The 72,089-nt window shown below is 37.7% G+C and overlaps 1 long non-coding RNA gene across 1 annotated transcript; it reads left to right on the forward strand.

Annotated features, from left to right (window-relative positions):
• The first annotated feature begins 19,557 nt into the window (after positions 1-19,557).
• On the forward strand, positions 19,558-40,539 carry LOC122446087. Its single transcript, XR_006270768.1, has 3 exons — positions 19,558-19,673; positions 29,880-29,884; positions 40,524-40,539. It is a non-coding gene; the product is annotated as an uncharacterized LOC122446087 (long non-coding RNA).
• Positions 40,540-72,089: the final 31,550 nt, after the last annotated feature.

A 72,089-nucleotide genomic window follows, 5' to 3' on the forward strand; every position in this document is an offset into this window, starting at 1 on the left:
GCACCATCATCACAGAGCCAATTTCTTCAAAAGAAAGATGCATCATTTTTTTCCTCTGCTTTACAAATTCCAATTTCTAAATATTTATCTGAGAGATATTAAATGTTTTGCTCAAGATGCCTAAAAGTTTGGTCATCTTTCAGATTCAAGAGAACGAACCTGGAACAGCTTCCAGGGAACTAGCCTAGAGGAAACTGACATAAGATACTGGTGACATTTGAAACTCTTAATACATTTTGAGACAGTTGCATCCCCTGGGGTCTCTTGCCTCAGGATCCTTGTCAAAACACTGGAATAAGTACTCTTTGATTTCATCACTTCAAAATTGATCTTTCCAGACACTAGGTCTTGAGGGAAAATCTTCAAATGGTGTGCCTTAGGGGGTTGTAAGCCCTGAGTCTAAAAGGGGATCTTTCATTTCTCATCAAAATATGGAGAGAGCCAATTCTTCCACTGCTTATATGCACCTCCAAATTAGGAGACATCATCATGACTGAATATAAAACATTTAGAGTTCATTTAAAATTATGACTGACTACTTTTTTCATAGAAGCAATATTTAAAACTTAAAATGTATAAATTACTATATGATGAGATCCCCAGGTAGACAGAAGGAACATGGCTTAATGTCACTCTAATCTGTCTTCAGATAATTGCTTACTAGTTACACCCTCAAGCTGAAATTTTATTTAAATTAAACTGAATACATGGGCCATATTATCTATGTCTCTTGGCTAAATGATGAAAAGCATGTAGCCTCTGACCTTTAAAATATTTTCTTTTGGGGGGAGTAACACTCAGGAAATGTTCAAACAATATGTTGAATAACAAAAAAATTCTCTGAGCAAACACAAATCATATTCATAATATTTTTAAAAATTACTCTTATAATTACAAACTTTCAATGTCCTTAATCACACTCACCAGTGCCTTTCTTTACAAGGATATGGGCCCCTACAAGGACTTCCTGGGTGGCTTAGTGGTAAAGAATCTGCATGTGATGTAGGAGACGCTGGTTCAATCCCTGGGTCTGAAAGATCCCCTGAGGAGGGCATGGCAACCCCTCCCGTATTCTTGCCTGGAGAATCCCATGGGCAGAGGAGACTGGCAGGCTACAGTCCATAGGGTCACAAAGAGTAAGACATGACTGAAGTGACTTAGCATGCATGGGCTCCTATGAGTTTACAATGAAATCCAACTGCTTCCTGGAGATCTTGAAGTAGCCCTTCAAGCCCCTCTGCCCAGCTCCATGACCTTGGATGATTCCTCACCTGAATGGGATTACTTCCTGGCTTTTCCTACCCCAGAGTGGCTTCCTATAGCCCTTGACAACTCCCAACTGAGTCTGACATATTTTCCTGAGTGATGCTGGTTCCTTAATTCTTTAAGTCCCCTGGAGGAGGAAATGGCAATTCACTCTAGTATTCTTGCCTGGAAAATTCCATGGACAGAGAACCCTGGCGGGCTCCAGTCCATGGGGTGGCAAAGAGTTGGACCCGACTGAGCACAGCACAGGGACCAGGAAGCCACTAGCTAATGGAGGGTGTCTGCTTTTATGGATGTTCTCGGCTGAGGTCTGAGCATCTTAATGACTTCAACTTCAGATCCTCTGCAGTTTTCCATCAACTCTCTGGATTCCCTTCACTTGTATTTATATATATATTTAGTATTTTGTTATGAACAGATAACTTAGTAATAAATACACATTAAAAAGTTTCAGCCACTCACTAGTGTCAAACAAACAGTTTGAATTTTTAGGAATACTAGTAAAAACAACAGTATGCAGCTCTTTTCAATGATGATACTTTTCCAAAGCAGGTAAAAATTATTTACTGTGAATTTCCATATAAGGGGTAATTTTTGAGAAACACAGTCCTATTTTAAGTGCTTTTTTTCAAAGATGAGAAAGTAATTTTGCATGAAATCTGCTCAATTTATATTAAAGTAGCCCCCCCTTTTTGGGTAATCATTTTGCCAAGATGGGATCAATTTACGAATTTCAAGTATCATATCTCCTAAAACTAGCTTTCATGTTAAGTTGGAGAAACAAACTGGAATGTGAATCCATGGGATGCTGGCTGTTATGGTAAAAGGTAATGTACAGACTTTGAAGAAAAAGAGTTCACCCAGCAACCCCTCTTCTCCCTCTGAGGGTCATGCGAGCCTCTGTGCATTTTTTTAGAACCAAATGAGCTTAGAAGCACCAGCAGAGTTCTTGTCTCTTCTCCCTTTACATGCTCTCATTTCCAGGACTTGAATTGCTTTAAAACAATACGAAATGCCACGAAATCTCCAATCAGACAACTCCTGAAATCCAGACTGCCTCAGATCTCCTGGAGATCCCTCCCAATCATTTCTCTTGGAGTCCATCTAAGAACCTCAGATTCTTCATGTTCAAATCCTACTCAAGACTTCCCCTCCATTAACCCCATCTACCCCAAGTCCTACTTCTAGGAGCAATACCAAAACTGGGCTCTTTACATACGTAGATCCATTCTCCCTTTTCCTGGAATAATAAATCCCTCAGATATCTAGCTGGTCACATGGTTACCTTCCCTGTAGTGAGGTGTGACTATGCAAGAAAGAGAAATGTTCCCTTCCAAGCCCATGCTTTCCCACTCTGTTGACAAAATGTAATCCTTTCCCTATCTATCCTCCTTCTCAGAAAAGCCAAATTCATCCTTCTAAAAAAAATCCTCAAATTAGGTCATTCTGTTGCTCTGATGGGGTTCAGGGCAGGCTGCCCCAGAATGTGCCACTTTGGCACATAGATTATGTTCATCTGAAGACAATTAAAAAAAAACAGTCTCATGAAGAGTTTTTTATTTTTTATTTTTATTTTTTGATAAGGAAGCTGTGGTACATATACACCATGGAATATTACTCAGCCATTAAAAAGAATTCATTTGAATCAGTTCTAATGAGATGGATGAAACTGGAGCTCATTATACAGAGTGAAGTAAGCCAGAAAGATAAAGACCAATACAGTATCATGAAGAGTTTTTTTACCTCCCACTTAATCACCTAAAAGAATTTAGATGGACAACTCAGTCCAGGAAAAGAACCATCACCAGGGATTATAAGAGTGTGCGCTGGTATAAGAAGCTGAGGGGAGCCTGGGAGGGCTTATTTGTTCAAAATCATTGCCTCCACCTAGCATGGCAAACATTTGTTTACCAAACATTTGCTCACCAAACATTTGCTCTTCCCACCCTCCTGTGAATAACCTTCCTTCTCTTTGAAGCCCCAGACCCCTCCTGTCTTCTACTGAGCTCAGGGTGGCACACAAGTGTCAGCTGCTTGACTGTCTGAGAGCTTCTCACGTCTACATGAGATTTCTATACATATAAAGTTAAATTTGTTTTTCTCCAGTTAACCTATCTTATGTCAATTTAATTACTAAACTAGTCAAAAGAACCTAGAAGGGTAGAAGAAAAATCTTCCTCCCTTCCAGTTCAAAGTCTTACAATGGCTTCCCAGGTCAATTAGTAAAAAATCCATGGTTCTTACCATTGTCTACTTGGCCTCACTAAGTGGCACTAGGGCCTTTTTGATGCTGGTCCCCCTGGCTGGGCTTCTTCTGATTTCTCTTCCAATATGACCTTAACAGACCTTACTAAAAAGGACTTTCTTGAACACTCTCTATAGAAGAACACTGCCCCTTGCCATGATTCTCTGTTTCCTTAATACATTTAATAAGAGTGATTTCCCTTGACATTGTATATTTACATATGTTCCTTCTGTCTGCCCCTTACTTAGGATAGAACCTTTATGAAGGCACAGAATTTTCTATTTGCTGTCATAACCTCACAGCACCTAAAAGAATATCTGGAACAGAGGATGTAGTCAATAAATATTCCAGTTTTAGGATCTCTCAGAAAGAGGAAGCATACTCTTTTTGAAAACATAGTATATGTTTGGTAAAGTGTGAAAGTGAAAGTCGCTCAGTCATGTCAGACGCTTTGCAACCCCATGGACTATACAATCCATGGAATTCTCCAGGCCAGAAAACTGGAGTGGATAGTCTTTCCCTTCTCCAGGGGGATCTTTCCAACCCAGGGATCAAACCCAGGCCACCTGCATTGCAGGCAGATTCTTTACCAGCTGAGCCACAAGGAAAGTCCAAGAATACTGGAGTGGGTAACCTATCCCTTCACCAGCGGATCTTTCCGACCCAGGAATTGAACTGGGGTCTCCTGCATTGCAGGGGGTTCTTTACTGACTGAGCTATCAGGGAAGCCCTTGGTGAAGTGCAAGAAATTCCAAATACAAAATAATTTTCCTATATTTGTGGAGTGAGCTGAGGTTTGTTGTTTTATTTTTATGCCCTTTTTATTTTCTCTCAAAATTTTTTTTTCTCTTTTTGGCAGCACGATCTTAGTTCTCTGACCAGGGATCAAACCCAAGCCACTTGCATTGGAAGGGCAGAGTCTTAACCACTGGACTGCCAGGGAAGTCCCAAGCTTATGTTTTTTTAATGTAGCATTTTCAAAAGTCTAATTCATGGGTGCTGCTATTTCGTAATTTTTTTCCACTAACTAAAACCACTCTAACCAGAGATATTTACATTTTTATTCATGTTCTTATCACTGTTTTATACAAATGTTTACTTAACCTAAACTTGAATGCAAATCTCTCTGTGTACAACAGAAGTGCTCAAAGTCAAGGCAACAATTGGCTCTATAAATATTTTATTACTAATCATTCCTCTTGCAACTAAAATTTATGAAACTTCAATACAGAATCCTCCCCTGGGGCGGGAGGGGATACTGAGAAAAATCTCATTTTTTATTTTCCAACAAGGCACATTAGTGACATTCAAACAAATCACATTTTAATTCTAATTGTTATTAAAAATTCCCATGGAGAGAACTGGTGAGGTCTACATTATTTTAAAATAAATAAAAAAGTATCATCTAAGTATATCTTCAGCCTTTACTCTTTGAGCTAAATTTTTAATTATGACTTAATCAATGGTGAATTTAACATAAGAGTGGGGCCACAGTCATAGGGTCTTTAATTTGACTGTCAAAAACATTGAGTAAATAAGTTTTCAGGGCAAGATTAACTGTCCTAAGAACACACAGTGACTTAAACGACTTTAGAGGTGTCTGTGTTATTGCAACTTGTTCTGCTCAGTGAGTATCATTCCTTTTTCACCTTGTAACACCATCAAAATACCATCAATACTTTGCTACCTGAATTTTAGTTATATACTATGTATACCTCAAAACCAATAAATATCTACAAGTCATGACTTCCTATTAATTTAGTACACATGAGTAGTTTTATAGTATTTTAGTGAAAGAATCTTATGAAAAGGGATTAATATTTTTTAAATATTGAGAAAACAAAGATCACTTGTTGCTAAATTTAAAAAAAAAAAAAAAAACTAAGAGAAGACTTAAAGTAACTGCAGAATTTTAAACCGAATGTAGAAAAGGCTACAGTAAGGCAGACCCTAAGACAAAAGATACTGAAGGACATACCTTCTTTCCAAATTGTAGGGGCAAAATTATAAAAATAACAGCTTTTTAAAGTTAAAAACATATAAATTAATTATCGGCTTTTTGAGTTCATCTATTTACTTATCCAGTAATGAAACAAAGATGTATTAAGTGTCTACTCGAGGCCCCCTCTTAAGTACTGGCCGCATAAAACAAATATTATAGGATTCTTGCCCATGGGGTGTATAAACAACACAGCCTCAGCAAAAAGACTATCGTGTGCTACACTAGTGTAGCTCACTCTCCATGCACTCATCTATGACTTAGTTCTCCACAGGAATTCTTAAAACTCACTTACTCATTGTTGCTGGAATGCTTACTATGTGTCAGAATGTGAAGTATGTAAAGATCAGTCAGGTCTCCTGTTGGTCTGTTGGTGGGGAGCCCTCACTCTGGCATATAAAAGCTGTGTGACCTGAAGTTAAGACATTTCACAGTCTCTGGGGACATCACTTTTTTCATTTTATGTCTGTCTCTTTGATGTAAATTTGAACCAGTAAGGGCCTTGGTGAGGTCTGAATTAAAATCACCATTCTCCAAAGTCTTACCATATCCAGGCATTCCTCTTATATCTAATTGAATCCTTTCAACAGAGTCTGTTCATAAAGTGGGCCTGATGACCCTTATTGGCAGAATGAATGGGAGAGCAGAGGCTGTGATAAGTCAAGAGACAGGGAAACACAATTTGTAGGTTTTAATCCAGGTCTTGAATCCAGAGCTGCTGAGTGCAAAACTGATGCTTACATCAACTATACTACTTACTACATGGAAGTACTTCTAAAAAACAGCTACACCAACATAGAACACTGTAAGTCTTAAAGGATAATCTTAGAATTCAAATAGACAGAAAATAAAATAGTAAATATTGCCCTGAGAATGGAGTTTCAATAAAATTGAAAAAAAATGTCATTAGATCTTTGTATGGTAAAATATTTGAGGGAAAAACCCAAGACAATGTGTTTAAGTTAATGGGAAATACACATACATATACACACACACAGAGTTATACACTAATTATATACATTATTACTTACCAGTTACCAGTCCCTTCTGCAAATAGCTCAGTGAAAAAGTATTACAATATATATATATATATATATTTAAAGTAAAAGAAGGTATAAAAACTATTTTTTTCAGACTGGCAACCACTTTAGAAGCAGAGAGTTTATGGGTTACTGTAAAGCACTGAGGATGGCATGATGCACTAACAGCAGTATTTGATGGTGGTAAGAATATAAGGGGGCGCTAGTGGTAAAGAACCCGCCTGCCAATGCAGGAGACATTTAGAGATGAGAGTCCGATCCCAGGGTCGAGAAGATCTGCTGGAGGAGGGCATGGCAACCCACTCCAGTATTCTTCCCTGGAGCATCCCATGGACAGAGGAGCCTGGAAGGCTACGGTCCACAGAGTCACAAAGAGTTGAATACGACTGAAGCGATTTAGCATGCATGCATGTATATTTCTTGAGTGCAACTGATTAAAAGAGGTCACATTTACATTACTAAAGACAGGTTTTTTTAACTTGGTGATATGAAGACCACAGATTTGTTTCCTGTTCCATTCTAAACAGTTTGAAACTTAGAATGGATTTAACTATGTGGTGAAATGCTTTTTTAAAGTATATCTATTATAAGTATCAGTATGCTCTAATTTACTCATAAAGATGATGCTCTGATATTACCACATGATGTTATTGTTCTGGAACATTCCCTCACAGAAACAATACTGATGAATAATCTCTGAACCCAGCATCAGAGGTACACTGGTAACATTAGCTTCCATTAAAAAAATTATTAGCAAATAAAGTCAGAGATCAAATATAAAACATGTAGATACTTTCTTAGCAAAAGGAAACCAATTATTTATTCTAGGGCATTAGAAAACACATCTCACAACTCATTAATTTTCCTCCAAATTACTATAATTATTAAAATACAGTATTAGTAAAAAAATCCAAAATAATGTTCCAGGTAACCCAGCACATATTAGGCAATCGATACAAATTTATTTAACGAATGGACAGTATTTGGCCTTAAGTGATAGCTTTTTTTCTTAACACCTTAAATTTTTCCAAATTCCTATATTAATAAGTAAAGTGGAATGTGAACTTTAATTAATAAGAAAAGTGTAGTGAAAGACGTTACATCTTTTAAAAGTATTAAAGTTTTTGGAGTCACCTTCTGAAACACTACATTTTTCTCTATTTGGCCTTTTTCCCAACTAAAAAAGGGTGAGAGTGTGAAAGCTCAAGTTAATGAAACTCATTCCCAATCTTTTTGGATGCTCCAGACTACTGGGCAAATTAATTTATTGCATCATTTCCCTAGCTGCTAGGGAATGATAAATCAGGAGGGATTCATGGATCACTTAGTATTTATCCAATATACAATAAAGCATTTGTTTAGTGACTCATTTGTACTGCCATTAGGAAATACTATGATGAATATGATATTGGTAACAGTCCTCAAAGAATTCAGTCTTAGGGGAAAACAATCAAGAAAATCAGTAAGTTCCAATACACAGCTATAAGTGCTAGGTAACCATGAAGCTAGCAGGGGTTGGGGGAAGAACATGGTGAACTCTGCCTGGGGAGAAGATGAGTAGGGCATAGGGAAAGACATCAATGAACCATGGAGATTTCATTTGGATCTTGAAAATGGATAAACATTTGGCAGGAAAGTAGGTTCAGTGTACTCCAGGAGGAATGATGAGTAGATGCAAGCAATTTCCTGTATAATTTTCAGGAAACAAACCGTGGAGTGAGGAGTATATACAGGAGTCACGGAAGAGAGTAGATTATATGATCTTTCATAGAAACTTAGTTGTGAAACCGGGTGAGTTTCCTCCTCTGTTACGAACACCAAACACGGTTTCACACATTGCCCAATATCCTCCTAGGGAACAAAATCATTCTGATTGAGAAGCACTGGTTTAGAGGAAAAGGGTTATGTTTTAAAAAAGAAAAAGTTCTGGTATCACAGTTTATCCTTCTTATTAGTAAGGCAGATAGGAATGATTCATGACATTATTTTTCTCTAACACATTTTTCTTTGTTATATGTAAAGAAAGGCTATAACTTATCTCACAGGGTGACTTTGAAGATTAAATAAGATATTCTGAAGAGATGATATGTGTTAGGGGACTCAGAGGGACTGGCCCATGACAGTGCCTTGTAAATGTGACATGGGCCAGCAGATTAAAGGGGAGACTCAACTGTGTCAATTGCTTTGCAGAGTACCGATAATCAGCTTAGTTTGAAACAGGTTTTGTTAGTTGAAAAATGTCCCAGAAAGATAGCTTTCAGCACCACCAGGATCATATTTTGTTCACAACTCTGAGATGGGCTCTCACATTTTTTTAAATCTTTTTTTTTTCTAAATAGGACCTAAATATTTTACAACCAGAAGTTAATTCAGAATACCCTCAAAGTGATAAGTAACTCATGGAAGTATAACATAAGTTGAGATTTTGGCCACTCATTACTTGGTTCTATTTGCCATCATTGTTTTTTTTACTACTGTGTGTAGTTTATAATGCAGTATTTGGAAATAAGCTATATGTTAATATAATTATACAAGTCATTTACCAGGAAGATAGAGATTTTTAAAAATCTTTTTAAAATAGATCCATATCTGCTGGGTTTTCAAACTGAAAATGTCTTCAATCTTTTAAGACCAGAATCCATGATACTAGGCATTCTTAACTCCCTTTATCCTACAGAATGTTGCTTGCAAAATATGACTCCTTTTTCTGTTTAAAATAATTAAATTGTATGCCATGCTTTTAGAATATTAACCACAACAATTTTTATATTGCAAAGGATTTGATAGAAGATTTAAAATCGGGTAGATTTCAAGAGCAGGACAACGATATAAAGCTTGTGCCATGAATCCACAAAGTTGCTATCTTGGAAAATAAGCAGCACTTAAATGGCAACCCATTCTGGCATTCTGGCCTGGAGAATTTCATGGACAGAGGAGCCTAGTGGGCTACAGTCCACGGGGTCCTTTGGAAAGGAAAGTTATGACCAACTTTATGCACATTAAAAAGCAGGAGACATTACTTTTGCCAACAAAGGTAGGTCTATTCAAGGCTATGGTTTTCAGTGGTCATGTATGGATGTTATAGTTGGACTTGTGAAGAAAGCTGAGTGCTGAAGAATTGATGCTTTTGAACTGTGGTGTTGGAGAAGACTCTTGAGAGTCCCTTGGACTGCAAGGAGATCCAACCAGTCCATCCTAAAGGAGATCAGTCCTGGGTGGTCATTGGAAGGACTGATGCTGAAGCTGAAACTCCAATACTTTGGTCACCTCATGCGAAGAGTTGACTCATTGGAAAAGACCCTGATGCTGGGAGGGATTGGGGGCAGGAGGAGAAGGGGATGACAGAGGATGAGATGGCTGGATGGTATCACCAACTTGATGCACATGAGTTTGAGTAAACTCTGGGAGTTGGTGATGGACAGGGAGGCCTGGCGTGCTGCGATTCATGGGGTTTCAAAGAGTCAGACATGACTGAGTGACTGAACTGAACTGAGACACATAAGGAAATTGTAAGAAAGACATGGTCAAAGAAGGTGAGAGACAGAGGAGGAAGCCATAAAAATCAAAGGAAAACTTAGGCAGGGGTGCAGTTTATTTTCCTTTTGACACTTGAACCCATTTTCCATTTACATATGAAAGACAAATCTTCCAAGGAATTTCAAATCTTCATGAAAAAGTATTAAGACCCAAGAGACAGTCAACACAAAACTGATATAGGGAAGGAGTAAGGTCCAGACTTCATGCTGTCTTTTTTTTTTTTTTTAATGTGGACCATTTTTAAGTCTTTTGAATTTGTTACAACACTGATTATATTTTATGTTTTGGTTTTTTGGTCATGAGGCATGTGGGATCTTAGTTCCCTGAACAGGAAATGGACCCATACCCCTTGCGTTCGAAGGTGAAGTCTTAACCACTGGACTGCCAGGGAAATCCTCCTGCTGTTTTTTGAATCTATTCTTTCCTCCTGTTGACAGTTTCCTTTTTTGTCTCATATCACCCTCTTCTTGTAGAAGGGTCTCTATGCCCTTAATATGCATATAAAAATGGTACATTTTCTTCCATCTTGGAACATCATCATTCTATATCATAAACATTGTATTACTGTAAAAAAGTGGTACACTGTAAAAAAGAATCAAGAATGTCAACAGGCTAAAGATATATCCCATGCCAACTATGGAGTCATAATCTGGTATTTAAACTACTTGGTCTCATTACTTAAATCTGGCCTTACATGTAACACTCACGAAAAAATACATGTAGCTTGTCATCAAAACTGGACTGCAAGCTCTTCATGAGAGAAGCTGTGGATTAAAGCATTAGTACCAATGATCTAAAATTTCATCTCAGGAACATACAGCAGGAATTGAATAAGTATTCTGCTGAAAGGAAAACTGGACAGAGTTTGCAATCTTAGAATAATAAGAAACTGTGTAAATTGAATTTTCTTTTTTCTCCCCTAGGATATGCTGGAATGTAAATACAGCATGTCCACAGCTTTTGCCTTTTATCACATTATGAGATCTGTTTTTTTCCAAAGCATTCTTATATGTGCTTTGAATCTGTCTCTTCTTATACTTACATGCATGCTATATGTTATTTGATGTGAAGATTGAGCCTCTCATTTTCACATTACTTTCTACAATTTTCCCTGTAAGCTTATGAGTTTCCTCTTTTCGCTCCAAATGTAATTTAACCTATCCATGTTATTGGAATGGTGTCTAAAACACTCTTTCTTTATTATTTTTATTTTATTTTTTTTAAAACACTCCTTCTTTAAAAAGTATAACCTACTAACTTCAAATTTGGACTTTTACAAATCATCTCTATTACTTTACCTGATCACTCCTAGTTTTCTATAACTACTCTTTTGTTACAATTTTTATGATTATCCCATAAGATTTATTTTAATTTTTGGTCCATATTCTGATACTCTTTTTGTGAATTTTATGTTCTGTGTCTTAAATACTACTTTGTGACATATTTTTGATCATTTGATCAATTTACTTTGATTTTTTTTGCATTTTATTTCTTTGGCATATAGCATAACACACAAATACTCTTTTTATTTAAAAATATTATCTGTGATTTTCTGCTTTATTTTGTTCCTGATTTGGATTTTCTATTTCTTTTAGTTCAAATGTTTCACTGAGAATTTAAGTATTTTTGTTTGTTTATTTTAAGAAAAGGGATTATTTTCATTTTGGGTCATTTCTGAAAATGAAATTGCTTTTCATTCTATTCCCATGTAATATATTAAAACCTTGCTAGAAAACTATTAGATTTTCTACCTTCACTTAAAGTGCCTTTTTAAACCTAACTGTGGAGCATTCCACGTGTTGGGCAGGTGTATAGTACCCAGGTGTATAAGATCCACACTAGAGCCCTGAGACCCCCGTGTGGTTAGCAGGGCCTGAGTAGGGGGCCCCAGTGCTCCAGAGTCTGATGCTGAGGCTCAAGTCTCACAGGCTGCAAGATAATGGGGACTCTCAGTACCTGCTGCTCCTCTGAGATGCCCTAAGCACAACGGGGGTGGCTTCTGCCACCCAAACATCAAACAGTGTCGAGCCAAAAAGTGAGCTGTTGGCTTGCAGGGACCAGGGGCTGTGAATGGATGAAGGAACTGGAGGGACAGGTTGCCACGGGACCTGGGACAGAACAGGGAGGAGAACCAGGAGTGGATCCAGGCTGGGGGTCTCCGGTGAGGACAGTTCTTCACAACAGGCCCACATCTTTGTCTTCACCTAAAACCAAAGGAGTACGTCAAGGCTGTATATTGTCACTCTGTTATTTACTTTATATGCCGAGTATATGAGAACACTGGGCTGGAAGAAGCACAGGTGGATAAGATTGCCAGAGAAATAATAAGTAGACTCAGATATGGCGATGATACCACCTTATGGCGAAAGTGAAGAGGAACTAAAAAGCTATTGATGAAGTGAAGAGGAGAGTTGAAAAAGTTGAGCTTACTACCATCAGAACTAAATATGGCATCTCGTCCCATCACCTCCAGGGAAATAGTGGGGAGACAGTGGAGAGTGTAGACTTTATTTTTGGGGGGCTTCAATCATGTAGTGGGATTGGAGCCATGAAATTAAAAGATGCTTATCTCCTTGGAAGGAAAGTTATGAACTTAGATAGCACATTAAAAGCAGAGACATTCTATTGCAAAGAGGTCCGTCTAGTAAGGTATGGTTTTTCCGTGGTCATGTATGATGTGATAGATGCTGCTAGAGCTGAGTGGGAAGAATTGATAGCTTTTTGAACTGTGGTGTTGGAGAAGACTCTTGAGAGTCAAGGAGATAACCAGTCTCCTAAAGGAGATCAGTCCTGGGTGTTCACTGGAAGGACTGATGCTGAAGCTGAAACTCCAATACTTTGGTCACCTCATGCGAAGAGTTGACTCATTGGAAAAGACCCTGATGCTGGAAGGGGTTGGGGGCAGGAGGAGAAGGGGATGACAGAGGATGAGATGGCTGGATGGCATCACTGACTTGATGCACGTAAGTTTGAGTAAACTCCGGGAGTTGGTGATGGACAGGGAGGCCTGGCATGCTGCGATTCATGGGGTTTCAAAGAGTCAGACACGACTGAGTGACTGAACTGAACTGAGACACATAAGGAAATTGTAAGAAAAACATGGTCAAAGAAGGTGAGAGACAGAGGAGGAAGCCATAAAAATCAAAGGAAAACTTAGGCAGGGGTGCAGTTTATTTTCCCTTTGAGACTTGAACCCATTTTCCATTTACATATGAAAGACAAATCTTCCAAGGAATTTCAAATCTTCCTGAAAAAGTATTAAGACCCAAGAGACAGTCAACACAAAACTGATATAGGGAAGGAGTAAGGTCCAGACTTCATGCTGTCTTTTTTTTTTTTTTTAATGTGGACCATTTTTAAGTCTTTTGAATTTGTTACAACACTGATTCTATTTTATGTTTTGGTTTTTTGGTCATGAGGCATGTGGGATCTTAGTTCCCTGAACAGGAAATGGACCCATACCCCTTGCGTTCGAAGGTGAAGTCTTAACCACTGGACTGCCAGGGAAATCCTCCTGCTGTTTTTTGAATCTATTCTTTCCTCCTGTTGACAGTTTCCTTTTTTGTCTCATATCACCCTCTTCTTGTAGAAGGGTCTCTATGCCCTTAATATGCATATAAAAATGGTACATTTTCTTCCATCTTGGAACATCATCATTCTACATCATAAACATTGTATTACTGTAAAAAAGTGGTACACTGTAAAAAAGAATCAAGAATGTCAACAGGCTAAAGATATATCCCATGCCAACTATGGAGTCATAATCTGGTATTTAAACTACTTGGTCTCATTACTTAAATCTGGCCTTACATGTAACACTCACTAAAAAATACATGTAGCTTGTCATCAAAACTGGACTGCAAGCTCTTCATGAGAGAAGCTGTGGATTAAAGCATTAGTACTAATGATCTAAAATTTCATCTCAGGAACATACAGCAGGAATTGAATAAGTATTCTGCTGAAAGGAAAACTGGACAGAGTTTGCAATCTTAGAATAATAAGAAACTGTGTAAATTGAATTTTCTTTTTTCTCCCCTAGGATATGCTGGAATGTAAATACAGCATGTCCACAGCTTTTGCCTTTTATCACATTATGAGATCTGTTTTTTTCCAAAGCATTCTTATATGTGCTTTGAATCTGTCTCTTCTTATACTTACATGCATGCTATATGTTATTTGATGTGAAGATTGAGCCTCTCATTTTCACATTACTTTCTACAATTTTCCCTGTAAGCTTATGAGTTTCCTCTTTTCGCTCCAAATGTAATTTAACCTATCCATGTTATTGGAATGGTGTCTAAAACACTCTTTCTTTATTATTTTTATTTTATTTTTTTTAAAACACTCCTTCTTTAAAAAGTATAACCTACTAACTTCAAATTTGGACTTTTACAAATCATCTCTATTACTTTACCTGATCACTCCTAGTTTTCTATAACTACTCTTTTGTTACAATTTTTATAATTATCCCATAAGATTTATTTTAATTTTTGGTCCATATTCTGATACTCTTTTTGTGAATTTTATGTTCTGTGTCTTAAATACTACTTTGTGACATATTTTTGATCATTTGATCAATTTACTTTGATTTTTTTTGCATTTTATTTCTTTGGCATATAGCATAACACACAAATACTCTTTTTATTTAAAAATATTATCTGTGATTTTCTGCTTTATTTTGTTCCTGATTTGGATTTTCTATTTCTTTTAGTTCAAATGTTTCACTGAGAATTTAAGTATTTTTGTTTGTTTATTTTAAGAAAAGGGATTATTTTCATTTTGGGTCATTTCTGAAAATGAAATTGCTTTTCATTCTATTCCCATGTAATATATTAAAACCTTGCTAGAAAACTATTAGATTTTCTACCTTCACTTAAAGTGCCTTTTTAAACCTAACTGTGGAGCATTCCACGTGTTGGGCAGGTGTATAGTACCCAGGTGTATAAGATCCACACTAGAGCCCTGAGACCCCCGTGTGGTTAGCAGGGCCTGAGTAGGGGGCCCCAGTGCTCCAGAGTCTGATGCTGAGGCTCAAGTCTCACAGGCTGCAAGATAATGGGGACTCTCAGTACCTGCTGCTCCTCTGAGATGCCCTAAGCACAACGGGGGTGGCTTCTGCCACCCAAACATCAAACAGTGTCGAGCCAAAAAGTGAGCTGTTGGCTTGCAGGGACCAGGGGCTGTGAATGGATGAAGGAACTGGAGGGACAGGTTGCCACGGGACCTGGGACAGAACAGGGAGGAGAACCAGGAGTGGATCCAGGCTGGGGGTCTCCGGTGAGGACAGTTCTTCACAACAGGCCCACATCTTTGTCTTCACCTAAAACCAAAGGAGTACGTCAAGGCTGTATATTGTCACTCTGCTTATTTAACTTATATGCAGAGTACATCATGAGAAACACTGGGCTGGAAGAAGCACAGGCTGGAATCAAGATTGCCAGGAGAAATATCAGTAACCTCAGATATGCAGATGATACCACCCTTATGGCAGAAAGTGAAGAGGAACTAAAAAGCCTCTTGATGAAAGTGAAAGAGGAGAGTGAAAAAGTTGGCTTAAAGCTCAACATTCAGAAAACTAACATCATGGCATCTGGTCCCATCACCTCACGGGAAATAGATGGGAGACAGTGGAAACAGTGACAGACTTTATTTTTTGGGGGTCCAAAATATGTAGTGGTGATTGCAGCATGAATTAAAAGATGCTTACTCTTGGAAGGAAGGTTTTTTATGAAATTAGATGCAGCATTAAAGCAGAGACATTACTTTGCCAACAAAGGTCTGTTTAGTCAAGGCTATGATTTTTCCAGTGGTCATGTATGGATGTGATAGTTGGACTGTGAAGAAAGCTGAGTGCCGAAGGATTGATGCTTTTGAACTGTGGTGTTGGAGCAGACTCTTGAGAGTCCCTTGGACTCCAAGGAGATCCAACCAGTCCATCCTAAAGGAGATCAGTCCTGGGTGTTCACTGGAAGGACTGATGCTGAAGCTGAAACTCCAGTACTTTGGTCACCTCATGTGAAGAGTTGACTCATTGGAAAAGACCCTGATGCTGGAAGGGGTTGGGGGCAGGAGGAGAAGGGGATGACAGAGGATGAGATGGCTGGATGGCATCACTGACTTGATGCACGTAAGTTTGAGTAAACTCCGGGAGTTGGTGATGGACAGGGAGGCCTGGCATGCTGCGATTCATGGGGTCGCAAAGAGTTGGACATGACTGAGCTCCTGAACTGAACTGAAAGCCGGTACTTGTGTTCAGTACCCGCCCTGAGATCCAAGCAGGGACCCCGGCTTGTGCATAACAGTCTTGCTTCTCAGAGTGCAGTCAGCAACAGCAGCAGCTGGGTATGTGGCTGAAATGCAGAAGGGTAAGTTCACCTTAGCCTTTATGAACCAGAATCTGTATTTGAACAGGAGATTGGACACACATTTGTGCTTAAGAAGCACTGAGTCAAAGGACCCATTCTGGCTTTTCTTTGGACATCACTCTTTCTAAGGGACATGGCCAAGGCGAATTGGCTTCCTTTTTGAACAGGCTTCATATACTCAGGTTCCCAGAATCCTTTGTCCAAAGGCCCAGTCTACTCACTTCTAGAGTACTCAGCGGGTCTTCACCAGATACATCCTCCCCTGCATCCAGGACCGAGCAGGTGGTCAAGGGATCACTGTGACAACATGGGAGGGGCTTCCAGGCTGAATGTCCATGTAAGGCCCCGTAGGAGCAGAAAATAGTCAGGGGTGGAGGGGTGGATCCAGGGTCTCTAATTATACTTTAGCTCCTGGTCCCTTAGACAGGGTTGAGGTTACTTCTGTTCATTTATATGTGATATACCCTTCTAGTGGGGTCAAAGCAATGGGCAAGGTGAGACTATAAAAGAATATATGACTTTTACAAAAATTTTAAATATTTGATATGAAATGTTAGGTTGGATTCCAGAATCATTTGCCTTATCCAAAGAAATTTCAACATTACAGTTGTCAGTGAAAGAATGTAATAGCTGTCATATTCTTTAGGTGTAATTTTAATCCCAGGAAACTTCTAAATGGCTATAAAAATCAGTTTTAGACTTTTTATCATCTCCTTGTTCTTACAAAGCATCCCACAAAGAGCAACTATCAAGACTTTGGAGAGACAACTGATTTAAAATTATCAACACAAGTCATAATGTCTAACATGGTATCTTATAAGGAAAAGTTACCTGTGAATTTATGGTTTTCATTAAAATGTTTGACAATATTTCATTTAGAAATTCAATACTTATTCTTATTTCCAATACTTTTTATTTTCTATTCTTCTCTTTAAAATTTAGTTTTCTGAAATATAGTTGATTTATAAGATGTTAATTTCTGCTGTATAGCAAACTGATTCAGTTATACATATATATATACATTCTTTTTCATATTCTTTTCTACTATGGTTTATCACAGGATTTTGAATATAGTTCCCTGTGGCATACAGTAGGACCTTATTGTTTATCTATTGTTTATATAATAGTTTGCATCCACTAACCCCAAATCCCCATTACATCCCTCCCCCACTGACCTTGACACCAATAAGTATGTTCTCTATGTCCTTGAGTCTGTTTCTGTTTCATTAATTTCTCTTCACTTAATACCAAGTATATGTATTGAATTTTTTTCACAAAAGTCCATACGGATGTCCTCAAATCCTAACTAATTTACCCATGTACCTATCATACAAATATCATATCAGCATAATTAAGTGAAAAAAGGTGAGAAGCATGTATACTCAGCTAAACAAAAGCAAAGAGACCCAAACAGGCAGACTGGAGAAGGATACTCCTTTCCTTCACATATAGTGTCTCTGGGTCCCAAATGTCTATCATTTCTGACTTTTATTAAAAGTTTATCATTTTATAAAGTGGATTTCCTTCGTTTGTAAAATTTTTCAAAGATTTTTCCCCCTCAACAGATCAGCTTCAAACTTTTAAAAACACTTTCCTAACATACAATTATCATCTTCCAAAGATCCTAAAGTACTGTCAATGTGACTGAAATCAAAATGTAAATATTTTATAAACAGCTGTCAAATCTCAATCAGCAGAAAACAAAAAGCCCCCGAATTGCTGTAATCTAACCACAAGGCTACATCATTCAATTGACAGATAAGACAGTTTTCGAGCTTCTGTTTTCCCATCAGCATTTTAACACATTTGCATAGTGTGGCATCCTGGATTGTCCCTGTGACAATTGGCTGGAAGATGGGCTAACTGAAGCTCTCTAAGGGAGAAGCCTAGCACAGTAATTGAACTCAGTTTCATGGAACATTTTTCACACTCACTGTATTTGGAATTTCAGTTACTAACAGGGACTAAATATCGGCATCAAGGGAATATTATCATGGCTATTAAAAAAAGCAAACTTTTGCCTTTAGCAGTTCAATAATTTATTATTTTATTCTTTTGGGCCTTCATTCAACAAAGATTTCTGATCATTTATGTGCCAGGCTTAACTAATAAATCTATGCAAGATCCAAAGGACTGGGCTCTTTCACCCATTACAACTGATAAGAAATGCCACTAGAGGGCTTCTCTGGGGGCTCAGTGGTAAAGAATCCACCTGCCAATGCAGGAGATACTGGGTTTGATCCCTGATCTTGGAAGATCCCACAGGCCCTGGAGCAACTAAGCCCGTGCCCCACAGCTACTGAGCCTGCGCTCTACAGCATGAAGCCCACACGCCCTAACGCCTGTGCTCCCAGAGAAGCCACCGCAAGGAGACCACGCACTGCAACAGAGGGGAGCCCCTACTTGCCAGAGCTAGAGAAAAGCCCACACAGCAATGAAGACCCAGCACAGTCAAAGTAAACAAATAAATAAAATTATTTAAAAAAAAAAAACAAAAAGAAATGTCACTAGTGAAAATACCACAAGTGGTCCCTCCAAACGATTTACTGCTATTTTCTGTGTGCAATGCTATCTGTCCCCTTTCCCAGAATTTGTTTTTTCATCTTTTCCTCTACTTTTCTCTCTTCACCCCACCCTCCGTCTAAAGCAATAAGCCTTTCGGGGATATCTATAAGCACTGTTTAATTTTTTTTTGAGACATTTTACCTAAAGCATTTTCTGACTCTATACTCATTCATTCAATAAATATTTACTAAGTTTCTTGCAGGGAACAGGCATCTTTAGAGGTACTGTAGTTCACACAGTGAGGAAGACACTAGGGAATCCCTACCCTCGAGGAGCTTAGACCATGAAACAAACCATAAACACATGTGAGAATTCTTCATGTCTTGCCTAAATCCCTCAAGCTACACAAATAAGTATTTTTTCCATATGGGAATATTTTAATGTGCCTTAAAAATAAAACTCCTAGTTTTTAAAAGGAATTAAATTTGGGTAGCTAGAACGGTGCTCATTTACAGAGAGTAGTTAGTTGGATTCTTGTGGTGGCTTGGGGGTAAGGAATCCACCTGCAATGCAGGAGATGAGGCAAGAGCCTAGGGTTGAATCCCTGGGTCAGGAAGATCTCATGGAGAAGGAAATAGCAACCCACTCCAGTATTCTTGCGTGGGAAATCTCCTGGGCAGAGGAGCCTGGTGGACCCCAGTCCTTGTGGTTGCAGAGTCCTACATGGCTGACCATGCACAAGCACAAGCACACAGAACGAGCTCTAATCCAGGTCCCCTAGACACTAGTCTTGCACACAGAATGGATTTTGGTGCGGGAAGAATAGAAGCCAGGAAACCATCAGGAAGATTACACAGTTGTCCCAGTAAGGCTGAATGATAATCAGGATGGTAACAGAATAAAAAGAAATTAAGAGTTTCAGGATGTATTTAAAGTAAAGAACAGGAAAAGGAAAATAACTGATAACTCTTTAGTTCAATGGCCATTAAGAAAAAAGTTGACTTTAGTAGACATAGCACTTCCCTGCATTGGCAATGGACATCCAAAAGGCAAGTTATTATTTTATATTAAGAGAGTACCAGTACACCCTCCATTTACAAATAAAGAACAAAGGTCCAGAGAGGTGAAGTAGCTTTTTTAAGCCTTCAAGAGCTGCTGTCACCTGCATTTCCCATTTCCTATTTTCCAGCCCAGGGACTTTTCCATTAACCAGCACCTCCTTCCCCCGACTCAGCTCAGTACCTTATTCAATATCTTGCATGACTTTCTTTGGAAAGGAATTTCATTATATAATTTATCTTTAACCTGTATTTTTTTCTGAGCCTAATGAGTGGAGAGTATTTAATATCAGGACTATAGCTTAAAAGCTTAGTTTTGGGGGCCATACTAGCACCATTACTCCTAAACCTTTATTTTAAAGAACAAAAAGCAAAAGAAGAAACTTGGAATTAGTATTTCTTTTATTTGCTTTCATAAGCAATTTCAATTCATCCTGAGTCCCCCAAACCATATCTTTTCTATATATGGAATAGCCTCGGTTCACTTTGTTTTATAAATGGATAATTTAGTAGAATGTCTGTGTCACTAAAGAACATTCAAAGGATTAGTGTACTAACAACCTCACAGCAATAATACAGGCTCCTGGCATCATAATGTGAGGACCAGCATTAAGGTAGAAGAGTACAGGGAAGGGCATCTGACATGTCCAAGATCAAACCTTGCCTTTGACATTATCATAGGATAAAGTTCTTAACATCTCAAAGCATCAGTTTCCTCATTTGTAAAATAGGGATCATAATACTTAACCCTGATGGCACTATTTGTGAAGACTAAATAAGGTATAGAAATACATCCAGCATCATGACCAGATATGAATGCTAGAACCAGCTAATTCTCCATTTAGATTTGAGTATCACAAGACCTAACAACCTTGTTGAAGTGCAATATTTGTCTCCTGCTTTAAGAAATCTAATGACATTTTAAAAACCCTTTTGTTACTACAGTTAAGATACAAACAAGCTTTTGAAATAAAATCAACTTATCTCATATTTCAACAAACGCCTCCATTGTAATTTTGAATCTGATGAGCAAACAAGTTTAAAAAAAGCATCTTTATTAAGATACACAAAATTGAGCATGACTGTATATTTACATTAAGATGTGTACAGTAATGATTATGAATTATATTAAAAAGCACCAAACAGAATTCCTATTCCTCCTTAATCTCTTCTCATAAATCAAGCCATAAGGCCCCCTTTAAAGCAAAGAATTCAACTCATGAAAGGATCTTACCTTATAGTACCTTAGTGGAAGTTCTGAATGTCATTTATTTCACCTCTAATTAGAACACAGGTGCTAGAAGAGAATAAGAAAATGGAGCTTACACAAAGCTAGGATCGTGGAAAATGGAAAGTCAACTATTACACACAATGATTTGAAGAAATATAAGAAAATTACAAAACTTTGGAGAAAGAGATTTCATATATCATGATGCAGGTGGTCAGAGAGTTAAGGAACCTGTTATTGACAAAGAAAACATACCTATTGACTTTGGATGAAAGGCTCTTTCTATAGTTTCACCTCTCATACCTGCCAAAGCTCCAGACACAAAGAAAGGTATCAAGTAAGAAGGAAACAAAAGGAGTTGCTTATCCCTTATTTTAGCGATGGTGTTAGCGATGGTGTTAGCGATGGTGTCTTTCTTTTTCAATGAATGAGTCAGCACTGCCTACTTAGAAGTTCTAGTCCATTATCTTCTTCCAGACACTATTGGGAGAATATACATACTATTATCTTATGACTAGATAAATTCTAACACAGAGATAGAGCCAAATCTTTATAAACTGAACTATAATTGACATACAATATCCTATTAGTTTCAAGTGTACAACAGTGATTCGCTATTTGTACACATTATGAAATGATCACTGCCATTAAGTCTACATACCATTTGTAATGGTATCTAGAATTGATACTTTTGAACTGTGGTGTTGGAGAAGACTCTTGAGAGTCCCTTGTACAGCAATGAGATCCAACCAGTTCATCCTAAAGGAAATCAGTCCTGAATATTCATTGGAAGGACTGATGCTAAAGCTGAAACTCCAATACTTTGGCCACCTGATGGGAAGAACTGACTCACTGGAAAAGCCCCTGATACTGGGAAAGATTGAAGGCAGGAGGAGAAGGGGACAGAGGATGAGATGGTTGGATGGCATCACCGACTCAATGGACACGAGTTTGCATAAACTCCAGGAGTTGGTGATGGACAGGGAGGCCTGGTGTGCTGCAGTCCATGGGGTCGCAAAAAGTCTGACAGGACTGAGTGACTGAACTGAACTGAAATGAACCATCTGTCATGGTACAAAGTTGTTACAATATTATTGGTTGTATTTCCTATGCTGTACATTGTATCATTGTGACATTATTTTACAATTGGAACTTTTAACCTCTTAATCTCTTTCACTTATTTCATCTGTTTTCCCATCTCTCTCCCCTCTTATAGCCATCAATTTGTCTTCTGTATCTATGAGTCTATTTTATTTTGTCCATTTACTTGCTTTTTATACTCCACATATAAGTGAAATCATATGGTATTTATTTTATTCTCTCTGGCTTATTTCCCTGTATCCTCTAGGTCTACACATGTTGTTACAAATGACAAGATTTCATTCCTTTTTATGGCTGAGTAACATTCCAGAATACTGCATCTTCTTCATCCACTCTTTTATCAGTACACACTTCAATTGCATCTATATCCTGGCTATTGCAAATAATAGGGGTGCATATATCTTTTAAATGGACATAGGGGTGCATATATCTTTTAAAATTAGTGTTTTTGTTTTCTCTGGATAAATATCCAGAAGTGCAATTGCTGGATCATATGGTAGTTCTGTTTTTAATTTTTTGAGGATCTTCCAAATTGTTTTCCATAGTGGCTGCAATTTATATTCCAAGCGACAGTGACCTAGGGTTCCTTTTTCTACTCATTCTTGCCAATGCTTGTTATTTCTTGTCTTTTTGATAATAGCTATTCTGACAGGCATTAGATCGTATCTTAGTTTTTCCTTTTTTAATGTGGACTATTTATTTACTTTTGACTGCACTGGGTCTTTGCTGTGTGTGGACTCTCTCTAGTTGTGGTGAGTGGGAGCTACTCTCTAGTACAGTACACACACAGACTGCTCATGGCAGCGGCTTCTCCTGTTGCAGAACACAGGCTCTAGAGTGCACAGGCTTCAGTAGTTGTGGCGCATGGCCTCAGAGGATGCAGCTTGCAGGCTCCAGAGCATGCGCTCAGTAGTTGTAGCACACAGACTTTGTTGTCCCATGGCATGTGGGATCTTCTCAGACCAGGGATTGAACTGGTGGCCTCTGCATTGCAAGGTAGATTCTTAACCACTGGACCAACAGGGAAGTGCCTCGCTGTAGTTTTGATTTGAATATTTACCTGATAACTAGTCATGCTGAGCATCTTTTCATGTGCCAGGTGGCTACCTGTATATCTGTGGGAAAATGTCTCTTCAGGTCTTCTGCCCATTTCCTAATCAGATTACATTTTTTTTTTTTTTTGGACATTTAGCGGCATGAGTTTTTAAAACATATTTTGAATTTCAGTCCCTTATCAGATATATTGTTTGCAAATATCTTGGGATACAATCAAATCTGAAAGAAAATCCCATAACCACATTTTGGACACTGATATTCATATTTTTAAAGAGCACAGAGCCTAAGAATTGGGCCCTGAATCTTAGAAAAGCATCTCTCTTAGAAATTTGGCCGAGAGAAAGAAAAAGGCACTAAGTTTCACGAGAGGAGAAGGAGGGAAATGTGTTCTTGTGAGGGATGTCCTTGAGGATAGAGCTTCCATCCAGAAGGAATAGTAAGTGCTAGAGGAGAACTTGAGGATGAAACCTGACAAGATATTATTGGATTTTTAAAAGGAAGACCTTGCAGTTTCTTGAGAGGTGAAGGTTAAGTCAGATGACCAGAGGATGAAAAGAGGCTGCAAGATGAGAAGTAGAGGGATTCTAGGGCATGTTGGAGGGATTTCCTCAGCAAGGATAAGAGAAGCTCCTCTGAGACTGTGCAATAGGATAATCCGAGAGATGGAGGAACACTTGATTAATAATTTAGAGATAGGTTTGTATCTTACACGTCTTTTTTAAAAAAGTATCAATTTGCAAAGGACTGGGGAGAAAGAAAAGAAAAAAAAAGCCATCGGTCCTTCATAGTTTGAGAAGCACTATTTTAAAGAACATCAGTCACTTTGCCAGCTCAGCATCCCTCCCCCTCTGGGGCCTCTCCTTCTGCTATGGCTCCCAGTGCTGAAACTATCCATCAAGGGATCCTCTCCTACTTTCGGCAAAAGGAGGGCACCTGACCCAAGGGAGGCCTCTTAGATTGCTCTTCTCTTGGGATCCCCAATCAGAGGAATGTGTCCTTAGGAAGGCAATGGTAGAAGCTAATTTTTCATGAGACCCATTCGCTTTATGCATGGGGAGACTGAGGCTAGTGAGTCAGTGAGCACAGGTCACTTGACTCCAGGCTATCTTTCCCACTAACCACTCTGCTCTATTTAGATTCTGGCGTCTCTTTGGGAAATGGTATCTGTATGATGGGAACTTCACGAGAAGATTCAGTAGTATAGTAACACGCTCAATCCGACTAGAGGAAGTGATGGGTAAGTCATCAAACAAGGAAAACCAATCTTGCTGCCGAAAATGAAATCCATGAGTCTAAAATAAAGAAAGTATAATCAAGGAATATGGAGGCCTCTTTAATACTGCTTTCTGTCTCTCCTCTGAAAGCAGACATTCTCCTCAGAAAACAGACATTTTTCTGCTGTACGGGCATATCAGTGAGCCTGGAATTCATATTTCACCATAGATTCTTCATCGAAGCTAATGGGCCAAAGGGCAAGTACTCTGTGAATTCCACTGAGGCATGTGCCAGTCTTCTCATAGTAACTTACTAAGTGTCTTGCACACAGTAGTTTCTCAGTGAGTCTTTGTTATATGGGTTTTATCATTAAAACTAATAAATATCCAGAACACACTTGCCTAATTTACAATTAGGGGTTCCAACAAACCTACATATTGAGCTTCACATCATTTAAAGTAAGTAAATATATATCTCTCAACAATAAAAATTAAGTTACATGATTAATAACCAAAAGAAACAAACACCATTCAATCATTAAGGTATCTGCTAATAAAAAGACCTTCTGTGCTAAATGAACCAGAGAACAATAAATAAGTATTGAACATGCTGAAGTTTATCTAAGTTTCTCTAGTATTAGATCGAGCAAAGTATTCATTTTGAAAACCATCGAGGGAACTGGCTTTAATCCTGGCTTCACATTCACTTTATTGCAAATTAATTGTATATGACATTCATTAAGGAATAAGCTTCAAATCTCTGAGTATAAATGACAGGCTCTTCTGAATGCTAGCAAACATGGCTTAAAAGGTTTCAAAATCAAAATATGATTGGTGATTCCAGAGATTGTCACTGTAATTATGCAGTTAGCTAAATAATTTGGAAAACAAAGAAAGAGACAGAAAAATAATTATGGAAGACTAGGTGTCAGGCTCTTTTAATAGGTCAACAAAACATTACCTTGATTTAGGATGTATATAGAGAATGGTAGGCTATTTTGATAGTATCTTTAAAGTAGTAGTTTCTTTCTATCAGCTTATCAGGTGTTTCTGGAACACAGACTCTGAGAAGACCACTCAACGAGGTAGCAGTTTTGGAGGCTTAATATGATAATTTAAGCTGTTCCATTTCCTTAAAATTTTTTCAAACATCAAATTTCCCTATTTTCTAATTATTTTGAATGTGTATATTCTCCTGTGCCTAGGAAGATGCAAAGCATTTTAATGGATGTTTTGCAATCTAAGTGGATGATAAATGAATCTGTAGCCCTCTAATTTGGACAGCATTATACCTGCTCACGGGCTTTCCTGGTGGCGCAGACAGAAAAGAGTCTGCTTGCAGTGTGGGAGACCCAGGTTTGATCCTTGGGTTGGGAAGATCCTCTGGAGAAGGAAATGGCAACCCACTCCAGTATCCTTGCCTGGAAAATTCCATGGACAGAGGAGCCTGGCAAGCTACAGTCCATGGGGTCGCAAAGAGTTGGACACGACTGAGCAACTTTCTTATACCTGCTCACAGTTTTGAAACAGATAAGCTTAACTAATTAACTTCTAGTATTTGGATGAAATTAAACCCCAAACTCTCAGAGTAGACCTAGAATATTTCCCCACTTAATTTCACAACATATCTTTATTTGAAGACCAAATAACAAGTGCTTTGACAAAGTTGAGCCTGACAATTTGTTTCATGGGAATAGGATAAATATAGTTTCAAAATGTAGATATTATGCTAGGTCTGGTTTGCATTCAGTATTTATGAAAAAACAGCATTCACTAAATATAGTTGTTCATTCAGATTTGTATTCTGATTTGTTTCCTTCAGTGCCCTTCTCACTCTAGCCAGCCCAATCCATCCAGTGAGAGAGACAGGACTAATGAAAACATAGAGCAGTTCTTATGAGTAAAATTATTCATTCCTTTGTAACTGAAGGAAAATAAAAATGACAGCAGTTGAAAGAGGTTAAGAGGACAAGTTGTTTCTTGTGCACCGGACTGGTTATTTTTCTCATTCGCAGAGGAGGTTCAGGGATCAAATAACTGTCTCCAAGTTGACCAGTAAGAAACTGGTAAAACTGATATACAAAAGCTTGGATCTTTTCCATTTTTAAATTCCATTTAACAATATTATCAATACTAACAACAAAAAATATTTAGTGAATGCTTGCCATATTCCAGGTGCTATTCCAAGGCCTTGACATACATCCAATCATTTCATCTTCACAGCCCTATTGCTACTTGCATTTTATAGATAAAGAAACAGATGTTCTGCTCACTTGCTCTGTGTAGAACCACAGCTCTACAGAGATTATTGAGACAAAAACTTGGTGCTGAGTCATCTTTTGCCATCTATATTCCTTTGCCTTTGTCTATCCTTATTTTATTCATCCAAGTAAATTAATGTTTACTCATTAACACAACTCCTAGTTTGAATGGTAGAGTTCCATTGGCCCATTATTCTCTACAAGGATTGTGAGAAGAGTTTTAGCTGTTTTGATTGATGGGCGTTAGAGCAGCATTGGTGGACACCAACTACTCTAAAAGAGGCTCTACCTGGGTTTTCCAGGCAGCACAACACTGTGGAAGGGACGAGACTGCAAATGAGAACAGCATTTCAGAGAAAGAAAATCACTCACTTTGGGAGGTTTTTTTTTGTTTTTGTTTTTTTTAAATCAATGAGTGCTGTGTCACCCTTGACTGAAGCTTGTGAATGAAGACTGTTCCCGCCACATTAGTAAACAAAGGATGTTGTGGCCATCAGGTCATCAGCCACTGCAGCTGCCCCTTGCCAGTGTACCCTGAGGAGATTCAGGAAGTAGAAAAGCAGAACACTAGCATGAAACCCTTAAGGTGCATATCGAAGGATGAATTTAATAAGTTCAGACTCATGCAACTTCCTATACATAGAAGAGTACTAAATTCAATAACTAGGGATGTCTATTTCTCTTTAATTAACAATAATCATTTGATGTTCTGAGTATTGAGTTACTTTGCATAAATGCCTTTGTATCCTGGCTCCTCCATTACCTCTTCAGAGCAGTCCATCAGTGGCTGTCTCCTGGGCTGAAGTCCTCAGTATGTCTGCCCAATAAAACAATTCTCAGCTTTTAGACAGTGCATTGTTTTCAGCTGACAAATGTCTGAGGAGACACTACAAACCCAGAAGAATGGCCACTGTGCTAGGCTGGGCTGATGGAGAGCACAGTATCAGAAGTCTTCTGGGTAGGTTCCATACTTGTTATCAAGATGGTAGCCAACTTGTTGGTTCATGTAAGCTGATAAGCCCTCAGCCAGTGATTGGGAACATGGGCAAAGTTTAGTAGTCTGGGGTAAGTGGACTGGTAAATAGTGTAACAGGTCAGATTATTAAATCTCTTACCTTCAGAGGAGGTGTGCTGGGGTAGGGGTGGGTGGCATCTACGTTCAAGAATGAGGAGAGCAAAACAGGATCTGAAGAAATTAAACTAAAGAAGGTCTCTTGCCAAGACCTACTCCAGATCTCTTGAATGTTCTCCCAGAAGCCACTAACAGAGGAATGAGTCCCACTTACTACACAGAGACTGGGTAAGCCTAAGACTTACAAGGTGATAGTTTTAAATTCTTACAAGTCCCTGAGTCTGAGGACTACAGGAGTGGATACTGAGACTCTTATAAAGTCTCATTACACCAAGAGTTCAAGAAATTCAAGGCAGTATCAAATGACAATTAAGTGGAAAGTATTGTTTTCCATTTCAATTTTGGCAGAGAGTCTTAATGGGAGAAGAAAATGTCACCCTCATTTGTAGAAAAGGACCACTTGTCAATCCAATTTCAGCAAACCTAATCTCATACTGCTGAGATAAAAGCTGGAGGCTGAATTCAACTTGATACACAAAACAGGGTGAAGAGTATTACTCAAACTTTGTAATTTCACTTTTTGTTCAATGGACATAGAAAACTGCCTAAAAGGAATTTCACAATATTAATGTTTGTTTGTTGGTCCTTTCTGTAATTAGATGTGATTTTTGTGCTCTTCTATATTTCGATTTTTTTATAAATCAGAAGAAAGTATTTAACAACCAACTAATACTTTTATAGTGGCAGTTAAATAATAGAAACTGATGGCTTCTAACAACTAACTGAGATTTAAACAGTTCTTTCAGCACTAAAGCTATTTTAAAAGGAAAAGTTCTTAAAAGACATATTTTTAAACATAACTCTTTAGAAAGATATATGCATATATTCTGCATAAAATGTTAAAGACATTTTAACAATTTAACGAAATAATGCATGCCTTTATAAAATTAGACTTTAAAGATTATGACTGCTGGCTGGAAAAGGCAGTTAAATGTCACTTAAATTTACTGCTTTTACTAAAAGAGGGAGTGAAAACTTAGAAAGCAGAAACTTAGCATAAAATGAAACATATACAACTTTAGTATCCTATAGTATCCCAGGCCTATTTTTCTCCCTGTTATGGACTGAATTGTGTCTTCCTCAAAGTAATAGGTTAAAGCCATAAGTCCCAATGTGACTTAAATAGGATCTTAAGGTCGTGGTTGTAATTCAACAAGAATGGTGTCCTTATAAGAAGAAGTACCTGAGTGCACTTGAGAACATGTGCTCCCCCTCCCCCTCCCACCCCAAACCCTGCGCATACAAAGGCCACAGGAAGACACACTGACAAGGTGCTGTCTGCAAGCCAAAGACAGAGGCCTCCCCAGAAACCCACCCTAATGGCACCTTGATCCTGACCCATCAGGCTCCAGAACTAGGAAAGCAGAAATGTGTGTAGTTTAAGCTACCTAGCCTGGTATTTTGTTATACCAACCCTAGACTAATACACTCCCAATGTTATATTCAATTCTACAGTGAACAAAAACCTACAGATTATGCTGAGCTTTATCTGTAGTTTTGGCTTCTGCCTTTCCTTAAAACTCATAAATTTATAGAATGTTTAAGCTGAAAATTAAAGAATCACTTACCCCAAGTTCTACCATTTCTGAATTTTGTCCTTGGTTTCCAAGTGGTGAATTTAAAATGAAATATGACCTTTGAGTAAAACATGTATGATGCCAAAAGAGAAATATCCCTCTCTGCTAACTAACACCTTTCAGTATAAGGATAAAAATCAAATGAGGACATTCCAAAACCATAGCTCCTTTCATAACACAATTAATCTGAAGGCAACTCATACCACTGGATATTGTGTAGGAACTATTATATCTTTAATTCAAAGAATGAAGGTTATTTACTACATATGATTCACCACAATATTAAATTGGTAAGGTAGGGTGATCAAAAAGTAGTTAATCTGTATAACTGGTAGAAATGAGGTAGGAAGAAAAGCCATAGGTTACAAACTTACACTTTTTCTTTTATCCAGAGAAATTATTAATTTTTACTTTTTTATTCATAGTGGAGATAGAGTTATGTATGAGTTGATATATGCATTTGTGGATAAGCTTGGAGATCAACTTATTTCTAATGTTAAAGTACTTATGTTAACAGAGTGGGAAGAATACTAAGGAGAAGGAAGCTGTTTTGTTCACCCTGGTCCTGTCATTAATTTTTTTGTTCTTACATCTCAATCTCTGTCAGCCTGAATTCTAGGCTGCCTAGAAACGTAGAAACAGGATTAAATGACTATCCTTGTATAACAATACATAATAAAATAGTCTCTTTCTAAATAATAAAGCTCATTTAATAAATGAAACAATACTCAAGTTACATAAAAGGAAAAAAAAGATTTTATTTCCTCTCATTCTCACTCCCAAATTCAGTCCCTTAAATGCTAAATTTGATGTTTATCATTCCATATATCTTCTCTTTTCATTCAAACTTACCCATTTCCTTTACTGTTCTTCTGTCACTATATTATAATGCATATTCTCTTCTCAGTAAACAATGCAGCACAACTTCCTCATCCATCCCAGTAGATCTAACACACACTTTTAAAAAAAATTTCTTTATTTATTTTAATTGAAGGCTAATTACTTTACGATATTGTGGGGTTTTAGCCATACATTCACATGAATCACCCATGGGTGTACATGTGTTCCCCATCCAGACCCTCCCTCTCACCTCCCTCCCCATCCCATCCCTCAGGGTCACCCCAGTGCACCAGCCCTGAGTGCCCTGTCTCATACATCGAACCTGGACTGGTAAACTATTTCACGTATGGTAACATACATGTTTCAATGCTATTCTCTCAAATAATCCCACTCTCGCCTTCTCACACAGAGTCCAAAAGTCTGTTCTTTACATCTGTGTCTCTTTCGCTGTCTCGCATATAGGGTCATCGTTACCATCTTCCTAAATTCCATATATATTCATTAATATACTATATTGGTGTTTTTCTTTCTGAGATATTTCACTCTGTATAATAGGCTCCAGTTTCATCCATCTCATTAGAGCTGATTCAAATGCATTCTCTTTAATAGCTGAGTAATATTGCATTGTGCATATGTACCACGACTTTCTTAACCATTTGTCTGTCAGTGGGCATCTAGGTTGCTTCCATGTCCTAGCTATTGTAAACAGTGCTGTGATGAACATTTGGGTACATGTGTCTCTTTCAATTTGGGATTCCTCAGTGTGTATGCCCAGCAGTGGGATTGCTGGGTCATATGGCAGTTCTATTTCCAGTTTTTTAAGGAATCTCCACACTCTTCTCCATAGTGGCTGTACTAGTTTGCATTCCCACCAACAGTGTAAGAGGGTTCCCTTTTCTCTGCACCCTCTCTAGCATTTATTGTTTGTAGACTTTTTGATAGCAGCCATTCTGACTGGTGAGAAATGGTATGTCATTGTGGTTTCAATTTGCATTTCTCTGATAATGAGTGATGTAAGCATCTTTTCATGTGTTTGTTAGCCATCTGTATGTCATCTTTGAAGAAATGACTGTTTACTTCTTTGGCCCAATTTTAGATTAGGTCGTTTATTTTTCTGGAATTGAGCTACAGGAGCTGCTTGAATATTTTTGAGATTAATTTTTTGTCAGTTGCTTTGTTTGCTATTATTTTCTCCCATTCTGAAGGCTGTCTTTTCACCTTACTTATAGTTTCCTTCGTTGTGCAAAAGCCTTTAAGTTTAATTAGGTCCCATTTGTTTATTTTTGCTTTTATTTCCATTACTCTGTGAAGTGGGTCACAGAGGATCCTGCTGTGATTTATGTCAGAGAGTGTTTTGTCTATGTTTTCCTCTAGGAGTTTTACAGTTTCTGGTCTTACATTTAGATCCTTAATCCATTTTGAGATTATTTTTGTGTATGGTGTTAGAAAGTGTTCTAGTTTCATTCTTTTACAAGTGGTTGACCAGTTTTCCCAGCACCACTTGTTAAAGAGATTGTCTTTTCTCCATTGTATATTCTTGCCATCTTTGTCAAAGATATGGTGCCCATAGGTGTGTGGATTTATCTCTGGGCTTTCTATTTTGTTCCATTGATCTATGTTTCTGTCTTTGTGCCAGTACCATACTGTCTTGACCACTGTAGCTTTGTAGTATAGTCTGAAGTCAGGCAGGTTGATTCCTCCAGTTCCATTCTTCTTTCTCAAGATTGCTTTGGCTATTTGAGGGTTTTTGTATTTCCATTTGTGAAATTGTAATATTACTTGTTCCAGTTCTCTGAAAAATACCGTTGGTGGCTTGATAGGGATTGCATTTAATCTATAGATTGCTTTGGGTCGTATACTCATTTTCACTATATTGATTCTTCCAACCCACGAACATGGTATATTTCTCCATCTGTCTGTGTCATCTTTGATTTCTTTCATCAGTGTTTTATAGTTTTCTATATATAGGTCTTTTGTTTATTTAGGTAGATTTATTCCTAAGTATTTTATTCTTTTCATCACAATGGTGAATGGAATTGTTTCCTTAATTTCTCTTTGTGTTTTCTCATTGTTAGTGTATAGGAATGCAAGGGATTTCTGTGAGTTAATTTTACATCCTGCAACTTTACTATATTCATTGATTAGCTCTAGTAATTTTCTGGTGGTGTCTTTAGGGTTTTCTATGTAGTGGATCATGTCATCTGCAAACAGTGAGAGTTTTACTTCTTCTTTTCCAATCTGGATTCCTTTTATTTCTTTTTTTTTTCTGATTGCTGTGGCTAAAATTTCCAAAACTATGTTGAATAGTAGTTTTGAGAGTGGGCACCTTGTCTTGTTCCTGACTTTAGGGGAAATGCTTTCAATTTTTCACCATTGAGGAAAATGTTTGCTGTGGGTTTATCATATATATCATATATGGCTTTTATTATGTTGAGGTATGTTCCTTCTATGCCTGCTTTCTGGAGGGTTTTTATCATAAATGGAAGATGAATTTTGTCAAAGGCTTTCTCTGTATCTATTGAGATAATCATATGGTTTTTAGCTTTCAATTCTAAAACACGCATTGTAAGGACTGATGAATCCATTCAACATGGATATGCCACAATTTATTTAATCCATTTATGTTTATGGGATTAGGATCATTTCTTTTTTTAATTACAAACAATTTGGCAATTATAATCCTCTTATCTCTGTACATGTATGTTAATTTTTGTGGTTATATAGTCTTAAAACTATAATTTATAGGTCCTATGGTTATCACATTTATTTTAGTAGATAATGTCAGTGACTTATCAAGATTTAACAATTTTGTTTCCCACTTTCCTCATCATAATTGGACATTATTTCTATCTATTGATCAATCAATAAGTCCATCTGATTTTTCGAAAGAAAAACAGTATTCTCAGCAAAATCTCTTTATTATCTGTAGGTTCTCAGGGGCAGTCTTGTACCAGGGCAGAGTAGAAACAATCCTTGGCCAATGTTCCAGAGCTGAGTCATAAAATGGAAATGTGTGCTGAGGTGCTTCAGTTGTGTCCGACTCTTTATGACCCCATGGACTGTAGCCGGCCAGGCTCCTCTGTCCATGGGATTCTCCAGGCAAGAATACTGGAGTGGGTTGCCATTTCCTTTTCCAGGGGATCTTCCCCACTCAGGGATCAAACCTGTGTCTCTTATGGCTCCTGCATTGGCAGTTGGGTTCTTTACCACTAGTGCTACCTGGGGAAATGGAAATAATCCTTGGTAAAATATATTTCAGGAAAACAATAATAACTACTATTTGGAGAAAGGATTTTTAAAGATTGTGTTGTAACAAGTGAAAATGAAAATAACACTCCTTTACAGGAAAAAAAATCTGATTTAAAAGTCACTGCTATTATTTTCCCCACTAAAAATGTTTAACCCAACAAAGAGTTTCCTGTATTCTTGAAAAGTTCAAAACAATCCACAACAAAGGAAAAGGTCCAGTCTTGAGTTCCTTAATTACATAAACAATACAGTATCTGTAAAATACTATTCTTTAGCAAGACATGATTGGGTTTAGCTGCTTGGAAGTGTTAATCACCATTTTTTTTTTGTTTTTTTTGCAGGTAACTTTTCAGCAAACCCAATGCAGGGGACTGAATTGAATCTCTTTCTCTTTCTGAACTTAAGTCATAATATGAATAAGAAAACCAGGAAGGCGTATTTTGTATTTTTGATCAAAACAGTGTTATAGAGTACGGTCAAATTATAGTGTTTCTAGTGTTTCAATGATCCAATTTTACTTATTTTTTGAATACTATTATTGTTATCTTTATTTTAGTTTTTTAAAATTAGTCTTTATTGGAATATAGTTGCTTTAAAATGTGTTAGTTTTTGCTGTACAGCAGAATGAATCAGTTTTATATACACACACACACACACACACACACACACACACACTCTTTTTTAGATTTCCTTCCCATTTAGGTCATCACAGAATATTGAGTAGATTTTCCTGTGCTATACAATATGTTCTCACTAGTTATCTATTTTATACATAGAAGGGTGTATATGTCAGTTCCAATCTCCCAATTCATCCCACCTTCCCCTGACCCCCTTGGTATCAAGGACCCAATTTTAAAAGGAAAAATACACCTGGAATTTAGATTTGTAAATGGATATTCTTTGGAGACCCTGCTTTGATTCCTGGGTCAGGAAGCTCCCCTGGAGAAGGAATAGGCTACCCACTCCAGTATTCTTGGGCTTCCCTAGTGGCTCAGATGGTAAAGAAACAGCCTGCAATGGAGGAGACCTGGGTTCAGTCTCTAGGTTGGGAAGATCCCCTGGAGGAGGGCATGGAAACCCACTCCAGTATTCCTGCTTGGAGAATCCCCAGGGCCAGATGAGCCTGGTGGGTTACAGTCCATGGTGTCGGAAGGGGTTGGAGACGGCTGAGTGACTACGTACAGCACAACACATTCTTTGGAGTGTTTCCATCAGTAATCAGAGAAACACCTTAAAGGATCACTAGCAAATTTGCAGTCCAACATCTCTTCCTGGTAATGACACAGCCAAACTCATCGATTAAACTTTGGAATTGATTAGAAGATGAATGAATTTGTAATTATATCAGCTTAGTTTAAAGCATCTAAGGTGGATATGTTTTTAAAAATTAAAATAAATAATAATAAAGGCATATCTTTCTCTAGGTCTAGAATTTGCTTGTTTAGAGAATAATGTTTTTCCTTTTATCCCCAGTTTTCATTTTTCATTTCAGGACTCAAGAAATTTCCATGTCGGGTCTTCAGCAAAAGTTAACCTGGACTCTGGGCAGTTGCTTCATTCAATGTCTTGGTCTTCTCATTCAGAGCCTAAAGTTAAAGCTATCAACTTATCTCAAAGGAATGATAAAAATAACTCTACCTTATAAAAAAGAAAGGAAATACTACAGCTAAATGATAACATGGCTGTATTTATTTTTTTAAATGGAAAAATAACTTGTAAACAAAACCCTGCACTATTTAAGTCTGAGTTCTTGTCCAAGTCAGACAGGATCCTCCACAGCAGTGCCCTGCTGGTGTCTCTCAGCTTCTTTCTTCTCCACACTCCCTCTCTGGGATGTTAGGTGCTTTGGAGCTCCTAGACTCCCTGCAGTTAAAAGTTATCCCTATTCACCTATCCATTGGTCTGTCTCTTCCACAAGATTGTAGGTAAGGATTCTATGCCCCAAATATGCCCTGAAGTCCACACTGATGCCAAAATAGACACAGAGCCAAGACCGAAGCAAATAATGAGGCCCTGCCTGGTAAACTCTTAACTGCAAGCACTACTCAGAGAGAACTTCAACTAAGCCAGACTCCTTAGGAATACAGGCGATTAAAACAAACAAGCAAGTAACAAACAACTGCAGGCAGAAACTGAGAAGATTTATAAATGCTTCTAGAAGATACAAGAAAGCAGGGTATTCAGGGATACTGTCATGAAACAGTAAGAGTGTGGGGACATACAGCAGACTGTCACAAGTCATTCAATCCAGATATAAAAGGAACTTCAGTGGACCATTAACATGGTCATTTTATCTATAATCTGTATGTGTGGGTGCATCTGGAATACAATGGAAATTAACATTAGAACTCTATATAATTTGCAGTGCTGTATGCGTGTGTGCATGCTAAGTTGCTTAAGTCATGTGCGACTCTTTGTGACCCCATGGATTGTAGCTGGCCAGGCTCCTCTGTCCATGGGATTCTCCAGGTAAGAAGAAGAGGGTTGCCCTTCTCCAGGCCAGTGTTGTATGCTATGCTTATTAAAAATAATGATATTTAAATACCACATTATAGAGTCAAATTTTGACACAACACTTTACCATTTTTATAAAAAATAACACTTGCTGCCATACAGTAGACAGCCATCCTAACTGCCTGGATTTTAATAAGTGACCAAGATGACACTGTTTCAAGAAGGCAAAAATCAAGCAATCAAAGGACTCTTTATAGGTGTTTATAATATTTTTTAGACTTCACCCTAAGTCCCAGGAGCTCCACAAGATTCCAGGAAGATATCTGATGCTCAGATAAATCTGGGAAATATTGGCTTAAATACTATGCTATCATTATTTTTACAACAGAATTAGTTAGAAATGTTAAAACTGAGCTTTGCATTGTGTATCCTCAAGGCAGATACATCCTGACTTTTGTTTTTCGCCATCTTGTTTGGCCAAGTGAGGTTTTCTGAGGGGAACCAGAGTAAGTGCTGTATAGCACAAACAGCTCAAGATCCTTTTCTACTTCAGTAATTAGCCTCCAACTAAAAAAAAAAAAAAAAAAAGAACAGGGGAAAAAAAAAGGATCTATTCTTCTGTGTCTAGCCTAGCTTGAAAATGAATTTGCTCGAGTCTAGATAAATATTTCTCTCAAAACTCATAGACTCAAAAAAAATCATGAAAAATAAATTTATCTTTCTGAGAATGGAATAGTGCATGCTACATTGCAAAACAAAAATGAATAGATCTGGGGTGGAAAAAAATTCAATAATAATAATTTAGAAATATATATTTTCAAATACCACAATTTGAAATGCAACCATGACATTCTTAGATATATTCTTGAAAGTCAAATGAGCTCCTGAAACTGTATTTAACTAAAATTCCAATCTCTTAAATATTTGGAAAGGTCAATTTTGATATGATGAATTACAATTTTGGCAATTCCTATCATATAGCTGTTCTAAGGAAATATAATACTGTTGGTGGTGTAAATAACATATTCAGCTGGTTTCTCTGGAGTTTTTCATGTTAAATACTTTTTAGAAAATTCTCAAATGTCTCGAGTTAATAGCTTTTCTTTCCTACTAGCATAAGCAATGCTTTTGGTTGGTAAATGGTTAACACATACTGCAGATAACAGTACTCCTGGAGCTCAGGACCCCCAATCTACAAAGCAAATACACTGATAAAGGAGATCCTTAAATGAAAATCTCATTTAAAAATTATATTTTTAAAGAGCAGTTGCATGGCAAAAAGTATATTTGCTGTTGTTCAGTTGCTCAGTCATGTCTGACTCTTTGCAACCCCATGGACTGCAGCACACCAGGCTTCCCTGCCCTTTACTACCTCCTGGAGTTTGCTCAAATTCATGTCCATTGAGTTGGTGATGCCATCCAACCATCTCATCGTCTGTCGCTCCCTTCTCCTCCTGCCCTCAATCTAAAAAAAAAAGCCTAGATATAATGTGGTCTGGACAACGTGTCCACAACCTTATAAGCACAAACACATAGAGTAATCTTTAAAGAAACAAAGAAAATTTAGATTTAACCAAATGAATTTGTTGATTAAGCAGGTCCCAAAACAGTCACTTTTCAGCAATTTCATACAGTTCAACTTGCAGATCAAAATGTTCACAGTGGTTGTAACTTGGGAACAAAATAATGGTTTATTTTTATACTTTTGTGTGTGGGTGTATGTATGTGTATACCTTCTCTTATTTTCAAAATTTCACAGTGAACATTCGTTTTAAACAACATACTTTCAAACTTTTACAAGAAGACACACAGAGCACAAACATGTAAATGAAGGAATTAAACTGTTTCCTGGAGGGGAAGATAAAGAAAGTGAAGGAAGAATCTGGACTGTGATTTAGATATCATTTTCAAGATTTGTATGCGGATACCAACATCTCATTATAAACTGACATGTAATAAGGATCCTGGTTTCCCAGAAATGTTTTCTGCATACACTGTTAAAGGATTACCCTCAGTTTGGGCCCAAAGTTGGAACACAAGGATGCCATCCATTATATGAAGGAATAGGCAGTATGGTAAGGAAGCTATCTGTATTTCTCATGTAGCGTCATTCTTTTTTTCCACTTAAGATATTTGATTCTCCTTAGTTCATTTGTGAGTACCCAGATTAAAATTCTGAACATATCCATTGAAGTTATATTTTCTCTTGGGCTGTGTTTGTAATTGAACAATCAATGCCTTCTAATAAGCAAGGATTTACTCTGGTCTTCATGAATCAGAACTAGTCTGGAGGATGCTTACAGTCCTAAGGCTAGAGAAGCCAAAGGTTCTTATTTATTTTAATTGAAGTATAGCTGATTTACAATATTGTGTTAGTTTCAGTTGTACAGCATAGTGATCCTTTCCTCTTTTTTTTTGGATTATAGTCCATTAGAAGGAAGTGTCACTTCTTCCACCTGGAGGGCACCCCAGTTTTGGGTGAGGGGAGGAGCTTATTTCTGGCTGATGGCTGACAGCATGGAGGGGCCCATCTGGATTTCACAGAAACGGTCTCATGCTAGTTATGGCCATTTTTCTGGGATCACTCTCACCAAAGTCATGGGCAAGATAAGAAAAAAACAATAAGACTCCAATAAAACTCTACTTGTTAATCATAAGTTTGTTGTCTATGTCCATCAGCCTATTTCTATTTTGTGAATAAGTTCATTTGTGTCGTAGTTTAGATTTTACATATAAGCGATATTGTGTCGTATTCTTTCTCTGTCCGATGTCATTTAATATAATAATCTTTAGGTCCATCCATGTTGTTGCAGATGGCATTATTTCATTCTTTTTTATGGCTGAGTAATACTCCATTATATATAGCACATATTTATCCATTCATATATATGTGTAAATGAACCTCTTTGCTGTACATCTGAAACTAACATAGCATTGTAAGCCAATTACATTACAATTAAAACAAACAAACAAAGCCTCTATTTGTTGTTAAAAACCAGCAGTAATAACTTATTTAGGAAATAGTCAACCAAATAATTAATAACACTTAAAAATACATATTGACTTTTCCCATCTTGAGATTAGAAAGAAGTGAATACTTTTCAAACTAATGGTAGGGCATTTTATTTGAATATAAAACTTTTGTATTCCATCTTACTTTTCACAATACATTAATTCCGCTGTGTTTAAAACATTCATTGCCTTGGAAAAGATTCCCTAAATTTCTGGCAATCAGGCACTCATTTAGGGATTCAAAAATACTCTAAATGTAAATATTACTATAACCCATGAAATATTCCACCTTTGTATGTATTAAAGCACACTGTTGGGACTTCCGTGGTGGTCCCATGACTAAGATTTTATGCTTCCAATGAAGGGGGCCTGGGTTCAATCCCTGGTCAGGGACTAGAACCCACATGTCATAACTGTGTTCTCACACTGCAATGAAGATCAAAGATTCCAGGTGCCACAACTAAGACTTGATGCAGCCAAATAAATTTTTTTTTTTTTTCTTTAAAGCACACTGTTTTCCTTTAATCACAGAGGTATACTGAGAGGATATAAGCTTTGTTGGATGAGGTAACAGCCCGGCATTGTGATAACCTAGAGGGGTAGTAAGAATTACGGGAAATCTGAGGTACAGGTTAAAAAGGATTAATTAAATAAATTAAAATAATCATTAAATTAATTTAATTAATTAATTAAAGATTTACATTTCCTGGGCCCAGTATAAGCCTGTTCTGTGACTAAGCATTAAAATTATAGCAATTATTTCCATATCTTCCTAGTGTGACTGACAATCACTATCCCATATACATAACATGATGAATCTTTAAACACGGATTTTTATTTTGTCAAAAATGTCATACATAACATTGTTCTTTTGCATCTTTTGCTTGTTTATTCAGAGAATATTATCTAATTGATGTTTTGATTTCATCCTTTACAACTAAACAGTTGCAAGGGATCTATATGGTTGCAAAACTGTTCTCAGATAAGTGTCCACTTCCCCAGCTTGTGCATTGCTTCCTAAGTCAGACTCATGAGAGATTAGTTTGTGATGTATAACTAGTCCGTTTGAGATACAAAACTTGATATTGAAAAAAGCACTGGCCAGATAAAGGGATACTTCACTTCCCTATTCTTACCCATTTCACTTACATAGGATGCTGCATCTTTCTTTAATTATTGGCCATACCCCAAAGCATATGGACTTCTGTGGGTGACTCAGACAGTAAGGGCTCTGCCTGCAATGCAGGAGACCCGGGTTTGATCCCCGGGTCAGGAAGATCCCCTGGAGAAGGAAATGGCAACCCACTCCAGTATTCTTGCCTGGAGAATCCCCATGGGCAGAGGAGCCTGCTGGGCTACAGTCCATGGGGTTGCAAAGAGTCAGACATGACTGAGTGACTAAATTTTTTGAGGCATATGAGATCTTAGTTCCCTGACCAGGGATCAAACCCATCTCCCCTGTATTGGAAGGTAGAGTCTTAACCACTGGACCACTAGGGAAGTCCCAATCTTTCTTGATTATTGCTGTCATGATATCACATTTCTGAATAATCAGAGTCATTAATAGGTGTATCTGTACACATGTGTAGGACAGAGAGAGACAGAGAGAATGAGAGAGACAGCATGAGCCAGGAGACAGACAATAAGAAACATACACAGAGAAAGATTGACAGAGGGAGAGAGACAAAGACAGATACATATATAGATACACACATACACAGTGACAGACATTGGCTCTTCCTCCCCTTATGGTCTGTCTGTTTTCATTTCTCTTATACTTACAGACCTTTTAGCAGCTGACATTACTCATTTTGAGCCCTGGAACTACTCAGACTTTGCCTTTGTGTGTGTGTGCGTATGAGACTGACAGTGATTGAAATAGGTTATATTATGTCATTCTGAGGCTGGGGGATTTTAAAAAATACATTATCTGTGTGATCCTCATTTTTCTATAACTACAAACCCTATATTTAAATATGCAAAAGTTGCATGTTGCCTTAATTTTATTTTTTTTAAAAATCACAGCAGTGGAAATTGCTTGTTCTTCTCCAAGTCGTAAGTTACTCCTCAGAGATAATTTGTAACAGGCAGAAAAGATTGTAAGAGGAGTGAACATTTAGCCTTTGCTTGTGAGGTCAGTGCAGTTTGAACTTGGCTTAGCAAAATCACAGGCTATGTGAATGTCACATCACTTTTTCACTTCCTGCTTAAGTCACCCTAGAAGTGTTGTACTAAGATGACAAGAACAAACCCCAAATCACATTTGCCTATTTTGCAATATAGTTTTAAGTTGTTGTTCAGTCAGTAAGTCATGCCCAGCTCTTTGTGATCCCATGGACTGTAGCCCACCGGGCTCCTCTGTTCATGGGATTTCCTAGGAAAGAATACTAGAGTGGGTTGCCATTTCCTTCTCCAGGGAATCTTCCCAACCCAGGGGTTGAACCCATGTCTCCTGGATTGGCATGCAGATTCTTTACCACTGAACCACCAGGGAAGCCAATGGTTTTAGGGATCAATAACCTAATCTTGAGTTTATATCCAAAAACAAACAAAAAAAAGGAGAGTATATATCTAGCACTTAACATATTCCAGACAGTTTTCATAAATTACCTCCCATATTTCTCATGACAACTTGATGTCAAGGATACTGTTATCATTCCTGTAATTGAGAAGAGAAAGCCAAGGTCTGGAAGAATTAGGCAGCTTCCTCAAGATGACACAAGTGGTGAGGGAAGGGTTTGAACCTGGACCATAAGGCTCCAGACCTGGGACTTTCCCCTGCAGTGCAATTGCACATTGCTGTTTGGTGAGAGAATCACCCAACAAGGAAATATAGGGAGTAAATTTCATGATGGGTCCAGAAACAAAAGTGTGAGACAATAGTGTTCCTTTAGGTGTATCCTGCAGGGAACAGGAAAGAACATGATGGAGAAGAAAAAAAGAAAAGAAAAGTAATTTCTTTTGGGATGGTGAATGGGACCCTCTCGGGGTTGATATTTCTCAGTACATAATGAAGAGTGAGTTTGATAGGCAATGAGGAATAGGCTAGGTTTTCTGTTTATCTGTGGGTTTGATTGCCTTTTTCTTATCTGAGAAAGACAGCACACAGTTTACACAACAAGAAACAAAATATTTTCGGATTTAAGGAAAAGTTTTACATCATAAAGAGGTCTCTGCAAAAGTACTGAATTTCTGATTTATGGAAGTGGCAATACAATACACAAAAACTCACAGTTATCTATAAATTAACAAAATTACCTAACAAAAATTAAGCAACAGCTGCTAACTGTTTTGTGGATTATATCTGTGACATATCAGTGAATATAAAATTGGAAATCTGATGTATGTTCCCTAAGAGTCTCCCTTCTAAGAAAGTTAGGGCAGCAGAAATTGTGACTGTCCCTTTGACGAGATAAAATACTGAGATTTATGATTAAAAAAGACATGGTGTTTCCATTTCTAAATATCTTTAAGCAGAGAGAGACATTTACTGCTAGGTTCATGAGGAGATGATAAAAGCAGAGAACCAGATTAGAAAAGCCATAAGAGCATCCTAGTTCTATGACCCAATGGTTAAGTCGTTTTATGAATGAGCCTATTTGCACAATGTATATAAATTTGAATTTTATAAATTGTAATTAGAATTCTTCATCCTCAACAGTATTAAAATTTTCTCCATTTTCATCAACATCAATACTATAAACTTCTTAATTATAGCCTACTGACAATGAATTTTAGGGGTGTGTGTGTGTGTGTGTTAGTTGCTCAGTTGTGTCTGACTCTCTGTGACCTCATGGACTGTAGTCCATCAGACTCCTCTGTCCATGGGATTCTCCAGGCAACAATACTGGAGTGGACAGTCATTCCCTTCAACAAGGGATCTTCCCAACTCAGGTATTGAACTTTGGTCTCCGGAACTGTAGTCAGATTCTCTACCACCTGAACCACCAGAGAAGCCCACCAGGTAAGGTTTAGGTAGATCTTTCCAAATTTGCCATGCTAGAGAATTTTGTCTACATGTGCTCTGTCTACATAGAGAAAGGACCCACCTTAAAATTTCTCTGATGCAAAAAATTTCACTTATAAATTTTAGATTTAGCCAAGCCTTAATGGAGTATCTGATCACATGATACTATATTCTTGGAAGTTATGTTGTAAAAATTAGTATAAGAGTATATAATGGATTAAAATTAAGGTCAAAATTTATAGATTTTTTTTTTTCAATAAGCTAAACATTGTTTTCTTTCCTTCCATTAGATCAGTTCAGTTCAGTCTCTCAGTCGTGTCCAACTCTTTGCGACCCCATGAACTACAGCATGCCAGGCTTCCCTGTCCATCACTAACCCCCAGAGTTTACTCAAACTCATGTCCATCAAGTCGGTGATGCCATCCAGCCATCTCATCTTCTGCCGTCCCCTTCTCCTCCTGCTCCCAATCCCTCCCAGCCTCAGGGTCTTTTCCAATGAGTCAACTCTTCGCATGAGGTGGCCAAAGTACTGGAGTTTCAGCTTCAGCATCAGTCCTTCCAATGAACACCCAGGACTGATCTCCTTTAGGATGGACTGGTTGGATCTCCTTGCAGTCCAAGGGACTCTCAAGAGTCTTCTCCAACACCACAGTTCAAAAGCGTCAAATTTTTGGTGCTCAGCTTTCTTCACAGTCCAACTATCACATCCATACATGATCACTGAAAAAACCATAGCCTTGACTAGATGGACCTTTGTTGGCAAAGTAATGTCTCTGCTGTTTAATGTGCTATCTAGGTTGGTCATAACTTTCCTTCCAAGGAGTAAGTGTTTTTTAATTTCATGGCTGCAATCACCATCTGCAGTGATTTTGGAGCCCCCCAAAATAAAGTCTGACATGCTTCCCCTGTTTCCCCATCTATTTCCCATGAAGTGATGGGACCAGATGCATGATGTTAGTTTTCTGAATGTTGAGCTTTAAGCCAACTTTTTCACTCTCCTCTTTCACTTTCATCAAGAGGCTTTTAGTTCCTCTTCATTTTCTGCTAAGGTGGTGTCATCTGCATATTGAGATTATTGATATCCTTCCCGGCATCTTGATTCCAGCTTGTGCTTCTTCCAGCCCAGCATTTCTCATGATGTACTCTGCACATAAGTTAAATAAGCAGGGTGACAATATACAGCCTTGATGTACTCCTTTTCCTATTTGGAACCAGTCTGTTGTTCCATGTCCAGTTCTAACTGCTGCTTCCTGACCTGCATACAGGTTTCTCAAGAGGCAGGTTAGGTGGTCTGGTATTCCCATCTCTTTCAGAATTTTCCACAGTGTATTGTGATCCACACAGTCAAAGGCTTTGGCATAGTCAATAAAGCAGAAATAGATGTTTCCCTGGAACTCTCTTGCTTTTTCGATGATCCAGCGAATGTTAGCAATTTGATCTCTGGTTCCTCTGCCTTTTCTAAAACCAGCTTCAACATCTGGAAGTTCACAGTTCACATATTGCTGAAGCCTGGCTTGGAGAATTTTGAGTGTTACTTTACTAGCGTGTGAGATGAGTGCAATTGTGCGGTAGTTTGAACATTCTTTGGAATTGCCTTTCTTTGGGACTGGAATGAAAACTGACCTTTTCCAGTCCTGTGGCCACTGCTGAATTTTCCAAATTTGCTGGCATATTGAGTGAAGCACTTTCACAGCATCATCTTTCAGGATTTGGAATAGCTCAAACTGAATTCCATCACCTCCACTAGCTTTGTTTGTAGTGATGCTTTATAAGACCCACTTGACTTCACATTCCAGGATGTCTGGCTCTAGGTGAGTGATCACACCATCGTGATTATCTGGGTTGTGAAGGTCTTTTTTGTACAGTTCTTCTGTGTATTCTTGCCATCTCTTCTTAAAATCTTCTACTTCTGTTAGGTCCATACCATTTCTGTCCTTTATCGAACCCATCTTTGCATGAAATTTCCCTTGGTATCTCTAATTTCTTGAAGAGATCTCTAGTCTTTCTCATTGTATTTTTTCCTCTATTTCTTTGCATTGATCACTGAGGAAGGCTTTCTTATCTCTCTCCAAACCGGGAGCTGACTGTGGCTCAGATCATGAACTCCTTATTGCCAAATTCAGACTTAAATTGAAGAAAGTAGGGAAAACCACTAGACCATTCAGGTATGACCTAAATAAAATCCCTTATGACTATACAGTGGAAGTGAGAAATAGATTTAAGGGACTAGATCCGATAGACAGAGTACCTGATGAACTATGGACGGAGGTTTGTGACATTGTACAGGAGATGGGGATCAAGACGATCCCCATGGAAAAGAAATGCAAAAAGGCAAAATGGTTGTCTGAGGAGGCCTTACAAATAGCTGTGAAAAGAAGAGAAGTGAAAAGCAAAGGAGAAAAGGAAAGATATACCCATTTGAATGCAGAGTTCCATTATATACATTTAGGCTATTTCATTGCTTAAAAAGGTAAATAAGATAAAACTGAAATTTATTTTATTGTACAAAGGTTAACTGGAGAGGGTAAATTAAGGCATGATTTATACTCTGCTGATAAAAAATTATTGTCCAGAGCACATTTTTAAAAGTGAACTTTCAAGTTTTTAACATAAACACAGAGTGTGCATACAGGAACTGGACAGACGGATGTGAATACTAGTTCTGCCACTTACCTGTGGCCTTAGGCAAGTGTTTTTCCTTTTGGAGACTAGTTTTCTCATTTCTAAATGGGATCACAGTAGTACACCTGGGCTGTCGTGAGGACTGATTTGTTTAATGTAGGTAAAGGGCTTAGTGCCTGACAAGTGTTAGCTATTATTATATCTATATAAAGCTATTAATATAAGGTTTTATAAATATATGACATATATGGAACAACATTAAAAGAACTTGGTAACTGTGGCGTGAGAAATGGGACAGCAATAAACCATTTAAGAAGATATTATATATACAATGGTGGTGGTTTATTTGTTAATTCATGTCCAACCTTTGCAACCCCATGGACAGTAGCCTGCCAGGCTCCTCTATCCATGAGATTTCCCAGGCAACAATACTAGAGGGGGTTGCCATTTCCTTCTCCAGGGGATCTTCCCAAACCAGGGATCGAACCCACGTCTCCTGCATTGCAGGCAGATTCTTTACCACTGAGCCACCAGGGAAGCCCTAGAAAATATGAAGAAAATATTTCAAAATGTACTAGACACTTCACTAAAGAATACACACAGATGTTAAATAAGCAACAGGAAAAGATGCTCAAGATCCTTGGCCATTAGGGAAATGCAAGTAAAAATCAGTATCACTAAACATCTACTGGAAAAAGTAAAATTAAAAACATGGATCATCGAAAGCTTTAGCGAGGATGTAGAGCAACTGGAACTCTTATCTGCTGCTGGGAATGTAAAATCTACAACCACTTTGAAAAACAGGGAATTTCCTAAAAAGTTAAACAAACACCTACCATGTGACTCAGACATCCTAATCCTGGATATTTACCTAAGAGAAACAAAAGCACTTTTCATACAAAGACATGGACACAAATATTCAGAGCAGATTTAACAACTCAGTGCTGGAAACAAGCCAAGTGTCTATTAGAGGTAGATATCTATCTAGAGGATACATAAATAAATAGTAGTGTATCAACATAGTGGAATAATAATAAGCAACAAAAGAAACTATTGATATACACAAATATGAATGAATATAAAAATAATTATGCTTAGTGAAAGAAGCTAGATCAAAAAAAGAGTACCCATTGTAGGATTCCATTTATATCACTCTATAAGATGCAAACTAATCTATACTGACAGAAAGCACATCAGTGGTTTCCTGGTGATGGGGAATGAAACGTGGGAGGTGGAAGAGAGGGATTACAAAGAATTAAAGATTTCTACTTTATAATACATTAAAAAGTAATGAGTGTACTTATTATCTTGCTTCTGCTGACAGTTTCATATATGTATACATTATGTTATAACTTAGAAAGGTACACTCTAAATATATACAATTTATAGATAAAATCATGCTTTAATAAAGCTGGAAAATAATCAACTGTACATTTCACTTTACAGTATGTTTCAATGTCTTGCAATTTATGAAAGCAGAAAATAAAGAAAAAAGGGGGTTTTGCAAGAAAAATAACTTTGAATTAAATTGTTATATGAAGCATGTCGAATCTGTGAAGCTAAAAATCTTTGTGGAAACATTATATCTAATAATTTCACATTTAAAACCTTTGTTCTGCTGAAAATTGACACATTTTCCTTAGAACTGAGTCACAGAGATGATAAACTCTGTCTTTTATTAATGTTTCTACATATGTGGTACTGGCTAGTGGTGCTATTATCCCTTTCTGCATTTGTGAGACAGTACTCAAAAGTACTAAATGAATTTGTCCATGTTCTAAACCACAGAACTATCAAGGTTTATTGCTTTATAGTTTGGCAAGAGAACTATGGCTCTTCTTTGGATGTAAATGTATCCATGAGAATATTTTAGGGCATACGGAACAATTAAAACAGATGGCAGTATCTAGCAGGAAATATCCTTGCCAACAAGAATTTTGTCAAAGCAACTCTTTTCAGAAATTCTAATTTATTAAAACCTACAAAAATTCATTTCAAGTAACTACATGCAGAATATTTTTGAGAGCAACCTATTGAAAAAAGGAGTTATATGGGATAAGCACTTAAAGATTCAGATGGCAGAATAATTGAGTTAAATTTTGTGTCTACTATGATGTTTATCAAGAAATCTCAATGACAAGTTTGATTCATTTATAAACTAAATGATTTCAAAATGAAATTATACAGAAACTTTAAATTTTTACCACAAATAATAATATACATAACCTAGGGTATGTTTGAAATTTATTGTATTTACTACAGGGTTGGCCCCATAAAATAAAAGAGCTTAGAATCTCAGAGAAATGATAACAACTGTGTTTATTAATAAATACTTGTGAATTTCTTCCAATGAAAATGCACCTTCCTCTAAAATTACATAAACTCCTAGAAGGCAATGGGAAATTGCCTGTGTGTGTACTAAGTCACTACCGTCGTGTTAAACTCTTTGTGACCCTATGGACTGTAGCCCGCTGGGCTCCTCTGTCCATGGGATTCTCCAGGCAAAAATACTGGAGTGGGTGCCATGCCCTCCTCCAAGGGATCTTCCCGATCCAGGGATCAAACCCATGACTCTCATGTCTCCTTCACTGGCAAGCGGGTTCTTTACCACTAGTGCAACCTGGAGATTTTCCAAACAAAATAATGCACATGTATGTCTCAGTCTTAGAACACAGGGTATAATTTATTTTCTCTCGCCTATTTGCTCTGGCTAGGACTTCTAGTACTACATTGAACAAAAGTGTAAGAGCAGGCATTCTTTTTTCATTCCTGATCTTAGAGAAAGCTATCAGCTTCTCAGTGTTGAGTATGATGTTAGCTGTGCGTTTGTTATATACGGCCTTTATAATATTGAAGTACATATTCTTGGCATTATTACGAATATAGTTTTGACTACATGAAACCCCTTAGATCACCTCTGGGACCCCATAAGGTACCAAGGCACACTTTGTAAACTGATCTCAGGATTACCTTGAATGATGCTTGTTAGCAACTAATATGTCTAGTCCGTTTTAAGTGTTATAAATGCTTGAATGAAGAGCCTCCCTAAGTATTTAAGTCGTTCTCATAACCTAACCTTATAAATGCCAGAAACTTTATCTTAAGTATTCTAATGGAAAATATAAATTTAATGAGGTTTATGGTCAAAATCCCAGCTTTAAATGATTATACATTTTAAAGTAGAATTATTGGACTGTAACTCTACAAAGCAATCTTAAAGTTACATGTCTGAAAATTACCAAATATGCGTGAATTCCCCTTAAAACACAAATATTAATATTCTGCTCTTGATTCTTTTAAACACCTATATTTTAATTCCATATCTTCTCAGATTTGAAAGATGTTTGCTTTCTCAGCCTGATTGTGATTCCTTTTGACCTGCTCCTTTGATCAGGGCTTTCATGGGATTTTGTTGGTCTGTCTTAAAAGAGGCACTGAACTCCACATGGTCACTATATCAACAGCTTCATAAATGACCACTGAGCAGGAAAAAACATGTTGCCCCATAAGAGTAAATTCAGTTATGGGCATGACCTAGTTTTTTCCTTCTACTAAAAAAGTTTGAAACACTCGCACAGAGAGTGATGATGGCTGATGGCCTGATCAGATTTTGAATGCATCTGGATATTGAGATATATAAATGTCTTCTTGCCTAAAGACTTCTGAATGTGACAATAATTCTTCAGTCATTTATATTATCTGGACAACACAGCCATACAGATATTTTAAATATTAGCTGATTAAATTCTGGATAGCTCATGTGGTTCTTCCTGGCATAAAAACCAGTGTAACTGAACCCATAAATGATCTCATGAGATGTACATTTCATCCTAACTTTTAGAAATATATATTATCAAATCCAATTTTTCTATTAAAAATCTTAATCATTAAACAGGGCATTTTCCATCAGCAGACAAATGGATAAGAAAGCTGTGGTACATATACACAATGGAATATTACTCAGCCATTAAAAAGAATTCATTTGAATCAGTTCTAATGAGGTGGATGAAACTGGAACCCATTATACAGAGTGAAGTAAGCCAGAAACAAAAACACTAATACAGTATACTAACGCATATATATGGAATTTAGAAAGATGGTAATGATAACCCTATATGCAAGACAGAAAAAGAGACACAGATGTATAGAACCGACTTTTGGACTCTGTGGGAGAAGGAGAGGGTGGGATGATATGAGAGAACAGCATTGAAACATGTATATTATCAAGTGTGAAACAGATCACCAGTTCAGGTTGGATGCATGAGACAAGTTCTCGGGGCTGGTGCACTGGGATGACCCAGAGGGATGAGATGGGGAGGGAGGTGGGAGGGGGGTTCAGGATGGGGAGCACATGTAAATCCATGGCTGATTCATGTCAATGTATGGCAAAAATCACCACAATATTGTAAAGTAATTAGCCTCCAACTAATAAAAATAATTGGGAAAAAAAAAGAAACAGGGCATTTTGACTGAAAATAAAGAAACCTTAATGAAATGAACTCATACAATCATAAATTAAGAAAGCAACACAGAACAAACTTACTCTGTAATTAATCATCCAAGAAAAAGTCTAGCAATCTTTAAAATACCAGTTGGCATTCTGCTTTCCCCAACAGCACCTCTTCATAGGAAAGATATCTGCAAATCCCTAGATGAAAGGAACAATGGAAGTATCTAAAAATTCTCAGGTTGAAATATTTCAGATGACATTGATGCTGGGACCTATTTCTTTTGGATTATTTGTAAGCCACAGAAAATGACCCCAGTCTCTGGAGATCCACAGTCTGCCACTTTGTTAGAGGTCCAGTGCCACCTGACATGCTTGGTGTACAAGGCAAAGAGAGCCAGCCAAGTTTCACTTGGCTCTAGACATAAATCTCAGAGAAGAAAAAACAAAACAAAACAAAAAATCTCAGAGAAGTAGGAATATTGCTAGACATATTGTCAGAGACTGTAGAGAAACTTTCAATTTCTTAATAATATCAATCCTATCCAAAAATAGGTGAAAATGTATTCAAGAATTCATCTAGCTCAAGTAATACAAGCATTGGGTAGATGAAATAATTGGAAAAAAAGAATATCCTGAAAATATACTAAAGCTGTATTTAGAAAACTGAATTTTTTTTCAGATTGCTTTTGTCATTAAAAAAAATTCCAGCCTCAGCTTTCCCAAATAGGCTGATCTTTCTAATCAATTTAAAATTTGAATAAATTTCCAACCTAAGAAATGATACTTCTTAAAGTGTAAATAAGCACAATCTTTCACTTACAGAGCACAAAGACAGTCAAGAAACATTTAATCCATCATCTTAAATCTCACACTCAACAACAAAGAAGATGCCTGCATCAAAGAAAAACAGATTACCTCAGGAGAAAAATTTTTAAAGGTATATTTGAATTTTAAAGGTATAATTTATAAGTCCCCTTCATTTATTATTAACATATAACTATTATTATTATAAATTATTAACATATAACATTTTTATTAACATATAACTAGGTATCTTCTTGTTTCTTTTCAAATTTCATCTTTTACTGTACGGTTGAAAATTCACAAGTATAAAGCCTCCTCAAAATAATTAAAAATAGAATTACCACATGATGTAGCAATTCCACTCCTGGGTGTGTGTGTGTGTGTGTATGTATGTATGTGTGTGTGTGTAAATATATATATATATATATATATGAATTGAAAGCAGAATCTCAAAGAGGTACTTACACACCCAAGTTCACAGCAGCACTATGAACAACAACCATGAAGCAACTGGAAGCAACCCAGTGTCCATCAACAGATGAGTGGGTAAGCAAAGGTGATATATACAGTGGAGTATTTATTCAGCCTTCAGACTTAGGCTACAACATGGATGAACCTTGAGGACATTACAGACACCAAATAAACCAGTCACCAAAAAAACGGCTACTATATGCTTCCACTTATAAGAGATATCTAAATGGTAATATATAGAAACAAAGAATGGCGTTTGCCAAAGACTAGGGGAATTGGTGAGCTGCTGTTTAATAGGGATAAGGTCTCAGTTTTGCAAGATGAAAAATTCTGGAGACTGACTTAATGAAACTGAACAGTACATGTAAAAATGGTGAAAGTCCCTTATACTACCATTGCAAATAGCTCAAAGAAGTTTCCTACACATTTTTAGAAAAGTGCTTCCAGGCCTATATGGACATACTTCCAGCAGGCTACATAAATAATTATTTGCACACTAAGCATTAATTTTAAAAGTATGTACTAAGCACCTACTGTTTACATGTTATTTATTTTTAATAATTATGTTTACTTTACTTTTTTATAAAGGTTTTTTCCAAAGATTTTTTTGATGTGGACCATTTTTTAAAGTCTTTATTGACTCTGTTACAATACTGTGTCTGTTTTATGCTGTGGTTGGTTTTTCTGGCCAGGTGACATGTGGGATCTTAGCTTCTGAAAAGGGATTGAACCAAAACACCCACACTGCAAGGTGAAGCCCTAACCACGGGACTGCCAGAGAAACCCCTGATTACAGGTTATTTAAAATGCTACCTTTTATTGTGTAAAGATCTTTCAATGAACACTTTTACTTATTTATTTTTTTGAGTTCACGATGGGCTTTTCAGAACAGATAATCTGTTTTCTCCTATCTAAATATATCACTAATGAAAACTCCTTGTTAGGTCAGTATTTTAGACTCCCAGTTATTCAGTTCCTTTTCATACTAAAATTCATGATTTTATATGGAGACCTCATCTCTAACAATACTGAAAACGGTCCAGGATTGTTACTAGGATTAATTTTTTATTACAAAATCATAATCTTAAAGGCAGGTATGATCCTTCTTTCTCAAAACACAATTTTTTTTAAAGGACCAAACTATTGGCATTTGAAGCATTTATATATTAAAGGTTTTATAAGAATAGAGGCCACTATAAACGCTTTAAACTGAAGGCTAACATGGTGGTAAAGTTAATACACTATTAGGCATAAAAGGATTGAGAGCAAATTGACATAAAAAGCATAGATACAGACCACATTGAGAAGCCCAAAAATGTCCAAAGAAAAATGATGGAAACAGCCACCAGAACAGAGCAAGAGCCATCATTTATCCGTTCAGTGAGCATTCAGGCTTTGCACTCTGTTAGACATTTCTCTAGGTTATCTCTTCTATTGGCTCATCACAAGAAGTACATGTGGTAGACTACTTCCCCTTGTTTCAGAAATAAGACTGAGGCTCAGTGGATTTAAGTCATTCGTCCAATGTCACACAGTCTTGGTTTCATGAGCCTCCTGTTCTGCCCCCTTGCCCCTGCCCCCCAACTGGTCAAGGGACTACAAAGCTTTAACCAACCCAGAGCTTTCTCTAAACACATGCCCTTTTTCTGGCTTTAAATCTTCCATTTCCATTTTATTATTCAACACTCTCTGCCAGATTTTCATGCATACTGACATTTCCTTTAAGAAAATACACTTTAAACATCACTTCTATCCCAGGGGATCAATCAGGTCACAGAAATTATTTGCTTGTTTCATGGATCAGGAAACAACCCAACACTGTCTACTTGTATCACCACCACTCAGAGTCCCTGCTTCTCTAAAATCACCCAGCAGCCAGACCTCAGCAAATTAACTGGGGAAAACACAAGATTTGAGAGTGCACAGTGGTGGGGGAAGGCAGGCGGGAGTTGCTGAAAGGAATGATCCAGCATGAGATCCCTTAGGAAAATTAATACCTTTCCTGAAATATGAAGATCCACTTAAGAAATTACATAATCCTCTCCATTGGATCCTCAAAGGACTATTTCAAACGAGAACAATGACTCCAGCCTCCTATCAATGGGTTTTAAAATTACTCCTCCCTCTTTCCCATCCCACGTAAATTAAACAATGAGTTTAAAAATCTAAATATACTTCATATAATGTAGGAAAATATGTCATGTCCACATATTGATGCTAAATGAAACATGAAGAATAGAAAGAGAGAAAGATGGAATGAGTGAAAACAAAAGCAGAAAGAAAGAAGAGAGGAACAGAGGTAGAGGAAAAACGTTTCTTTGATCTATTCAGAGGTTATTACATAGAGGACAAAATTTCTCTCTCGTGCGCTTCCATGAGTAACCCTCATTTCATTCTTCTTGTTTTTGTGAAAAATAAAATATGCCTTATTTCCAATTTAACATCTTCCAAGGGGGAAAAAAAAGTCATCCACTGGGGCCGGGGGGGTGGGTGGCAGGCGGGTGGAAAAACAATCTTTCTCATTTTCATTCCTTTTCTTGGATACTAACCTAGGTGGCATAATCTGAAAAAAACAAAAAAACTATTGGTTCACCTGGTGGGAGCACAGAAAGAAGAGGGCCAGCCGGTCACGCAGAGCATGGCCAGAGTCAGTCTCTCCAAAGTTCAGGGCTTTCCCTGCTCACTTGGGTCATTAACACTTAGCCTTCACTAGTTCCACCCTGAGAAGGGGCAGCTGGTGTGGGAGAATACTGGAGAGGCTGCAGATCATAGAGGACACTGTTTGCCATAGAGACGGCTTCATCCTCATTCTTGGAGCAGAGGAAGTCCTTGTAGGGTTTTAAACAGGTGGGTGATTTCAGTTTTATATTTAAAAAGTTCGTTCTGCAATAACAGGGTGGAGGAGGGCCTGAAGGAATATAGAGCTGAAGACAGAGACTAGTTCAAAGCTGCATCCGTCTGAGTCCTGGCAGGAAACAGACTGGCACACTTGAAGGGTTTAACAGAAGACATTTTACTGAAGGGGTTATTTACAGAGGTGTGTGAGTAGATATAAAGAACCACAAAAAAGGGGGAAGCATCAGACTAGCAACAATGAAAATCTGTTACCAGCACAAAGTAGAACAGGGCAGAAGGGAACCATGTCAGAGCCTGGAGAAAATGCGATGGAAGGAGGGCCCCAGGGAGATGTCGTGTCCCTAGAAAAAGGCAAACAAAGCGGAACCCAGGAACCCAACCTCTCTCCTCACTCCCATCACCCTCCAGCGCCACCATGGATGCAGCTCAAGAGAAAGAGCCCAGGCACTTCCCTAGTGGTCCAGCGGCTAAGACTCTGAGCTCCCAATGCAGGCGGCTGGGATTTGATCCCTGGTCAGGGAACTAGATCTCACATGCTTCAACCAAGGCCTGATGCAGCCAAACAGATAGATAAGTATTACAAATAGAAGAGCCCACATTGAAGTCAGCTTCCCAGGGCTCCACCTCTCAATTTAGGAGGATGGGCAGAGACTGTATTGGCATGGGGGAGTGTCCAAGGGGGATGAGCCATCAAAATGGTTACTGAGATCATCACCATGGCAGTGAGGATGGAGAGGAAGAAGAGGAAGATACCAGAGATAATTTGAGAGTTAAACTAAATATGACTTAGCTTTGAATCGGGTGTGAAGTGGGGGAAAAGGGGCGCATTCACAGATGCTTTGAAACATTACTGGTTTTGGTGGTGAGTGGCATGGCTTATAACCAGAAGATTAAATAGACACGAACATGTAGGTTTAAGGGAAAACTAGACCTTATGTGTGCATGCTACGTCTGAGAAGCGCCGAAATGATTGTACACTCTATGTTACTGGATGTGGGTCTTGCACTACCTCAGTAGGAGGTATGGAAATCTACTTTGGGCATAATCAGCAAATGAGTAGAAGTTAAAGCCACGGGAAAGGACAAAAAGCCCTTGGGTATGATGTCAGGAAAGAAAAATGGAGGGTCAGTGAGTAACCCTTTGGGATATTATATAATGTCTAAGGATCCAAGAAACAAAGAAAAGTCTCTGCACCCAGAGCCTGAAAAGGAGACAGACAAAGGATGAGAAGTGGGAGGAATTCTGGGAGGAGAGGGTTGTACAGAGATTCACCAAAACTGACAGCTGAAATGGGAAAAGGTTGGAGAAATGGAGTGTTCAGTGGGTCTGGTAATAAGATGGTCTTTGTTCATTTAAGAAAGAGCAGCTTTATTGGGGGGAGGGGGGGAAGGGAGCATCTTCATGAACATTAGTGGAGCTGAAAATGGGAGATAAAGCCCAGGCCCTCTCAACTCTGAAGAAGTCTTCAGGTGATGGGAAGGTGTAGAGTAATGTCTATGTGGAAGGCAGAATGAAAGAAAGGATATCATTCTTAAGAAAAGAAAGTTGAGTCCAGGCTATGGAAAGGAGCTAAAAGAGAAAGAGGGGCTGAAAACACAGAGGAGAAATAAGATCCCCAAAGACATGTCACAGGAGGAAGGAGCAGCTGAGACAGGATGAGGCAAGAGCCACAACATCAGCAAGGGTGCCTGGAAATGAAGGTGGTGGCGTGGGATTCTTGGTTGTGTTTGGGGGCCTCTCTGCAGACGTTGGTGGCAGCACGCATTTGGGCTGAGGAGTGGGGAGAATATGATCAGTTCACAAGCTCGTCTATTCTGACTTCACAGTCCATTTTCTCAAATTTGGAAAAAGCACTCTGAATTTTGGGGGAGGGAAGAAAAAAAGAGAAAAGACATGGGGATAGGCTAGCAGCACTTTGATGTGTAAAGGAGAAAAATTAGTTCCAAGCAGTTGGCATCCACTCAAAACCTGAGAGCTGGTTAAAGTGTAAAAATGGAAACCTTTGGCACTACTTCCCCAAACAAGTCAAGGGGCACTGACCCTGCTGTGAATCATCTGTGACTCCATCCTTGAACCATATTCATGTCTTATCCTTAATCAGGAACCTTTAATCAAGTGACCCTACCTTTAAATTTGGGGGCATGGATATAGAAAACTCCACTTAACATCACTTCAGTCTAAATATAGTTACAAAGGTGTTGATGCCCCTGTTCTATAAAGATGAGGTTGCAATCCCAGGCTTAGATTCATAGTTTCCTGAGCCCTCGTCCAGTATCCTCATCATTACACCAATTTCACGAGAATATAAAAGTAATGGATCCGGATGTGTCTCAGGGCACATTCAAGATGCAAGGGAGACAAGAAATAACATGCTTCTTATTTTCTCTGAATCAACAAAGATCCAACGTGAAGACTCTGTTCTGCTCAGCCGGGCAGGGAAATATAAACAATAACAACATAACAATAACAATCTCAATCATGACTGAGGCCGTTCCCAGGTCCTGGTGCAAGGGAGCCCATCACCTATCCTAGCCATCACTTGTCTGCTGTCCACTTCGGGTTTTGCCTTCATATCTCTGGTTCTGTGCGATGGTGATACATAGGAATTAACTATGCAATTAAGAGCTAAGTGTCTAAGCCCAGATTCTTGCCAGAATGTCCTCTGAAGAATTGCCATGTTCCCCACTGAATTAGACAAAGTGCCCCTATTCTCAGAGAACTCAATTGTCAGAGCTGTATTTTTAGGGGAAAGGAAAGCTCTAGCAAATAATTTTTTTCTCTTCTTATTGCACTCACAAGATACACCTTGGCAAACAATTCTGTCAATAAGTTTAGGCTTTTCATAGAAAATGAGAAATGCTCCTGACAGAAAAATGACAAAAACCTAAGCAGAGGTAAGAAAATACTAAAGTATAGCTATATGCTTGAAGTGGGGTCAAGGACAGCTGGGAGAATAAACACAAGTTAATATTCTAATCATTTGGCCTAATTTTAATATGAGATTTAAAAAATCAAAAGGTATTACTAGAAATAATTCATGATGAGAAACCTAACTTGCAGTCATTTCATTAAAAACAACAAAAGCCCACTAGAACAGAAAATTCTAACCCTACATTTTTACTGTGGTTTCACTTTACATTTTGGAAAAGATTTCTCAGTATATGCTACAGGTTAGCTACTGGTAATTGTACTATTATACACCATTTTAGCTTTCAGAAATAAATTTCCCTCTTGATAAACCCATGAAACAAAAACAAAGGTGCAATTATTTTTCTCTAACAGAAAAAGTGAAACAGATTGAAATCACTAAAGCACAGAGAACATAGCATACACCTTCTTGTATCCCTAGGGCCCTGCTCATAAGAAATGTCAAAAAGTGCATTGCAAGGATGATAATAAATGGTAGGATGATGTAAAAAGTGGAATATTACCCAGTTATAAGCTGAAGTTGAATTATAATTGAATTCTCACCCATAAATCTTTTGGTTTAATTTAATTTTACTTACGTGTTTTTTATTTCACTTTTTATTTTGATTCTTCAGTTTAAACTCAGCTATTTGGAAAAATTAAAAAAAAAATAGTTATTTTCTTTGTGAAAATGTTTTGGTTCTCAGATTCTCCTTCCTTCCCTCCCACAGAAACACACAAAAAAATGAGGCTTCTTTTGCTTTGTGTTTCCTGACTCTTGCTAAAAATATTGTGGTCACTTGTGTGACATTAACAAATATATAAAATATCTGTATTTATATGCAGATACTCAAAGAAAAAAGCCAGTGCATTTCTGTCCATTAAATAACAACCTATTTTAAAATCATCAACAGATAGTACATCTGCCTCCTTGGAAAATGTTGCACACTATGGAACACCGTGATACAGATGCACTGGTGCAGGAAAGCCGTCTTCTCAGAAAGTGTGATGACTAGAGCTGGAGTCCATCCTCTGATTTAAAATTAATCAACTCCTTTACGAATTAAAATTTATTATTACGAGGTAGTACACTTATTGCTGATAAAAATTTGTTATCCATCAAAAAGAAACTGCACAGTTATGCAGCTGTTTCTTTTTTTAAAGTTGTCATATTCTCCAAGGAGTAAAACAATGGCTTGTTATTTTGCTAAGAATTGTTAAACACCAGAGGCTCTACTTTGGTTCTCTTATCAGGACTTTCCTTACGAACGAGTTACTTGTTGACTCTCCTTTTGTAGTTGCAGCAGTCTTTCATTAAAAAATAAAATAAAATAAAACTTTCAGGGACATATGGCTTTTCTTCCACCTCCATGTTTCAAATTTACTTCAAAACACCTACACAGAGTTGGAGGTTCCTAAAGTGTCAACAGCTGAAATGTCCCAGGAGCTGCAAATGCTTTTCTTGTAAAGAGTCAGAGATGGAAAATTACTAGATTTAAAGAAGGCATTCTTAGAGGGGTTATCTCAGCATTGCTTTATTCCTAGAGACCTCAAATGGTTTAGTGAAAGTTGAGAGAGGAAATAAATGTTGCACATCAAATTTTTAAGATTTTTAACTTTATACATCCATCCAGGTGAAATGTACTTAAGTGTTTTTCTCTAATTGAAACTAAGAAGCATGAACAAACACAGACTCCTAGTAAAAAGAGACTAGGCAAGGTTCTGTCTCTTAACTATAACACATATAACAAAATGCAGTAAGAAAGACTGGTGTTACGAGTGTTCAAAACTATGGGGTTCTCTGCAAAAAGCTGCAGTATTCTAAAAATCAACCCTAAAATTAAGGAAGTAAAGTAGAAAAACAGGAGTGAATTTTGACAATGATGTTTATATCAAACAGATTTCCCCTGGTAGACAATTCAATTTTCAACAAGCAATGGAACTAGTTTTACCATTTTATAGCAAAAGAGTTAAAGTAAGTTTAGATTTGTCTAAGGAAAATTCTAATCTCTTCCACCCAAATGAATCAATATGAAACACAGTTTCAGTGATTACTTAAAATGTTTACAATCTTGAAGAGCTGGGTAACTGAAAGAAAAGTTTAGAAAAATGCTTTAATATTAGAAATGTCTTGGAAATACATGTTTCAAATACTTAAATTCAATGATTTTGTGCTTCATAAAAATAAAATATAGATAAATGATTACAGTATTTATACAAGAGGTCAACTTGCATATGCCAATGCCTTAATTTGTGAAAAATACTTCTGAAGACATAAGACTTTCTTCAGTTAAACCAATAATAGTACTTCCTTTCTTTAAAGTACTTTAATCATGCATTCTGGCAGTTTTCTGTAGTCTATTGGAATTCTACCTATCCAAAATGATAGAGTAAGACTTTGATCAAACTGAGAAATGCCACAAATGTATCTGAAATTATACTTTCTCAAAATACTATCAAAGTCTGAAACACTGAAGAAAGTCTTAAACAGACTTTCAACTTGTCTGAGCCTTTCCATCAATGTCAAGTGGATTCCAGAACAATATATTCACAGCTTTTAGACAGTAATCTGTAGGTACAACAGTATGACTGCTATATCCACAATAAAGATATCCCTGTACAGATACAAACAGTGTTTGTTATAAACACAAACATCTTGCAAAATACATTCTCTGCCAGAGCATCTCACGATCCCATACCCACATACAGAAAGTGAACCATTTGGGGAAGAGTTTTGTTATTGCCACTTTTAGTCTCCTAAAACAAAAGTCAACAAACTCACTATAGTATAACTGTGCTTATCAAATTTGTCTCATTTCAGAAATGCAGTTTTAGTCCTTTCCTTGTAAATCAAATGAGTCATTTGAAAATTACTTTACTTACTTCTGATTTCCAAATGTTAAAACTACTAACATTAAATGGGTCAGAACACCAAATACAGAAATACTTATCCTGAAAGTGAAAGTTGCTCAGTCATGTCCAACTCAAAGACTCGGACATTCTTTACGTGTCTGCCTCATGGACTGTATAGTCCTTGGAATTCCCCAGGCCAGAATACTGGAGTGGGTAGCCGTTCCCTTCTCCAGGGGATCTTCCCAACTCAGGGATTAAACCCAGGTCTCCCACATTGCAGGCAGATTCTTTACCAGCTGAGCCACCAGGGAAGCCCATTTTATACCTAGCAAAATGATTTAGACATCAAAAGGGAGAAAAACATTAATCTACTTATACGTTTTACAATACCTCCTGATATAATCCAAGCCCAATGGTAATCATTAATACAGCTTCAAAGGGGGAAAAAGATGCCCACAATATGGAAAAATACCTAACAGCACAGTTAAAGTGGTTACATAAAGCAGTGAATGACAAACTTGCTTATCAGAGGATTTGAACATCAGGGCTTAATTACAATTCTGAAGATTTATTTACAACTTACTAGCAATTGTTTTTGAGTAAGGATTATAGGTGCTGGGGATTGCTTTTGAATAAGCTGGTTGCTTTTATAACCAACTAATCAGCTGTGGTAATATGTCAGTTAATATTAATGGCTTCTGTTCTCCTTAGGTCTGAACGCAGGTCTCTTTCAGTGGATGTTTTCTGCACCTGTAGTTCACTGAGGGTTTGACTCTGTATTCTCTTGTTGAGAAACACTTCCTTACTGGACTTGTCATAGTCCAGAACTACTCAGGGTATTATTCATCTTTTAAATCAAATTACTTCAAATTGTGCTTCTAGAGAAATTCTGAGCCTGATAAAGAAAAGTCTGTATTCTCTAAGCCAAGTTTACAAATAAGCAAACAATTTGAAATTGCTCTTCTGTTTATGAGTTGGCTCATAAATACATACTTTTAGGGAAATCAGTAAAAATAAGAGAAAATTTAAAAAAACCCTAGCCATTTGTTCTTGGAAATGGAGAAGGGAAAAGTTTGGGGGCAGCTGCTGAAATTAATATAGTTATTATAATTTTAAATATAAGTTAATATAGTTTTTCTAGATGGTATGGACTCAATATTGAATCATAAAAGCCTAGTAAACAGATCACAGAATTGATCTCAGCCAAATGAAATATTTGAGCTTTTTTTTTTTTAAAGGAACATTCTAAAGTAAGAAATAAATCAAGCAAATCTAATTGTTATGTTGGTCTGACACCTAAGCAAATTTTGGAAACTAAAGGAGAAATCAGGTCCTTCAGGAGTGAGAATGAAGATTAAAAAACAAACACACAAACAAAAAGCAAAAACAAAACAGCTGACAATTTCTGTGGAGGAAAAAATGTGGTATGACTACTACAGATGCAGAATAAAATTTTAGTTTAAGGTCAATCATGGCAGATCACTTCATGCTCAAATAATTATAAGGACATAAGTTTCTAGATTAGCTGTATGTCAAGGGGGAAAAGGCAAAACAATGCAGCTTTCTAAGGCTCAAATTCATTTTTCAATACAGCTCTATCATTATAACATCTAGGCTACTAAGGAATGCATTGGTGTCATATATCAGGGACTTCATCTATTTTTAATGAAAACATGGTGAGAAGTCCTAATTCAAGTGAATAAGGTCCACTCACAGAAAGCCAGCTTCTTTGCAGGAGAGAAAATAAAAGACTGGCACTCTGCAATCTTGGGACCATTTGTTCTGCCGGCTGAGAACTCTGGAGCAGGGATTTGGGGCTTGCCAATTAAGACCTTTGAACTCTGACTTCCCAGGCCCAAGCTGTCTCCCATTTCACTCACTGTATTTTTCTACCCTAGGAGAACCAGGGGGTGGAAATGGCACCCATCCTCCTTACAAAAATAGACAGGACACATTTTTATGTTATTTTTCATTTTTATGTTTTATTTTATGTTATATCTTATTTTTCAGGACATAAAGTTTGTTAGCAGTTCTACTTAGATATGCTTCAAACCATGTTACTTTGCTACATTCTCAGACACATGATTCTAACAATATGTTTGGCAGGGAGTCAAATTATTCTCAACTTCCAGTTGATGTTCAATACATTTACTTAAGTGGTAATAGAATTCTAGTTCAGAATATTAATTGAGTCATCTTCTTGCTTCTTGTAATTTTTAAAAAATAAAGACCTCATGTAGGGTGAATTTTGCCATCATCTTTATTTTAAAATGAAAAAAAAAATCCTTTTCCAGTAGTAAGCTTAAGAACTTGTTTTAGCATTTTTAAGACAGTATGACCACATTCTTTCACCTTAGCTGTGAACTGAATACGAGAAACAAAAGAATAGGAGGATTAAAGCTAAAGGAAGGGCAATGAAGGTCATTAGCCAGACCTCCGGTACCAGATGTCAGAGAAGCGGGGGCAAAGAAATGGCAGAAGTTAAAAAAAAGAAACCCAGGGACTTCCCTGGTGGTCCAGTGGCTAAGACTCCATCCTGTCAGTGTGGGGAACCTAGATTCAATCCCTGGTCAGCGAACTAGATCCCACATGTGGCAACTAAGAGTCCATATGCCACAATTTAAAAAAAAAAAAAAAGAGAGAAACCCAAAGTTTTCCATGTAGGTGGATGTAGAGAAGGGATGCTGGGAAGGGAAGAATGAGTTGCAGAGAGAAGGCTTGTGGAAGGGAAGAAGAGCAATTCAATGGTAGAGGACTGATTGTGGGTCATTTGCATTGAGAAACTGATCTATTATAACAACTCAGAATTGTTACTAACTAGGTGAAAGAGCCACTTAGCAGGTGGTTGGAGCTGAAGACCAGGATGGAGGCCAGGGCTCCTCTAGAGATGCACATGTGGATGGCCCTCTGAAGCGCCTTTCACGTTTTCCATAGTTTTCAATGTGACTCACAAAAACAAACTGATTATTTTTCAGATGTTCTGCCCAGTACCCAGAATGGTGAGCATGATTCTGGCCGAAGACAGTTTCCATGAATACCAACTGTGAGCAAGAAGGTGAGTTAGGTTTGAGCAGCTACATTCTGCAATGGACTTATATTTAAATTTGTAGCCAACTAAAATACTAGACATTTTTTCCCATGTAAAACTGTGCTTCTCTTATCTTTTATATGTATGATAACATTTTAAATTTAAATATAGGATTTTATGTTTATTTCAGTTGTATTTAATCATTTTGGTTTTGATCCAGCAATTCAGACTGCCAAAAATTCAGATTGCTAAAAAAAGGGATACCAATCCGTCATTTTCTATCCTCCCTGGAGAAACTAAGGAACTTCACTTTAAAATTGCATAATGAAGAATTTGGGTATGACATAAAGAATTTCCTAATGGGAAGAACAGAGAAGCTGGAATAGATACAGGGAAATATTCTGGTTTGTACATTTTTGAATTATCAATAACTATTTTTCAATTATAAAGTTTCATCTTATTAAAAAAGGGTTAAAACATAGTCCTTTAAGTGAACTTTTATCCCAGCCTCAAGAGAAACTGGCCAACTTTTCTTTGTGTATCACATGCATCTTCTTTTATATGTAGATCATAATATTGGCAAGATGTATTGCCTTTCTTCTCTTATTTGTCCTCTTTTTCAGGCTAGACTGTTATATCTCTGAGGATAAGAAACATATCAGTCCTTAAATCCCAAGATATATGATGGGCATCTAACAGATTTTTAATAGTTAACTTAATAACTCACTGAATGAACTGAAGGTAAAAGTACTAGGAAGAGGGATTCACTCATCTCATCAACAAATCTTCAGCATCTATTATATTCCAGGTACGGACAGAAATACACAGGGGCAAGGCCACCATATCTTGGCCTCCTCCAGGACAGTAAGAGAATCAGACAGACCCGGTGAACTGTGAAGATGACCATGGGTGTTGTGGATCCATTACATCCGTAATTTTAGTCCAAGACCATTTACAGACAAACATTACAATATGTCTCAGAGAGAAATCTAAAATGAGAGATTTTTTTTTTCAAGTAATGACACTTAAAATGTGGGTTTCCATACAAAATAAAAGGTCCCACTACTTTATCAGTAAGGCATTTTATGGCATTTGTAAGTAAATGGTCTTGTAGCTAAGTCATACATTTAATGGAAACTTACATAGTACAATACTTTAGATGCAAAGGGGAAAGTGTATAGTTTTAGGCAATTTTCATGTACCGACACCTGATTTTTTCATAAACGGTGCTTACATTCCTACCTTGAATTACCTTTGGCAGAGAGATGTCTACACATTCAGGAGTCATTTTCACCCGTTGAGTGACTTAGTAGATTTCAAACTTGGTTTCTCATTGTAATCAGTACATTGACTATTTATAAGTTAATCCATTTTTCAGTTCTCATTTATAATGATGTTTCAGTAACTCACTAAAGATAACACTTTTGCTTTCTTGTAGCACCTGGAGGCCTAAGCTGGATTTATAAAACCAAATTCCTTCTTCACAAAGTGAAGCATTTTTGAAGCATCATATGCAAGTGCACATACTCCTTCCACTGCTCTGCAAATCTAACGACTGTGCAAGTTACTGTAAAATGGTATTATGAGTAGGATTTTTTCAAGCTTGTTCACCCAGACATGCTGGCAATCACGAGTTCCTCTGTCACAGAGCAGGACATTGGCGGACATGACAGTCGAAAAAAAATTATATATATATATATATATATATATATATACACACATATATATACACACATATATTCTTTTTTCAAAGTCTCTCAATGCTCTGTTTTTTACTTTTGCTTTATATTTTCCAACTAGTCTTTCATTCATAGGATAATTATGCACTCAATCACTGCAACATCATTACATCTAAAGATGTAAAATGCAAAGGACAACTGAACGTTTCTCATGGGGGCTTGATTGTGGCCACACGCTGAATAAAGGAACATTTATTCAGGCGACAATTTTTTGTTGAATTTCTCCCAGATGCTATGCAATGTGCTACCTAATGGAGGTCCATAAATTCTAGAGAATAACAGTGCCTCCATAGGTAGATAGACAGGCACTTGCAGACATATCACTTCATCTTCAACTGGACAGAAGAAAGGTTGATCAATATTCTAAACTATGGTTTCATAAATATTGTTCCCAGGCTCATCTAGTCTCTGCAAAGCGGCAGGGGTGGTATTCTAAGTAGCAAATGAACCAATCTGCATACATGCTTAAATCAAGTTTATTTAAAATTAGAAATGGCATAATGTATTCAAAAGTTTTTATGCAGGATTCACATAGAATTAAAAATATGCTACATGATTTGAATTGAGACAGCAAAGATGTGAAGCTCATCTATGGGTCTAATAGGATACTCAAAATCCAAATTTCAGAAACCTTTGCACTTAAATAAAAGAAAAAAGAAAATTGGAATGCATTAGCCTGTTTATTGGTCTAATAAAAACAAAATTAGCATGAGTGAGAAAACTATATTGGTTATATCAGATCTATAGAATTAAAGAAATTTTGGAGCTTCTTTTGTTGCTTGGCACAGGAGAAAATTTCTTTATATATGAATATGAGAAGATGTTTCTCTTTGCCAAAACATGTTTTTGTAACCTTGACTATAATTGCTGAATTAAGCCCTAGAAAAATTATTTTGTTGCTGTTTAGTGATAAGGGAAATGGAGAAAAGAGAAAGAGCAGGGCAGAGAGACAGACAGATAAACAGAAAAATAAAAGAGACTAGTAAGTGTCTGTAGGTAATTTAAACAATTTTGCCAATCTCACTATCTTTAACTGCACAGCTGGCTTAAAATTCCCCTGCATCCTGCATGGGGGACCCTCTGGCTCTCCAGATCCCTACTCTGCCTATAAACGCAGGAATCTCTTGATAAGAAGCAAAGTCTTTTCCAGTGTGTGTGTTTGAGGGTGGGAGTGGGATTGGGAGGAGGAGATCCTCTTTCAACTTAATATTCCTCTTTCCATCATATTTTTCATCAAAAGGAAAGGGCTGCAGTAAACTGATTGGTAAGAGACTGGCCTCTATGGGAGTCTTCACTCACATGATGGGTAGCTGAGCTCACTCCCCAGGTGGGGAAGGGCTGCCGGTCACTGCCCTTGTGGGACCATCACGGATCGGCAGGAAAAGGCACCAGGACCCAACCGGGTGTCTCTCCAACACCAGCGGTAAGGTCTGGGGCCCACTTTCCTGAGGGCGGCCAGGAGAGTCGCCCTGCTGCCTCTGGTCTGAATGTGTGAGGTAGACAGAGCTGAGGCCGACCCTCTGCTGGCTCAGGTAAGGGAGGAACCCCAGTTTTCTCGACAAGCCTGGAAAGGGACAGCCCTGAGCGCTTAGGGGAAGCCCGATTTCTCCACCAGCTGTGCTTTTCAATTCCAGCTCTACTCAAAACACCTGCCTATCAAGAGATGTCAATACCCATCCTAAATAAAGCTGAACCTTCAGCCTTCCTATTCATCTCTGCTAGACAGAATCTAAAAAGAGGAAGAGGCAATAAACAGGAACCCCAAACTTCCAGTACCAGCTCTGGAACTGACTGTTAATGCAGGGTGTATCATATAAAGTGCAAGAAAATAATTTTAGCTTACTCAAAAAATTTAAGGACTTTCATAGCACATTTTCCCCCCTGAATGTCAAACTCGTAATTTTCACACAGAAATAAATGGGAAGTGTGTGACATATCTGCTTTATAACATCTGAATATATATAATGAAAATAACTGAAATGTTTCTCAAACAACACCTGAATACTTTACAAATAAATTAATGGTGAATTTAACAAGAATCTCTTTCAGACGTTGAAGAATGATAAGGGGATTACATTCTGGCCTTTAGTTTTGGTTCTAAGAAGGACTGAAAACTTTATTTCTGTCTGTGTTTTGATTCATGAGTATCCAAAACCCTGACATTTGCTTTGAGAAATTTCCATGCTGCAAAAAAAAATAGGCCACAGTTCAAGCTCACCTCTGCAGTTGTCACATAAAGACCCTTATGGCTGCATGGACCACAGTAATATATTAGGTTTTGGTGCAAGTCCAGAGCTAAAATCCACTAAGAGACAGTAACAAAAAACACCTATATAACTTTATGTCAGGCTGACTTGGCTTGGCCTCGGATATTACCATGAAGAATCTAAACATCTTTAACACGTTAATTCACAGACTTTGGAGGTGCTAGGCATGTCTGCTTCCTAAGGAAGAACAGGGTAGATAGAAATATTCTTCAGAAAGACAGTATGGGGGTAGAGAGCACATGGACTGCTAAGCCATCAGATCAAGCTTTGCATCATGATTGATTAGCCGAGCTCTAGCAGGGTTTCTCGACTATACAGAGTATTCTCATCTCTAAAGTGGGAAAAATAAATAAAACTGACATTACAGAATAAATGCCGTTTTGTTTTGTTTTGTTTTTGCAAAAACGGGAGCAAAGTGCCTAGTAAATAGCAAGTGTCCATTAATATCTAATTCTTTTTCTTCTTGCACGCTACCCATAATTCAATACAGGATGGTTATCATAGTTTACAAACCAAGGTAATCTTGAATTGGCCATTTAGAGTTCGCATTTTCTCTCTTCTTTTGAAGTACAAGGACTTATTGAAATACAAGGCCTCATTGACTTTTGTAAGATTCAGCCTGAAAAAGATGGTAGTGATACGCCTGCCAAGCATTTCTAGCACCTTCAACTGTGATCATTAGACACAGGCTGTCCCAGATCCAAGCAGCTCTGTGTTTATTCCTGAATACTATTTAGGGCAAGGCTGAGATATGATTTTTATGGCAAAAGGAACAGAAGTGAAGTTTCCCCTAAACTTCTCTGAACTATTACAGGTTAGGGGTTCTGTTTCATGAATGCATCACATGATTACTTCCTTTACTAATCTGAGTCACTTCCCTTGATTATGTTAGACAAAACTGGTAAAAATCTTTCCCTATTGACTTCAGCTTCAAATCTCTCTCCACCCTCACCAAACTGAAACACCCTTTCCCCCTGAGTAGCTAGTTGACTCTCATAAAGGTTTTGAGCACCAAATTTTTTTCTCCCAGATAACTTGTCTGTACAATCCCAAGAGAGGAAGGGCAACCACCCTTTATTCAAATGGAATTTCCAGTTTGTCACCCATTTAGCATCTAAGATTTTAGACTTTGACTATATTTTATATATGTGAATATGGGTCCTAAACTATGAATAGATTTATATGTATTAATTCTATCCCCAAATGATCAGTAACATAATTTTTCAAGTTTTTTTTTTTTGTTGTTGTTGTTGCTTTTGTGAAGAACGACTACCTCTAGCAGAAGCACCTCATGGGCCTATTTGAATTACTCACACTAGTACCTAGTGCAAAAATTCATAAAACTAATTTGACTTTATAATATGGATACCTCAGTCAATATGAATTTGAGGTCTTAATGAGCTTCAAGAGTATGAGGGACTACAACTGACATAGTGCTGGTCAACACGATGACCATATAACCAACAGATGTATATCAAACATCTTGGCATCCAGAATGAGATCATGAGAAAAACATCCCAACAGAGGAGAGAAGACATTACTATCCTTGGCTTTGTGGAAGGCTACATCTGGACACTCATGTGAATTAATCCCAACCCTCCTGGACTCTATTCTCATCAGAAGATTTTACCTACTCTCATCAGCTCCCAAAGAATCATCATTTCCATCATCATGGCATTTTTTAGTCTATGTTATGTTTACCATTACCCCATCTCTCTTTTCTTCCTTGTGTTCTTAAATATACCACTAAAATATTTCAATTCAGCTTAACAAAACCATAAAGCAAAACAAAAGAGAAAAAAAAAAAGTAAGAGCCCAAGAGTTTGAAATAGACACAAATCATCTGTACCTTCGTTTTCTATCTCAGTCACTCGAAAGGGTTATTCCAATTAAACGTGAGGATTATACACCCTTGCTCTGACATTCTGATGCTGAGGATGCAAAGGGACCCTGGGGCCAGGAAGCCCCAGTTGACAAGGAGAGAAACAGATCTTATAAAACTCAGGCTTAATCTAATGAAGTCATGAGGTTTGATTCTGTGGTGTGTTCACTGGTTAACAAGCTAGGAGAGAACCCATCATTTAAAGTGTTTTTTTCTAAATAGTAACAAGATTTTTTGCAAAACTTCTCCAGCTAGAGTAAATAAAAATGAATGATTAGTAACCATTTTGACAATAAAAATGTGCTGGGTGATAAAAAATAAAACAAAGTCCTCTTATGGTGATTACACTGATGACTTTATGTTGTCATGATGCCAAACAAAGGGAATTAAATAAATCTTACACTTCTGCTCCGAAAAGTGGGTGTGTGGGGGGGAGCAAATGGAGAGGAAAAAACAAGTTAAAATTACTTTCAAAGTAATTCCAAGCTAAGTAATTCATCAGTAAGAATAGATTCAGAAACCTAGTATCCCTACACTGCTAAGTCGCTTCAGTTGTGTCCGACTCTGTGTGACCCCATAGATGGCAGCCCACCAGGCTCCCCCGTCCCTGGGATTCTCCAGGCAAGAACACTGGAGTGGGTTGCCATTTCCCTCTCCAATGCATGAAAGTGAAAAGTGAAAGTGAAGTTGCTCAGTCATGTCCAACTCTTAGCGACCCCATGGACTGCAGCCCACCAGGCTCCTATGTCCATGGGATTTTCCAGGCAAGAGTACTGGAGTGGGGTGCCCTTGCCTTCTCTGATCCCTACACTAAATTGGCCTAAATTACCATAGTTCTTTGTGTCTGAGTCCTATATTCCCAAGTAGACTATCTAAAACTTGGAAGACACAGACTCTGTCTTATATCTCTTATATTTAGCACATTTTCAAGGCAAAGAAAAGGTGTTTACTAAATATTTACTGAACTAATGCATTCTTTCTTCTAACATTTAGTAATAAACATAATAATAATAACCATAAATATTTTTGAGACTGATACGTCTTTATCCATGTTTTATATCCTCAGTGCATTATTTATAAGTAAGCTATAAACAAACACATATGCATATTTAACACAAAGTACACAAACAGTTATTAACATGCTGACTTCCCATACGGTTCATTCATACATGTGACCTGCCTTCACAGTATTTCACCCTCTCAAGGAAAAGAGATATTAAACTATCAGTACTGTGGCATGGTGAGTAGTGGAGTGAGAAATTCATCTGGTCCACAGTGAGCAGAGCTTCAGTGAATGGTTGTCAGGGAAGATGTAAGCCAGAGCAATGAGCCAGCTCATGAGAACACATGGGTATGAGTTTAACACTCATCCAGAAAAACCGAGAGACTTGCCAACTGGCTGGAGGGCAGCAGGGAAAAAGGAGAATGACTTAGACGGACTGTGGAGAGTTCAGCCAGGATCATATCTTGCAAGGCAAGAGGAGAAGGGGACGACAGAGGATAAGATGGTTGGATGGCATCACCAATTCAATGAACATGAGTCTGAGCAAGCTCTGGGAGTTGGTGATGGATAGGGAAGCCTGGCATGCTGCAGTGCATGGGGTCGCAAAGAGTCCAACACGACTGAAAAAATGAACTGAACTGACTGAAGTTAAAGCTACTGGACTTGATCACCATGGAAGACACTGAATAGTTCTGCATGAATGCACAGCTTGATCCCATCAGGAAGATCCCATGTGATTTTGGGAAGTTCACATTGGTTGTTGTGTAACAAATGGATTCAAGAGGGAAGAGATTAGTTGAGGGACAGGTTGTGATGTTGTTTCAGTAACTCAGCTGAGAGAAGATAGCACCATGGATAAGAGATGGCTTTGGGGGAATCAGAGAAAACAATGTGTTCAGTTTGAGATGCCTGAAGCGTACAAGGGCATATGCAATAAAATGTAGGAGGTACCATTCTGGAGCTGAGCGAACCCCTGCTAACCAGGGAAATGGTTTGAGAGCCACAAATACATGCCTAGTAAATGAAACCAGGCTATCTGTGGGTCTCAGGGAGAAAATCTCTTGGGAGAACTTATCACTTGAGTGAACAATTTTTCTATAGGTAACAAACTGAATTACTGATAAAATAACACTCAAAAGGTAAGTAACCCAGGTATACATATTTTATACAATGGTTCATTTTTTCCCAGTGAGATGATAATATAGATTAGAAATAAGCATTTGTAGCAAAGTCAGCCTGCAAACTCTCTGACTCTACAGTGCAGTCTGAGTCCTCTGGTTTGATGCTGTCAAGTTAACAGAGCACAAGAAAACTCACAAAGTTAGCAGGTAGGCATAATTTTTCTTACCCAGCAGCCTCCTGAGTTCCTAATACAAAAATTATGGTTTTACTTAGCACACAATTTAGTCTCACTGTGCTTTCTTATCAGAAATTCAAAGTTTTAGTTATTTAAATGACATGTATTGGCAAAGTGAGTATGTTAAAAACATTCTACAAATATTGGATATTTATATGTATTCTTTGATATTTTTGTCACAACATTACAGCAGGGATGATGAAAGGATGAAAAGAAAGACATCGCAAATGATGTAGAACTTATTTTTCTCTGCTCTGTTTGGTTCAGTTCAGTTCCGTTCAGCCGATCAGTCATGTCCAGCTCTTTGCGACCCCGTGGACTGCAGCACGCCAGGCCTCCCTGTCCATCACCAACTCCCAGAGCTTACTCAAACTCATGTCCATTGAGTTGATGATGACATCCAACAATCTTGTTCTCTGTTGTCCACTTCTCCTCCTGCCTTCAATCTTTCCCAGCATCAGGGTCTTTTCAAATGAGTCAGTTCTTCACATCAGGTAACCAAAGTATTGGAGTTTCAGCTTCAACATCAGTCCCTCCAAAGAGTAATCAGGGCTGATTTCCTTTAGGATGGACTGGTTGGATCTCCTTGCAGTCTAAGGGACTCTCAAGAGTCTTCTCCAACACCACAGTTCAAACGCATCAATTCTCCGGTGCTCAGCTTTCTTTATAGACCAACTCTCACATCCATACATGACTACTGGAAAAACCACAGCTTTGTCTAGACGGACCTTTGTTGGCAAAGTA

Source organism: Cervus canadensis, chromosome 8 (assembly GCF_019320065.1).
Source record: "Cervus canadensis isolate Bull #8, Minnesota chromosome 8, ASM1932006v1, whole genome shotgun sequence".
Lineage (NCBI taxonomy): Eukaryota > Metazoa > Chordata > Mammalia > Artiodactyla > Cervidae > Cervus > Cervus canadensis.